The sequence below is a fragment of the Ischnura elegans genome, chromosome 11 (assembly GCF_921293095.1).
Source record: "Ischnura elegans chromosome 11, ioIscEleg1.1, whole genome shotgun sequence".
Taxonomy (NCBI): domain Eukaryota; kingdom Metazoa; phylum Arthropoda; class Insecta; order Odonata; family Coenagrionidae; genus Ischnura; species Ischnura elegans.
The window spans coordinates 74,765,707-74,837,795 of NC_060256.1; the positions used below are offsets into that span (position 1 = coordinate 74,765,707).

Sequence of the window (72,089 nt, forward strand, 5' to 3'; positions counted from 1 at the left end):
GTTTTTGATAATGCGCATATTACTTACTGTTGGTGCATGATTGCTCGAGACTAAACTATGTATTCTTAGCATTATTGAGATTGACAAATCATAAGCTATCACGTAGTTGAATAACGGCTATTTTACCTTATCGATAACCGTAGCTAATCGTTACCAGCAGTGTGTACATTTGTAGTGCAAAGAACTCGGATAGAGATCTTTGGAAATATTTGTCTTAAGTTGCATATCCAACGATATTTCTAACGGCATAACCAACATTTCTGGCCGAAAAACCGGCAGTGATTTCTCTTCGAGTAATTCTATTGGGGAGGTAGTACAATTATATATTCTTCGAGTTTGTTTCGGCGAGCTCTTTAACCAAAGTTGCGTACGCGATTAAACCAGTTGTATTTTATGACATGCATATGAATTTGGCAATACCTTGGTATCTGCTCCACCAAACTCTAAAATTAGCTTCAAAATGTCTTTTTTTTAATTTATTAAAAATTTTCTGCAAAAATATTTCGTAGTGATGAATGTCTATTAAACTTGTCAATGTGAATGAAAAATAACGAGTTTGCTCATGTTGTTCTCTTGTGATTTATTTATTCGCATTCAATTGTAAACATGAATTAATTCAACTAGTGGCATTCCGTGAGACTTAATGACTCGGGTTTATAATGGCAAACCCGCATCTCATAGGATAGTAAAGATAGAGTTTAGCTCCCCGAAGAAAGCAATGCACGGCACCCCGCTGTCGCCACATTTAGTGTCCCGGCGAAGGGATCCGTCGCTCGCGGCGAAAGTTATTGTTGCGAAGCCGCCATATTTATCACCGCGCTCGTGTAACGCTAAACCTGATTTCCCCAGTTCTTTATCCTGAAGTAGATATATGCTTTTCATAGTTTCCAATATAATGGAAGACGAATTTTAATTGCGATTTAGATTTATTAAAATACAAAATTTCTACTTGCAAAAGTAGGCAAGTGGGGGACATATTTTCGTGAGACATTTGCGAACACAGAAGCATCACAGATCGGAAAACTTTCGATTTTCAGAGTATCTGAGAGCTTGCGGGAACTATGAAAAATAAGATATTATTTTTTTAATCCAATGCCAAAGTTAACTGCGTGAAGTCTAATGTTTAAATGTACTTAATACGGTGAATTTATATGCACTTTTGATTTACATCCTTCATGGAAAAATCTTCGCAGGTTTTTCCAGTTTAAGGACGACAGAATGATGATGTCCTCAGTATATTCCATAGCGTGGCAGTAGAATATTTTTTTTGAATAACAGTGTCTTAAGGATTAAGAGTAAACCTCCACTGGTACCAATAAAAAGTAGGTATCTATTTAACGTACAATCAAATCCTATTGTGCATTACTGTGTCTCAGTGGAAATGGTACATTTGTTACGAATAAGTTGTGGCTGTTTCAAATCTATTTTTAGCTGTCATGGATGTTACCCAAGGATCTTTACAGTTTTCCAATGTTTGCACCACTGTGAAATATACATTTTTATCTATGGCGTGTTCAAAATTAAACCAAAGAAAAACGCGATTTCCTTGAACTCTCTTTGGCCGAGCCCTGTAGCCAAGGTCTTATTATGTTTTGCACCTAAACCAGGTCTAAAGACAACTGCGAGCTTTAAATATGGCTAAGGGAAAACATACCATCCATATCATTTACTGGTTTTGAAATGATGAAATTTTAGTTACCTAATAAAAACTGAGAGTGGGAATGCCGAATGCGTTTGACCCGTGGGTAGAATAAATTAGACTAAATTCATACCGTATCTTGGTATGGATTAATAATAAAACGTTATTGTACTTTTCCACACGATTTAATTAATACGACCGGTTTCGTCGCAGAGGCGACATCATCAGGTACAGAAACCGTTATAATAATCGTGTGGGAAAGTACAATAACGTTTTATTATTAAGAATGGATTTTCACAAAGTAAAGCCAGAAACAATCAAGTTTATTGGTATGGATTGTTGTATATTTATTATTTGAATTTTCGTTAGTTTTTTATTGCTTAGGAAAAATCTCAAGGACGGAGCAGTACATCTGGGTGAATGTGAACCAACTTGTTTCTGTTGATGGCAATAGTGGGCACCACTTCTTACACGCTACATGAGTGCGATTATTAGGGTTGAATTTTTCATCATAAAATCATTTCATTAACGATTAAAAATAAATGTGTCAATGATAAAATAGTAAAAAAATCTTTAGTTGTCCCTTCAACATTGACAAAAACTGATCATCTTTTCTTGTATCCTAAATGTTTCACAGAAATCAGGATAGAGGACAGCTTATCTCTGTTAGCTCATAATATTTATGCCTTTTATTAATATTGGTTGTGTGAAAAGACAAACAAGAGAATGAAATGGCAATGGAAAAAATGTAAATTCTCACCGACCTTAGGGTTGAGAATAAGTAGAAGTTTTTCACTACTAAAAAAATTGCAATGAAGAAATTATTCCTATTCATTGAAAGTCGTTGCTGTTAAGGCAATTTTGGTCTTGCCTTAGGTCTAAAAAAAAGTCATGTCAGCAGGTAATAGATCCATATTATCGATGCATTCATCGGATTTGTTAGATTTTCAAATGTTACGCCATGGCTTTTTTATTTTTATTTTTATTTTAAATATTTCACGTAAACAAATCTTTATACTTTTAATGCCTACTATGTGTCCTAGCAAGCATGAAATATAAGCATTATGCTAATATTCAACGAGGAAAATCTCGTTTTCGATTTGAAAATATCTGTCCATGTGCAGAATTCATGCTATATTAGTTGAAACTGAGAACTATTTTCAAACTGTTTGTGGTAAGAATAGGAATTTGAAGAATGCTGTGGAAGAACGCTCATCCTATCACGTAGACCTGTGGGTGATGAGAATTAGTCATAAGAGAGCTCATACGATAGTCATACATCGGATTGGTTTTAGCCTTGAAAATCAGTTCTAGGGCTTGGCACCTCTCCCAAATCAACAACAAGTTCTTATTAGAGGCTGTCTGAGAGCTGACGAACTTGGTGCAGTAAATCCATCCAAAGCACAACAAAGGCACATTTCTCGTGTTTTCATCTCCGCAGTATCACTGAATTTACCTGAATTTCGATTACAGTCGGCATCATCATTAGAGTGAATTATATAATACTGTATTTTGCTTTGGGAAGAAACCAACCTAATACAATGCCTGAAAAATCTCGAACAGCTCATTAATTCTTCCCTAATTTAGACGTACCAAGAGCTCAGCATTCAAACGTAGGTGTATTGTGTCCATAAGCATAATGGCATCGCATTCTGAATCGGAAGTATCTTCCTGACTGTCTGGTTTTAGGCGAATTATTTTTTTCTCTGTAGATTTTTCGCATAATTTGTGCATTGCGGGTGACTCCCGTAAAGTTATCACCATGGCTAGTCCCGGTATACTTAAATATCTGCTTTTAGTTAAGCAGTTAAAATAATTTATAATTGCTATTGGACATTTTAGTAAGCAAAAAAACCATCTTGCATACTATGTATAGCAGTGTATTGCACAAATCGTCACTGGCTCCTTTCCTTACTCTCTCTTCTGCCAAAATTACATCCCATAATTTCCGAAGGTATGACACGTCTTTCCTCTTGTCATCCGAGATTCTGCATAAAAATTAGAATTAGAAAATTAGAACTTTTTAAATAATTTTTATGGTGTGTGTTGCAAATCATATTAATACCTTCTGCTACTTCAAATTTAGTGTAGTACCTTGTAATCTACAATAAGAACCCTCAGCTAAATTTATTTTTTGATAAAATTATGGAAGTACAGTTTGTTGAAGTTCAACATATTGAATACTCTTGCCGTTATCAGGATTTTCTCTTTACCAGTGAAATTTTATAACTATTTGGTTTACCATGATGCAATTAGTCAGAAAACGCAATCGGATATTTGACTCACTGACTTGTGATTGTATCAGTATTTTGTCTTGTAATTCCACTCATTGAGAGGTTCATCAAGGAAAAAAAATCAATTATAATTATATCGAATTTGATACCTACCGTCTTCCTTGCCTCTTAGTTTGTTATCCATGTTATGAAATTCACATCACGTTTCGTAATTATTGCGCTGAAAATTGCGAATTGTCATTACCGAAACCTTGGCAGATAGTAAGTAGGTTCAACGGTTGGTAATCAGTTTCAGTTTCTTGAACTTCAACGTTGCTTTTATTATTTGTTGATATATTCTTTATTGGTTTGTGTTTTATGTTTGACTCCCTGTAGGCATTCCGGTACTTTAAATACCGAAATAAAAAATAATTAGAGAGAAGCTCATAGAAAGAGAAAGCGTAGGCGTTATAGGCGTTAAGATTGTATTGGGTAGATAATACCTGAGTGGTTCTTCATAACACGAAAAATACTAAAACCTATTATTTTTTACACAATGAAATTGTGCTTTTATTTATTAAAATTACCTATCGAAGATAATTCTGCGCGTCTCATGACATTGCAAGTTATGTTCTAATATTTGATAAAACCACCAAATGTTAGTTGAGCAAATCGACGAAGGCATACTGTATCCGATGAAAATTATGACACCCATTTTAAGAACGTATTTTCAAAACTTTTGTTTTCATTTTTCCGTAGTAAAAGTTGATCATCTATTTCGCTGCTCATTTAGCATGACATTATTTGAATTAATACTAGCGAAAAAAATGGGACAAGAGAGAAAAGATTTTTACTATCAAAAAAAAACATTGTAAGTTGCATTTAAAATGAAAATAAAACTCTGATACAATTTCTCTAATTACAGCACTAAACGCATCAAATTTGGTCCATGATTTTTGAAGAAATGATGAATAAATTACATTGTGATCTATTATTCTGTTGTTAGAGCCATTACCACTCTATATAAATAGGTTGTAGTCATTTAGTTTCGTCTGTGATACTGCCCTTCTTAATGTTTGCATTAGAATCACAATGCAGTCTTATGGAAGCTAAACAGTTTGAATGGGGGAAATAATATTTCTGCGAAACTTCCCTCCTATTGCGAACTATAAAAGAAAATATCTTTTTACTGAAAACTCTTTTAAACTAAAACTGTAAAATATTTTTACGTGTATGTTGTTAGCATTAGGCAGTTGAAACACTAGAAAGGAACTAAATCATTTGTAGCACTGTAAATTTGAATATTCAAATGTTAGTTCCTCACCACGTGGAACAATGCATTCTTTTTTGTTCTTTTGCTAGATTTCTGCGGAAAAGAACATTGAACTTCATTGCGTCAAAAATATTATAGATTAATCGTGCTTTTAAGTTCAATTGATTCATGTCCACGCAATAATAGGGTGAATGAAAATAATCCAAGGTATTTAAAGTGGAGTTTTATCTATTCTAGTCTAATATATTTCATTTCAAGAGACTCACAACAACAAAACTTCAACAGTTTAAATCGGCTCTTTTAAAATGATTATTTGATTTATATATAATTAAATAATGATGTTATTTATAAGTCACATTTAACCGTGTACTCTAATAGCAAATTAAGAGAAAGATTTCTAAAATATAGACATAAAAATGGCGGGAATTATGTAAATTTTTGCACGTTTAATTACGATCAATTAAAAGAGCCAAGTCTGTTTTTCATGAATTATTTTTGTCACTTTCGGATGCCTTAATAAACAGATTGATATTTCCCATTAAAATCTACAAAAGGGATTAAGAAAGACGGCTATGATAATCTTCATATTAACCACAAATGGCAAAACAACTCATTCGGCCATATCTTGAGGCATAACGGTCTGATGGAGTCAATCGTCGAGCGACTATTAGTTGACAATATTTAAATACGAAGAACTCAAATAAAGTATATGGAGCATTTAGCAGAGGATATAAACGCGAAAAAAATGCGTAGGTGTTAGTAGATTAGGTGAGACGAGAATTGAGTGGAGAGCTGCTTCAAAGGGTTGCGCAAGAAACGGGAAGTAAAATTCAATTTCAAAACAGCCATGAAAAGCGAAGTCATTTTCAAACAGTCATGAAAAGCGAAGTCATCATAAGCGAAGTTACGATAGCCTGACTTTTGCTTTAAAACCCGTAATGGTTTTCTAAAATGGCCATATGTTTTAAATTCACTCAAAAGTAATCAGCTTTTTTATATTCATAACGTTATTTATATTATGTATATCTAAGTTATTTCAATTTATAACTTAGCCCGTAAAACAAGGGCATCAATGTGTTTAAGTTTGTAGTGGGAAAAATTTTAGAGTGATATTACCTACATAATATCTAGGCTGAATCTGATTTGGCAATAGTAATGTTTGACCCTGTCGTCGTTTGATTAACATGTCTTGTTAAGGTGTTCTACGTGTTTCTGTGTGTTATAATGAGGCATCGCTCATCCTTCAAGCTATTTTATAAGTGAAATAACATTGAATATTCAAAGAATATATTTATGATATTAATTATTTAATTGAATTTCCTCTTCCTTTCTGACACAAGGCACATTAATAAGAACTTATCCATTGAAAGAATGATTTTATTTTTTATTAATAATTTTAATTTAAAATTTTCCACGATGGATTTATATCAGTATAAAATCAAGTTAAAGGATTCTTTTTGTCTTTGCAGGCACAGGACGATTTATGAGAGGAAAACCATTCACAGTACCAGAGATCCTACCCACTCCTACGTTAAAAATATAACGTAAGATCATTTACTACTAGTGCTTGGGTAACTTTTTAATTATCAATAATTTTACGATAAACATTTCTACGGCGGATAAATATCAGCAGAAAATCAAATCAAATGATTCCTTTTGCCTTTGTAGTCAGAGGGTGATTCATAAGACAAGGAAGATAAGGAAACTCTACACACCACGAGAGATCCTACTCCTCTGGGCGTAAGGTCATCATTAACTCTATGTGCGAGGGTAATTATTGAACTCCCGACAATTTTCAAGCTCGTGTCATTGCGTCAAATTTCAGATGGAACCGGAAGGCTGTCTATGTATCGGACGGAGTCGCCGTTCTCTCCGCTTCTCAGTCCCACAGCATCCGCCATTGCTCCAGCATCTGGCCGCGGGAGAACGGGTTTCCGAGATGGCGGCTGGACCGCTCCAACGCTCGGCAAAAAAACTTGCCCGATCACCCCAAACCGGGTGCAAGTGAGTATCCCCATCTGTCTTCACGTCAGACAGTCCTAGATCATCGAGGCTAGGGAATGGTTGTGTGTTGTTATAACTTGCCTTTCATGGTAAGTTAACATGGTAAGTGAATTGTTTGAAAAATTACTTTTTCTGGGTCGTAAGGTATCGTGGAAACTATCATTACGAAGTTTTTAAGCCAATCTTTCCCGTCTGAGTCGATTGAAACGTAATTGATTCGTGTTTCATCGTTCCATCATGACTTATTCACAATAAATTCATCATTTCGAAGCGTTTCATTTTAGCGTAATAGATTACGTACACAAATAAGTACCTGAAGGTATTTTCACCGTCTATTACCAAAGATATGTATTCAAATGTGTAACAATTTTTTTTCATTATAATGGAAATGTTTTCCTTAATGACAATCGATGTTGATTACATATGTTAGTTGCTGCGAGTTAGCGATAATTTCCTATTCTGTAAATGTTTTTGCAGCCATTTTATAATTAAGGTAAGAAGCGTACTCCGGTAAGGTTCTACTAATGCTTGTCAAGGAGCAATTCTCAAGTTTGAGAGCTCGGTTGTGGTAGCAAAATTGCGGTAAGCAAGTTTAAATGTGGAACATCTGAACCAAATCTAATGAACACCAAAAAATTCCTTACGGCGCCTTGGTATTTCGCGTTACACAAGTCAAAACGATTTCCCATTCAAGCGTGAAGATATTTGTCATATACTTGTTAATATACTTTAATGTGAACGTTGATTTAAATGTGATTAATTACAAAACAGTCTTGAAAATATTTATCTGCATGAACTTCGGGATTAGATATAGTATATTCGTCACCTTTTTCTTCCACTAGATAGTGCCACGTTACCTTATACACGTTTCTGATCGAGATATATACGTAGTATGCCTGTTATGTATATATCGCATCTTTTACTTCGTTCACTAAATGGAAATATTGTTTCATAGGATGTATTATGACATGAAAATATTAAATGATATCTTTGCAGAGTTGATGGACACCGGAAAAATTAAAACTATAAGATGGTACGATTGACATGAAACTTTAGTTGATAAACTATCAGGTTAAAGTTCCTCATCTAATAGTATATTTGCCAATTAAATTCTACTTTATTTCAAATTTTTACGTCCTGTCTTTTACCCATTATGTCGCTCAATAAATATCTGACTATTTTCAGGATTGGGTGGTAAATCAAAATAATATTGTCAGTAACATCGTCTTTGAATCCCTCATCTTGTATTAAAATTTAAAGTTACGAATCATTCTCTCGACGGCTAATGTTTACTATTGGTATAGTTAATATACATATGTGAAAGAAGTTATAGAATAATAATATGCCTTCAAAATTGCTTTTGTTCAGCATTTAAGTACTGAATAACTCATTTTCAAGGCAGCAAGAATAGAAATCATTTCTTTGGATCATCGTTTGCCTTGTTATATGTAATCTCTTAATGTCTGGGATCTCTAACCGCTTAAAGCAGTTACAAGAAATAATTACTTTTGAATTAATTGAGGAAAATATTACGGCAGTAACATTTGTTTTTGATCCACGATCTGTTCTTGACTATCATATGGCCCTCTTTTGGCCAACGCTGCGTCGCATGATCATTAAAAATTAAAATTTATACGGTATATTTGGATGACTTGTAAGAGTTTCTTCCGCAATAAACAAAAGTGGCGTATGATATAAAAAAAGAAGGAATCCAGGGAAGCATTCGTTGTCTGCGAGGGGGGGTTGGTGGGGACATTTTTAACGTTGAAAATTAATCCCTCTAATTTCGCAATTTTTGTCGCAGCGGCAAGGAAAAAACCGTGAGAGGAAGAATCACTAAAAATCGCGAACGACACATCAAGGAAATAAATGAGGGACCCAAACTCAAGAGAAAAAAATGGCGGAGTTAGGGGTGGTGGTATAGGGTGCGACAGACGAAGATGACAAGAATACAGTTCCCTCCCCCGCCTCCTCTCCCCATAGTCTTTTGATCTTTTGTGAGATTCCGGTTTCGCAAAAATAATTTTCCTGAATTCTTCTCTTCGCGTTTTATTTATTTATTTTTTTGTTCTCTCTCCCACTGCCATTTCGGAGCCCCGGGCAATTAAACCCTCTGTGACTGCTGGTAGCGCCCGTCGCACCGCGGCTACAATGCCAGGTGTAAGGTAAGCACGGTAGGGAGGAGTAAAAAAGGAATACAATCGGAATAATAAAAAAGTGAGGAAAGGTTTCCGTGGAGTGGGTAGGGCATTGTTTGGTCTCGCAGAGTCACAGGATCGGGAGAATAGTATGCATGCTCTGAGCTCGTTTTGGGGGAGGGCAGAACGTGACCACGTTTTGAGGATGAGAAATATACATTTTTAGGGAAGTGACTGCCCCCGGGTTTAATATAATGTCCTTATTTCAACTTAGATTTGACTTTTTCTATTGCAAAATCACACAGATCGTTAATGTATCACAATTAATGCTACTAATTTTGTATATTGGTTTACAGTTTTTCAAAATTTGCCAACTCATTTTTAACTGTGTGGTGTTCCATTTAAAGGTTACTTGATTGGATAACTTTAACTTTTACCACTTTTTTTTTAAATAAAGCGAAACGGTTTACGATGAATAATCATCATTGCCAGGTAAACATTATTATTTATATATTCATCCGCAAAAGTAAACCCAAGTAGATTTATTTATAATGGAAGTGGTATATGTAAACGTTATCCAATTAGGAAACATAACAGTTTTTCCTTATAAACATGTTTAGCATTTTCTTAAATTGTAAAACCAATTGGAGCATAATATTTGCTTTATATATCGTACTGGTGATTATACGCATCAACTTGAAATTTTGAAATGTTCCATTTCATTTTAAAGATTACGATTGATTAAATATCGGTTATGCTTACCAGATAAAAATTTGGGCTTCTTTCTATTAGCAAATCAATAAACATTGTTCATTGGAAGAAAGTCCACGTTTTTCATTAATATCCCATCCGTGTATATCAAGGTACGTCCCTCATTCATGGTCTCGCTAGGCTGAATGTAATTTTTTATATTTCGTAGTCCTTAGGAAATACATTTAACACGTCCCTCAAATACACGTGTTGAACCATTGATTGGCTCTTTATCATTTCATTTATATAGTTATCTCGAATTTTTCATTTGGAGTAATTTCTTAGCCTGAATGTCATTTTCTCATAGTTGGTATTTCAAACATTTTTTTCCTTAATCAGAACAATTAATAGTAATTTTCATGCAAGAATTAACTGTTGATGAACTGTCATCTAAACTATCTCTAAATGAAGCACAAATAGTCAGGTATAATTCATTGAAATCAATCAGATAGATAAGCATTTTGTCTCTTTTGTTAATTTTTATAGCTTCTTTTTGCCCAAACCAATTGTAAGCATCATTCTAATTACTGCTGTCTCTACCATTTTATGAAGCCACGGTAAAATGAATAGGGTAGAGTTTTCATTATTTTCATGTAACCGCCTGAAATCAAGTGAAGTTTTCAACATGTAACGAATTATTAGACAACCTTACACAAATTAATATTTCCTTGTCCATTATTATAATAGTTTCTTTCTTGTATTATTTATTAATCGATATTAGACAAAATTATACACCTGATCCTCTTTTAAATACATTAAAGTTTTACCTTTATGCATTCTTATATCTCAAAACATTTTTGATTTGGTCAAATATACTAGGATGTTATGATATTAGAAGGATGCTAAAGGCTTAACCTCTGTATACTAAAATTACTTTACCTCCTCTGTTTTCTTGTTGTGCGAGGTAGCTTCTCATAATACTCGGAATTAGAAGCAATCATAAGTTTTCTTTACTTGTGCAAGAGTTTCATTTTGGAAGCGTACGGATAAATGTCAAGTAACGGTTATCCAGGGCTTTTGGGAGCCTGCATTTATGCAAATTCTACGCTATTGCTCCGGATGAGATTATCAGGAGTTTGCGTGCGTAAAGTCATCATCTCAGGAGGCCATTTGGGAAAGGAATTATCTCGCCTTAACCGTTTCGCAGAAAAAACTCTCTCATAAAGATATGTTAAGGTCGTTAGCAGTGGCTTGCATTTCAACGGCCGAAATCGCTTTTAATGAGGATTTCGTTTATTAGCAACATGATTCAAATTTCTTATTTTGAATAAGGTGCGATGAATTGTAACCATAGTTGGACTATTTTAGGCAGGATTAGCAAGCATGCATAAGTAAAGGTACTTTGTTATACAATAATGTTTATGACTATATAAGTGGAGTGCAGCAGACTTCGCCTGTTCACCATTCAAACTGGTGCAAGCGATCTCCATATAAAATATTCGTAGCGTGTTGAAAAACAATTGTGATTCTTCTGTAAATAAATTATAAATATTATTATTTTTATTACATTTTGCGAGTCGTTGTCAGCTCTTGGTTGTCATTAGCAATTCAAATTACGTGCAAAATTGTATTTTAGTTGTGAAAATATCCCAATCACTTGTGAGCTATTGTAACCTTAACGTTTGATTATGACTAAGTCTTACAAGCAATTTATTAAACCACTACATAAATATACTTTCAAGTATGGAAATATATTCTAACAATTTTTTTCTTTGAAAAACTGTTTTTTTTTAACTAGCAGTTTTTTTCACTATAAAAGTAGTTAATTCAGGTTATAACAATCATAAAACCGACTTTGATCGTTGACATCTTTGTAACCTTATTCACATGATATCAAGAAGTTGAAATAACTGTTAGTAACATTTCATTTCTTTTAATTGGTGCCCTGGCATACACAAAAGACTCGACTCCAGATTTGACAAATATGTATCTTTCGTAAAATCACATTTAGCACTCGGGAAAAATGTAGGATACCGAATAATGCTTTTAAATACTCCACGTTATTAAACTCGAGGAAATTTTACTGCATAGAGCCGATTCGTACAGTTATACCTATGATTTAAAGTTTTGTGATAATCACCTGAAAAATATCTGCGTACGAGAAATGAATCTTGACAGTGTGAATTAAAGAATTAACAACATTGTTAGCATTAAATATCACTTAATTGGTGTCCCCAAAATTTAATCGCTACAGTTACAATTTTTCCAAATAATATACTCCTATGCAGTTATGTATTACCTAGCTTAGAAACGTGAAATAACAAATTTATTCAAGCGAAATTTCCTTTCATGTCTTTTATTTTTAGGGGAATGGACGTGTTAAAAATAATATCTCATTATTAAAGATATAAAACATGCAACTGAGGTATATCCTAGAGTTTTTAGCAGAACGCACTCACATGCTTAAATATTCACGCCAATTAGCAAGGTTTCCTTCGGATGTGCTGAGCCGATCGTACTCGAAAAGGTTCTCAAAAGAATTCAGACAGAAGTTCTTTTCCACCTCAAGCGAGAATCGGGCAAGAGGCGAGAGAGAGCCAATAACATTTGAAATTCGAAGTCGCCTGCGACACAGATTGACACCGGAATTAGTTTTCACGGGAGCGACCGGGAAACAAACAAAAAAAGAAACAAGTGAGTGGGGGAAAGCGGAGAGAGAGAGAGAAAGAAAGAGGAGGAAGAGGGCTTTCATTCACCATTCTCCGTCCTTTCCCCCCTCCATCAGGAATCCCACAATTCCGCGCGCGTCCCCTCGACATACCCCTTCCCTATTCCATAGCCGTAATTCCCAGATCCGAAAATGACCTTACATCATCCCGCGAACGATACAAAACGGTCGTTTTGTCTACCATGTTTTTGTTTCGGTATTTTTTTTTCGTCCACCGCCACCGCTGGCCTGGTTTTAATCGTCCTGCAAGCCGCTTGGCACTAGTGGGGCCAAGGAGCAGTGGTGAAAGTAGGGAGTATAGTTTTTTTATTTTAAAGGATGGGGAAATGGCATGGGGTGATCGTTTTCGGTGGGGGTGTGAAAGATTATTTTTTTTATTTTCAGAGGAAAGGATCCCACGTCGATTCAAATTCAATCGGACCTTCACCCCTTTTCGCCTTCCTTAAATTCCCTTCCCGGTTCTTTTTATCCTTACGGCCATTATATTTTTCTCGCCGGACGGATCAGATACTTTTTATGCATACGAAATAAAGGCATCTTCTCCGGGAATGATTTCCCGCGAGTATTGAAATGCCATTATTGTCGTTCGGGATTGATTTGAATCTTCCGCGGAAATTATTCTGAGGCAAAAAGAAAAAGGAAGTAATTTGGGACTGAAAAATTTTTTTCTTAAAGACATTAAAAAAATGTCTCTTCCTCTGAGAATTTCCTTCTTTCCTGCTTAAAGTAAGAAAAAATTTCAATATTCCTCCTACCAAATGTTATTTTTTTATTGGTATCATGCGTTAAGTGAAAATAAATAGGGAATAAGTACCGTAAGGAAAGGGAGTTCTGGCAAGAATTTAAATGTACACAATTACGTGGCTGTTTTTTTGGCACTCTAAAGGATAGTATTTCATATTTAAATGTTGCTTACTATTTCCTAATGTTTCCTCTGCCTGAATCAATCGGTGTCAATTGTAAGCGTATAGCAAAACTCACTTACTCGAGGAAAGTGGTTTCAATTAATAGTGTTTAGGGAATAGATACTCTTGAATCGCACGTCGATACCTGAAATGATTACCAATTAGCAAAAGCCAGTGGTAAGTAATCTTCAAACTTCCGGAATAGATATTTGTAGTACTGTTTATAAATCGGAATTACTCAGGTGTTACGTGTGGTCCAGTGTCTCTAAGTTCCTTTCTGTCTCCTAGAGCCTATCTTAATAGCAAATGACTAACGATTTCTGTATTACTGACGAGTACTTTTAGTATAAAAAGGATTTTTTTATAAAACCAAACTACATGCTATACCAAAGTTTATATTTGATATTTCAAGTTATAAAATAATTTTTTTTAAACCTATTAATAGCAAAAACACTTTGATCAAATATTAATAGTCTGCCTCGGTGGCGGTGGGGATAAGTCCTTGCCTACCATACCGAAATCCGCGATATCGAGTCCTGACTGGATAGGTTGCCTCTTCCAGAATGTGGGTGTGTGTAATCGTCTGTTGCTAATTGTTTATGCTCCCGATGTAAAGGCCTCATTGTGCTGTTTTCGGGGTTAATTGAAATAAATAAATAAAACATCTTGTAATTAACTTCTTTGTCCTCTATTGTTTGACTTGGAAAAATGTATCTATATTTCAAATATCACAGATTACTATTCAAATGTAAATAAACTACATTAAGAAGAAAATAAGTGTAAGCAGAAATGTAGACAAAAGGTATAGGTGCGTTTCGTGAGGCACTATACACGTCAATTGCGGTGGAGTCAATATCTTCCGGAGTGTCTTTCAATGCAGACGAGTCACACGTTTATATCGCCCGGCGATATTCTTTTGTTTTCCACTCATCCCACTCACCCTTCTGTTTCCACCTGCGTTAACTCCCAGACCTAACCAACCTCATCCCCCTTTTCCCCGACACCCGGGCAGCTTTTAATTCTTCTTTTTTTATCCCCATCGCGCCAGTGTTATTTTTTTTATTTCGACCTTCTTTTTTTTTCTCTCTTTAGTCGTTTAGTCGTTCCCCCTCCCTTCGCCCTTCAATTTTTCCGATTCTCCGGCCTCCCACCACCTCCCCTCCCTCTCTTGATTATTTTTTTTTATACTCCTTTTCGTATATGTGTGTGTGTGTGAGTTTTTTTTATTTCCTCGAATACCACGTGCTTCGACGCCGAACTGAGAGACTCGATCGGAGGCATCAACAGGTGATGATCGGTGCCGATAGGAAGGAGGAGGGGGAATCAGGAAGGGGTGGGAACAGAAAGTCGGGAGTGCGAAGGCGGAAGAAAAATAAAGAAATGGAAAAACGTTCAAATATCCTGCATCCCCTCCCCTACCATTCTCTCACCTGTCTCCCTCGTTTTCTTTGCACCTCACGTACTCAAGCTCCTCCACGGATTCAGTATTATTTAGTTTGATTGACAGCGGTCTGTTCTCCCGTTCCAATCTTGAGGGTATTGTTTCTCACGCGAGAATTTTCTTAAGAATTTATGAATAAGTTTCTCCCTTTATTCAATGTGATTATAGGAATTATAATAAAAGAGTTCAGCATAAGTAATTAAGAAAACGAATCGCTCCCGCTTCTAACTTTTTCTCGACTTATCACGCATATAAATCTATTGGTAGCATTAAAGCATTTTGCACGTCAGCCATATCGTTTCTCAATATCTCAAACAAAAATTTTACTTCAATAAATGGAAATGTGAAATTCCCAAATTTTACATATAGCAATAGCCTGCCTGAAATATGATCTATTAAATATGTGATGAAAACTTAAAATTTTCTGTTAAATAATAAGTGGTTGAACACTAATGATGCTTTCTCTTAAGCATTTCAAGTTATAATGTCCATTTCTATTACTTTCTTTACACCTAATTTTGATTATTTCGCATCGTATTTTGATTAGTTTGTTCCTCCTTCTCGGCTTTTTAATTTAAGTTGACCTAAACGGATCCCTGAACGATTGAAAATTTTCAATATTCAAGCGGACTTAGCAAGAGAACGAGAAAGTTGTCTCACACTTTCAAGAGTTGGTGATGTAATCGTAAGTACTTGGAGTTTCGGCGTATTTAGTGACTTAGAGAGAACCATTCATAGAGGGGAAACATAGCTTTCAGGAGTCTCAACAACAGCGAGCTCCGCGAGATCAATGCGCAAGGCCGAGGAGAAGCTGAGAAGAAAAAGACGGCTCGGAGTGAGTCGTGACGTCATCAACTACTCCGCTTAAGGGTTGTGGCCGTCGATTTTGCGCCTTCAGTAACTCGAGAAGTTTACGACGGTTCGAAAAAATGTTATATACGGGTTTCTTTATTTAGAAAACTCTATTTATTAATGTATTCTACCGATAGAGGTAGGTTTGCATGTAGTATTTAACAAATATTCTGGCAGTTTCCATTTCCTTGGGAAGCTTCCCTCTGCACTTCATAATAGGCCTATTCCCTTTGCATAATTATATCTTAATAACCCCATTCTATTCCATTATGTCCATCGTTTGCCCAACAATATACCCAATAAAACATGTTTTCATCATCCCCATCCCGCTAAGTATTCGCTCCATCCATACCTTCTGTCTCCTCTATATCTCATCTAGAAGCTGCCTCTCCTCACCCACCACATCCAGCACTTCGTCGTTACTCCTCCTTTCCGTCGACTTTACTTTCTCCATTCTTCTCCACACCCACATGTCACAATCGACAAAATAATAAAATTCATAAGCGAATCCAAAGACGAAATAGCAATGATTATGATTATACTTTTGCCCGAGAATCATCTTTTCTGCCTTTGAAGCAGGTTATTTTGTACCCAATGAGTGCTTGGATGAGACGGCAAGGAAGGGAGATGGCGGTGGTAATGGATGCCGGGAGCAGGACGATCGTTTTCGGGGTGGCCCCTTCCCCTAAGTTCCCCTCTGTTCGCTCTCCCACGTCCTACCAGCATCCCCCGTCCTTTTACTCATGCGCGAATAAAAACACGCGGCCCTTTCTGGAGGGGGTGGGACTTCTGTATTTTTTTTACACTCTTCCCCTGCCAACGGGACTCACCCGACGCGTCGGACCTTCCCCTTCTGCCGGCAGCAGCAGAGAGAGAAAAAACACGGGTCTTCATTCCCGGGGCAATAAGCTTGCTTGCTTCTTCCCAGAGGCTTTCCAAACAGCATTGCGACCTATACAGGTCATCTTAGCCTAAACTAAGAAGATGAACGTACCGCGAAAATTATTAGGAGAATTAAGCATTAACAGAGGGCGGAAACAAAGTAACGCCGTGTCATGTACCCCATGAAACTGATATTGAAAAGAGTTTTGCGGTTGCTGTTGTTGCTATTAGCCCTGGTTAAACTTTAGTAAACAAGGTAGTGCAGTCCGGAATATATTAATGAAGTGGATTATATAAAAAACACCGGCCTTCATTGAATGCCCTGGGGCAATGAAGCTTGCTTCTTCCAAGATCCTTTGTACACAACACAACATATGCACGTCATCGTACATCCTTGTTAGTCTAGATTAAGAAGACGGACGGGCCATAAATATGTTACGACAGCTAATCGTTAACAAAGGGCTAAAACACGGGAGTGCCCTATCATGTACTAACTTCATCCTGATATTGAAAAGGGTCGTGCGGTTGTTGTTGACGATACTAATCCTGGTGAAAAATTAGTACGTTGGGCAATATAGTATCTCATATACACTGATGACGAGTATTTCATCAGTAGGTATGGATGGAGAATGTAATATTGCTTTTGTTCGGCTGTTGTTGATGATATAAACCCTGGTAAAACAAGTAAGCCTGGTATCACATTTTATGGCTTATACTGTTGAAAGGAATTAAATTAGTAGATATATACGGAGACTGAAAGGAGCCATAAATATCAATGCCTTTTGTATCAAAGTCTGTGAATAAGATTGACAAGTATCGGCAGGCATGACTAGTCAAATACTGTATTGTGAAGGCTTTAGGTCTATCGATTGGAAAGGAGTCATGTGATAGATCAAAGGAATTACATCAAGTATAGGCCTACCTTAGTCAAACTCAATAGTTAAAGATTGAATTAGCTAACAAATTCAGGCATATTTGACTCAAATAATCGTATGAAGACAGTGAAATTAGTGGAATACAAGGAATTGGGAATATGCTTAAGGCATAATTAACCTGGATAACTGCTCTAAAATATGAGGTCTTCAAAGGAGATCTGAGAATACAGCAACCTATAAAGATAGAGTGGACCAAGAGGTTTCATACTGTAGCCCCCACGAAGAATAAACGAAGAGATATGCTTTTTTTACGCATATGTGTCTAAGATTTGACACAAGTTTCACCTTTTCTAACGCTTGAAACTTAGAAACTGTTTCTTACTGTTTTTAGGCAGTTGTTCGTAGAAAAATGTAGGGGAATTGTTGAGAAAAGAAACAAAGGAGACAGTTTCTCCAAGGGGTGAGAAAAAAAAAACTGTAAGTTGAAGTAAATAAAGAAGTTTTTCGGAAAAAACAGTCGTCTAACGTTACATCTTACTGGGTAGCGTATCGCTACATTGACTCATCATTACCCGATCATTGGGGAAAAAAGTAAAGACACCATTCGATCGGGAAATTTCAGAGATCTCAAATGTATGTTGCACTGTGTCCACAAGAAAGGAAAGTGACCCCTTTTTCTCCTCCACTAACTTAACGCATGTGCTTTGTGTCCCTACGTTCTTGCCCGGAATAAATCCACTCACACTCCTCCTTTGGGCACATCACCTCTCTGTTCCGCGTTATGGGGTAATCTGAGTTGGTCAAGGGAGCTTACCCCTTGAAGGGGGATGGCAGGTCGGTGGGGGTTAGGGTGAATCAATGGGGGAATGAGAAAAATAGGCCAGGATAAGACGAGTGTGGTGAAGTGGGGTGAGGCATTGAGGAAACGTAGGGGTGGAAGATAAACAGGAAGGCAGTGTAGTAACGAAAGGATTTCGAGAAGCATTCTTTCGGGGAGATGAGATTTTTTTTGCATGCCCCCATGGTAATTGCAGATTACCTGAGGATTTTCAACTTCAAAACTTTTTTTTGGTGAATGATATGCAGGGTTGGGGGGAGGCGGGTAGATGGCGGGGATTAGGTTGTGAAAAGACAAATCTCTGTTATAACGTAGAGGAAGTGTTTGGAGTTTTACCCATTAAAAAGTTCAGTCAAAAGAATTAAAAGTAGTATTATAGTAGTAGTATAAAGTCCTAGGATTATTGCATTTTGAACTACGGAGAGGCTTATGTTTGGTGATGTACCATTACCGAGGTCTCACGCATGTGCGCTGAAGTGCAACATTTCCATAAAAGATAGTTATCATTCACCTATGCCTGCAGAGGGTCCTATGATATCTTATCGGGTATAAATATTTTTGCTATCAGTAAATTTATGTGAATGAAGAGAATTCAGTGAAACTCCCTTTAATGAAAACCATCCTCCCTAAGATGAACTCGATCCGGTATCTTTTGATTTGGAACAGGAAATCATATCATGCATTAAATGGGTCTTCAATCCGCGGCCCTCAGGTCGCATGCGGCCCGTCGGCTAATTTTTTACGCCCCCTAGAGGCTAAATAAAACATTTTATCGCAACTCGTTATAAATAAACAACATCAAAAATCGCATTAGTCAATCGTTTTTTAGCCAATAAAGATTATTGCACTTTGAAATTATATGGCTTTTTAATTTTACTGATGTGGTGGTAAAGTGACGTGGAGTATTGCGGCTCGTCGGACTATGTGAAGCCTATTTTTGGCCCTTGAATTTAAAAACAGTTGAAGACCCTGATGTACTAGAATGTTTGCAATTCAAGTGGTCATGAAGGTGATTTCGTCAAGGTTATCGGCCAAGTAATCCGCGGTAGTTTCAAATAAATGATCATTGGCCATCAAATGTATTTCAAAGTATCTAAAGTAGTATGCATCCAATGAAGAAACCTTAGAGGACTTTCAAAGTAACGCTGGACGCGCCTAAAATAACGTTAACTATAAAAGAGTAACTCTTATGAAAAAAATTGGTGATTACTCACCTCAAGATAATTCCTTCCTTCGCTGATTGGCTTTCCTTACCTTATGACGTCATCCCCGCCTCAGCATCTCCGGCAGGTATTTTGAACTTTCCCTCTCTTCATACTTCACAATCCTCTCTCCCCTCTCCACCAGCTTCCGGATTCTCTTCGATCTTCTTCCGCCATCTTGGTCCACGAGTTTTATCGTTCCCGAGCGCGCGAAACTCGCAAGTCAACTTTTTTTGACGTCACGTCCTTCACGAGATTACGATTCACCGGTGGCCATGTTGGGATACCCCCTACCCCAATACTTTCCCCCCCTCTACCTCGCGAGTAGGCCACAGCTCAGGCTGCATTCAACTTCTTCCTCTCCCCTTGACTCCCTCTCCTTCCTGCAATTCATTCCCCCATCCCCTAAAACTCCTCCATGCTTTTCCCAACCACGTGGCCTTCCAAGCAAGCCGCCTGTGCAGCCGGTTCTGGAATTCCTATTGACGACCTGAATGCCTGTGGATTTAAGTTCCGTCTTCTGATACTAATAAGATGATGCATTAAAGTATATTTCCTCTAATGATAGCCTCTACTGATAAAACTTTTCTTTACGAATGTTACGGCTCCTAACCTCAAGCTATTGAATGGAATACTACCTTTCCACCGTGCCCTAAACATAGTACGAATGTATCGGGAATAATGATGATGAGAAGTAGTGTTTGGGTCAGAGTGATTTGGTCTGTGCTGTTCCTTTTCTGTCCTTAACTCTGCGTTATGTTATTGCTGAAGATGTATGAATTAGAAGTCTGACCTACTTCTATCCGACCCTTTTTAATGAGAATCTAGTAGAAAAATTCCAAATAGGTTCCCTAAGATCCCAAGAAATGGAAATTTTGAAAAGTAAGGAAGATCTGAAGCTAAGTATGTGTAATTCTTGGATGTGAGTGAGTTTAGTGTATGCATGAGGTTATTGCTCTTGTTATAGAAGACCAAACCCTATTTTAAATGTGCTAAGGAATGCGAGTTGTTTTGCGTGGCTATTTTTTGTGAGACTTGCGACGAGAGTTGGTTGTTTGAGTTACTGTGGGTTACCCGAATCCGGCACCGGTGGGTTCTGGAACGCGGGGCAACTCCGGCTGGACTTTGATAACCGTGGACGGGTCGGTTCGGGGAGAACTCGGAATATGCCTACACCGCGATGCACTAACGATCCCAGGACCCCCTGGCTAGGACGCGCACTAACAACGGACTGGCTGGCCTGCTGCTGTGGTGTTCGGGACGTATAGAGAGAGAGAGAGAGAGAGGGCGATATATAGAGAGGGTAGGAGGGAAACGGGGAAAGAGAGGCTGGCAAGCCTCGCGGTCTGTATCCAGGCAGGACATGAGGCGTCAAACATCACATACCTGTTGTTGTGTGTGGACCAGTGTACGTCTGTGTTGGTGAGGGAGGATATGTGTGAGCACGATCCGGGAGGTGGAGGTTGGGGTAAATTGGGGCGGGGGAGGGATGTTGAATAGCGGTGAATCGGTTGTCTCGTGTGCCGAGGTGGGTGGGTGTAACTTGGAGCTTGTGGTGTGGGGGATGGTGGTACCGAAGGGGGTGGCGCCTTCTCCAACACACACGCACGCCTATGACACGAGCACCGCAAGAGAGGAGACTACTGGGTGACCTAAACGCCGCCTGTGTGAGTATATGAGAAGTATGTTGTGAAGCAGGCCGTTTAGTGTGTGTGGTCGACGGGTTTCGCGCGTGAGTCGTGCCCGGGAGTCGACCCGAGGGACGCCGGAGGGGGGGGACAAGGTCCTGCTGGAACAGTCGCGCGCGCGCTTCCGAGAGGGGTGTTGTAATTCACGCGATCTCCAGATCAATGTCAATGGTAATAATCGCCGGAGCGATTGGGCATCAGGATTACATTCTCTCCCCCGCCTCTCCGCCCCCTCATTTGTGACCCCACTCCTCTTCGACCGGCTTTCCCCACCGCGGAGCGCGTGCTGTGCCCCGGCATGCACCAGTGTGCGTGATCGCCCGCGTGATCCGACCGGGCGCGAGAGTAGACGTCGAGGTGGGGATGAGCGGGACGTTTGAATCCATCCGGAGGTGGGGAGTCTGGCAGGCAGTTGTCGGCGGTGGGTGTATCACCGTGGTGTAGTGGAAGGGGTGAGGTTTTGTTGTTGCGAAAGGTCACGGGTGTGTTTGTGTGTTGAGTTGCTAGTGTGTTGGTGAGTGCCGATTCGTCGGCGGAGGCGGGGTTGCTGAATTCTGGCTTTATTCCCTTGCCTGGAGGGCGGGGGCAAGGATAACATGTGGGGAGGCCGTGGGGACAGGGACTCCCGCGGAGGTGGGGCGGTTGTATCGGAGGGAGGGGCCATCGTATCGCCGTTTCCGCGCCTCCCCGGAGGTGGTGGTGGGGGCACTTTAAACGGCTCCACACACTCGCGGAGGGGTTTGTATCTGTGACCCCTGGATGTTGTGTGGGTGGAGGAGAAGGGAGTTTGAGTTGTTTGGCTCGGTTGAGTCTATCGGCTGGCGTTCGGAGGGGAGGTTCAGGGGGGACACGTATTGTCGCGACTGGTGTTGGGTGGTGAGGGGGGTATGACGTGCCTCATCGACAGATCGTTGGGGTGAGGTTTCGGAGGGGGAGAGGGAGGTGTGATACTCTTTGAGCGTTTCGGGTATAACTTCCGCACAGGTGGAGGCGAAGTCATTCGACTCAGCGGACGAGCACGCGACCAACGAAGGTGCGACACCATTGTCGTGTTAAACTCGTGTTTCTCTCGCGTAGCTTCGAAAGGTCAATGCCTGAATGCCCTGTCGAGTTTTTCTTTGCGTCATTCGTAAAAATGAATTCAGCCTTTGACATTGGTTATGAAATCTTAGGATGATATGAGGAGAGGAGAGATAATTTGTCCGAGGAATATACGTATTTATATTAAAACACCAACTTAACAAATTGAATAGAATGATAGGTTATCAACGGGCGATGAAGAGGAAGCTTTTTTGACTTTGAGGAAGAGGATGCACTTTGTGAGGAAAGGAGGAGGTAAACGACGAGTTCCCACCTAGGTGCAGTCACGCTGAAACAGTCACACTCGCGCGCGTCATGAAAGTCACATTCGTTGGAGTGCAGACCTTGATCACGGGTTTTGACCAATAGGGGATCATGATGAAGAGGAAGTTTTTTTGACGAGAAAAAAAAATTGGGCTAATTTGTGCGTAGTTTTCCGTAGTTTGAGTTTTAAATGTTGAAATAGTGATGCAGAAAGGTAAGTAAACTCTTTTTCAGGAAATACCTCTCCCAGTGGCCTATGATATTGATCATTTTAGGAGTACTTTCATTCATAGTTTCGACATGTTTCTTATCTTACTCTGGATGCATCTTATTGGTATTACTTATGCTTTATTTTGTGCGAGAGTTAATATTCCTTACAGGTTTGAAGTCTCAATGTAATGAGGACGAGTCGAGTTAATCGTTACCGGTTCGCTCATCCACTTTGTAAGGTGGAGGTAAACGACGAGTTCCCACCCAGGTGCACTCACGATAAAACAGTAACACACGCGCGCGTCATGGAAGTCACATTCGATGGAGGGCAGACCTTGATCACGTGTTTTGACCAATAGGGGACCATGATGATACCGATTTTGACGCCTCTGTTCCCGCCCCACTGTTTCACTCTCCGAAGTGGGCTGAACACATCCACCCACTTGGCACACACACTGCCAAAATTCGCGGGGAGAGTCACGTGTGATTCCCGCGCCCGCGAAAAGCCCATCGTTCTGCTCCCCCTCCCTCTCCTTTTCCCGCCGGGTATCTAAATTGTATTTTCTCGCCCAATCGACGCTTGCCTCCTCCTTTTCCTCCCCCGCCCCGCCATTAGCGGCGCGCGCGGACAAAAAATGTGACACACTCGTTTTGGGAGGCGTCAGAATTGGGCGGGCTTTTCGAGATGAGCTTGCGAAGCAAATGAACGAGTGTTGTTGAAAAGAGAGGACAAAAGGCGTCTAGCTCTACGCCTTATGAACACTAAGTGTCACCTTTTTATTTGCGCATCGTTTCGTACGTATTATCATTGTCTATTTTTATTGGCTTTAATGATTTCTTGATAAAATATTATAGGCTTAGTAGTTTACCCATTTCGTATCAATCAAAACTAAAATCTCTTACCCCGAAGTGCGATTTTGACAGGGTAGAGGATCATTTATTTCACAAATTAAAATTCAATATGTTTTTAAAAGTATCCTAATAATTCCTTAATTTAATGTTGATCATGGTTGCGGGAGTAGAATTTAATTCTAGTTACATTATTTTAAGCATGGTTTTCGTTTCTCTTTCATCAAGAAGCCAAAGAATTAATAGAGCATACCTTAACTAGCAACTAAAACTGATTAAGAAAATGAAAAAAATGTTGCTCAGAGAAAAAACACACAAATTACTAATACCCTACTATTTACTCTACACAATGATTAGGGAGAGCGTGTGCTAAATAGGGACGGCTAAATAGGCTGCATCTTCATTTTCTGTATTTTCCCTGCGGCATCGCATTCCTTTGTTACGGTATTACGCTCCATTAAAGGAATGTAGAAGTAATCAGACCATTCAGATGAGACCCAATACCTATTCATTATCTCAAGTCGATTTAATGGTCTTAAGTATTAACACTTGGCTTCGGTTGAAACGAACTCTAATTTTAATATGACGCTTTCCTCCACCAAATTTTGTCCCTAGATCTAGACCCTTGCATTTATGCATCCGAAGGCTATCCCATTTTTCCCTGCTTACGGCAGGGAATTGCCCCAAGGTTGAAAAACATACGAGCTTAGTAGTCGAACACAAGTTTGACTATGCGAAACATTCACACGGTCTGTCTCGAGAGGGCAGAAAAATGTGTCCAGTACACGCGAATGGAAAGGGACCGGGCCCAGACTGGTTACCTGAGCCACCCTACCCATTCCAAAACAGGGGATTGTTGCGAGGGGAACTGTGACCAAATGGGAAGTAAGTGGTCATTCGGCTGTTTTGAGGCAACGCGTAAGGGCTGACCCGTGAGCCCCTTGCCTATTTTACGCACTGCCTAACGTCACTTAGCATGAGAAGAGGAACACGCTGACGGGATTCATGGGGTGAATGTGAGAAAACTATCCAACGGCCTTTTTGAGGTCCCCTCCTGAAGTATACACACAAGGGGTTGAATCTTGAAAGGTGTCCGAGACCTTTGGACGAGAGAGGGGACTCAAAATATCTTCGCAGGTGAAGCGTGTAGAAGGAGAATCCCTAAAAAGTATTAGGAGTGAAGCCAAAAATGCCCCCGTGCATGGTCACCGTTGTGGAATGAAATAGGAAAAGGTCGCGGTCGACATTTAGGGAGTCGGGAGTTTAAGAAAAGGGGTTTATGGAAAGTGGGTTTACGAAAATAGAATAGTCGTAACGAAAGTCATGGAAATACTATCAAGGAGGCGGCATCTTCATAAAGAAGGTACCTTAAAAGGAGTCGTGTGCTTCTGAATACGACTTAAGCGCGTGCCTTCTAGTAGAATTCGGGACCCTTAGGTATTGAGGCCCTACCAATAAAAGCGATACAATTGCCTTCTTCGGGTCAATCCTTCCTCTAAATATATACTGCCACACCAAGACATTATTATGTATTCCCACGAGCCAAGGGTTTTGCGACTTTATACACGCATAGGTGTACTGCGTCATAAAAACTATTAGATTGAGCAACTTTGGCGACTGATTTTGACGAAATTCACCTTTTTATCCACCAGAGTAGACATATATATATATATCAAACTGTTTATTGTTTAAGTCAATAATTTGCGTTGAGGTGAGAGGAGCATCATATCTGAAGACGAAGGGAGGTATCCTATTACCCACTCACTTTCTTTGAACAGCTCGCAACACGTTTTCGATTGCTACACAATCATCAGCAGGTACTCGTCAGTCCAAGCATGTGTTGTAAGATGTTGAAATAGAATTATTGGGAAATACGATAACTTTATGTATCACTCTTATAGGTAGTTAGCTCCGCAATATTCTTTTATTTATTTTAAGTAAAAACGATATAGGAAATAGTCGCGGATGTCTCGAATATCAAAAAATAAACTATTTAATTGCATTGTAATTTCATGTCTCGTTTCAAATGCTTATTATGATCATTCATTCATGTATTTAGCTTTCCTATAAATAGATTATGTTATCAGAGTATTAAATTTAACCTATTTTCTGAGCATCAAATTAGACATTCAGTCATTACATTACCTATTAATCTAGTCCATGAAAATTCGGCTAAAGAACGGTTTGGACAAGAACAATTACTCTTTCAAGCGATTAGATAGGCATGATTCTAAAATTTCTTATTAGAAAATATCTGAAGTATTTGCTGTAACTTTAATTATATGTTTACTCTATCCAAATGAGAGCAATGTTTTTGTTGAAAATTATTTGAAAATATAATCTTTCCCCTCTATATAAGAATAGATGAAATTGTGAGACATTGCTCGCTTTAATCTTAAAAACGCCCTTTATATAGCTTTTAACAGGGATACTCCTGTCGAGACATTATGTTCAAATTAACTTAATTATAAAAATGTGTTGGAAAGCAGCGAAACGTATGTACCCATTATTTCAAAGAATAGATTTTTAGCTGACCAAAGGGCTTTATCCTTCTGGGATATCATCTCGGAAGGCAAAACTGTAACGAACAATAATTCTTCGCCTTTTTCCCCTTCCCCCCATAAGAAAAACACCTCGCGAATGAGTTCCCCACCCGGCTCGTTCTTAATTAATACCTAAACTGTCGCATGACTTTCCATTTAACCCATTAATAACGCAGGGGTTGAGGTATGGGGGTAGGTGTTACGTGAGTGTGAGAAACGCTTACAGAGTTTCTGTACGAATAAAACGCTCGCCGAAGTAGAACAGAAAAAAAGACGCAACGCAAAGCGAAACGGTAGAGTCGCTGTGGGCAGGTACAAAGGCTGGAGCGAGTTTTGATAACTAGAAAGAATAAGATTGTTTTAATGGGACCTAAAAGATATAAATTCATGTATGGATGAGAAATGACCTGAAGCATGATGGAATAAAGCAAAAGTAGCGTAGTGTATGTTTGTGGGATGCCCCCTTGGTTAGACCTATCCGTTCACTTTTGGGGGGGGAGGGATATGATGAAAAATAAAACAAAAGCGTGGTGATACGCGTAAAACTTGGGACCTGCGAGATGGAATAAAGGGGTGAGGTTACAGGGAAAGGAAGGGTTATTACAGGGACGCAGAGACGTGTACCCTGGTCGCAGTAAAAAGACGCGTGCTGCAGCTAAACAAGTGAGCCCCGACCGATCGCGTCCCTGGTACCCAGTTTATACCCCTCGCGTACATTAGCTATCCCGTACATAATTTTATAAGGAAAACGTGTCGTTCCCCACTGGTTGTGATGCGCTAGAGGTGCCACAGCGTCCGTGGTGGTGGCAAAAACACACGCCGAAAACGTGGAAGAATAAAACAGAAAAAGCAGGAAAAGAATTCTCTCCCAGAATGATAACGCTCATTACACGAAGGGGTGGTTGGGCTTCAGGAGGTGGTGGGCGGACGAGGGAGCTGTGTTTCCAAGTGGAAATGTGGAATGGGGCATACTTGTCCGGTCATAGGGTGGGGCAGTGGAATAGATGACCTCGACTCCCATTTCTTTCCCACCCCGTAAGTGTTAGGAAAGAATTTTCAGTTTTTTCTGCATTGTTGGGAAGGTCTAGTAGGGGGACATTGCTACCCCTCGCTACCTAAACCCATCTCAAACCACGTTTCCCCCCCACCCAAGGAAACCTTGGTGAAAAGGAGAAAAAATAAAATTCCATTCAAAAGGAAATGGGAGAAGATGGAAGGGGGTAAGGTTCCAAGGTAGGAAAGAGGCTTGCAATGAGAGAAACAATAAGGGATATGACAGGGGTTTTCGAAGCAGAGGCGAGTATAATAATATTTTTGGGGAGGGCAATATCAATAATAAGATATTAGTAATCACAAGAAATGTTTTACATTAATTTTTAATGTGCAAAATAAATCACTTAGCAATGTTTCAAAAAACGTTTATTGTTCTTACCCAGGGTTTCGACTCGAATGAAGTCGAAAGAAGGTATAATAGAAGAATCAAGTATAATATTATAACCAAGTATATTAATGAAGAATATAGTCATTAACTTGATGATGATTTTATTGCAGTGTAAACCCTGGGTCAGATCAATAAAATTTATTGTGGGAAATTACTAAGTGATTTTTCTCGCACATTAGGTATGTGGTTTCACCAGAGAACTTGACACAAATTAGTTTTTGGTTGGTAAATTCTGTAAGTAAATAATAATAAATAATTAGTAGGTGAATTCTAAAAATACTATTGTTTTAAAAAGGTATTAACTCTGTATCGCTATTGTCTCAGGCGAGTTATGTTTATATTTATTTAGATAAATAAGTTTTTTTCATTCCGGGGGGAGAGGGACCTGGGCCCCTCGCTTATATTCACCCCTTTGTTGAGGAGATGATTTAGGCGTAGGAAAGAATATAAAAAGAGGTGAGATTCCATGGAAGTATTACGGAGATGGTCGCGGCTAACTACTGTAAGGGGTTTTGTCATGGAAGTTTTTATTTGGAATCCGAGGGTGAGAGTATGCTTTGGACAAAGGAGCAAAGAAGATGGGGGAAGAAGAAGAGTAATGAGGTTGGGTGGCAGAGGGGGCGTTTGGAGTAAAGGAGATGAAAAACCTGGGCGTTGAAGATGAAAAGAGAGAAATAGGCTGAGGGAATGACATGAAAGGGAGATAAAGGGAGGCTAAGAAAGGATTTAAAATAGAAAATTTGGAGTAGGGTGAAGGAGATCCAGTTGGTGCTAAGTCATCTGCCACCTACAAAAGCCGCGGTCTTGAAAAGAATGAAATTGAAAAACTTTGTCGTCACATCGTGAGGATATTATACGCATATCCATACCAAATAATAATATAGCTTGAATCTTGAGGGAATTCGGTGGGACCGCATCCCAGTAAGGTGTTTCGAGGAGCACGTTCGAAAAATAATTCTTAATTAAGTAGCAGTTTTATTCATAGCACGAAAATTTGTAATTTTTTTCCTGTCAAGAATTCCACATTTTAATTCATTTGGCCTTGCTTTGGGCAACTACTTAATGATACATCGATACCAAAGCTATTAGATTCACAAACAATGAAGAAGAAAATTCAATCACTATATATTGTCTGGAAAAGGTTCCCATAGTTAGAATAGATGCGAAAGAAAGAATGCAGGAACAAAGGCAGAGGAAAGGAAAAAAGGGAGGAACGCAGGAAGTCAGATCAGAGGAAGGGTTGGTGAGAGGGATTGAACGTGAGAAGCCCTTAGAACAAATGGACGGAAAGGGATTTGAATTAGTAGCAGGAGATAGAGCGATAAGTTATTCCGAGAGAGAGAGATCTAGATACGTTAATATAATCACGTGGGAGTGAGGAAGGTAGATGAGTGAGGGGCCGTAATGTGAGTGTGAGCGATTAGATGAAAAATGTGAAAAACAGACTGTAAAGAGGCTAAGAGTGTGGATACTCAGGTTTAATCATAATATTGCCTATGGTTCTCGTAAATTCTATCTTATTTACATCTACCCACGAAAATCACATGAATAACACTTCAGAAGGCGGATCACTCTCACTCGATAAGTCGTATTTAGTCTTTTTTCGTAAACAATAGTTCATTTAACATTTAAATTTAAGTCTAAATATCTTCTGGGTAGGTATATGAAGTAGACTTTGGTCGACATTTTCCCGAATCTCGAGCATAGAGTTTACATTAGAAAACACTTCGTAAAGTTTTCAAAATTGAGACGTAGAAACAAATGTTTACCGGAATTTACTCTATGGATAGTAAAATGTAGACATAGTCGTATGCGCATTGAAAAAATAATTCTTCGCAGTAGAAGATTAACAAGGGGCGAAAGTTATGGTGAAAGCGATGGTGATGATCTTTTAAGAGGTTGGTAGTTAATGAGAATTCCATTGAGATATACCCCGCGACATAAATATGATAAGACAAATCCAAACCCTTATGCTTCATCTCACCTCTGCCACTGAGCTTATGGTGGAGTGAAACATTTACCTATTATAGAGAGCTTCTCGCTGAGGAAGGGTCACATAAAAACCTAAGAAAACCATAGTGACACCCTATTTGGTCTAACTTTTTAATACTACTTAACGCATGATTTTATTTTATAAGAAATGTTGAAAAGAGAAACCACAGAAAGAATATTCCTCTACACGTCTATGTAAATTAATGGAACATTTGAAACGAACCGCAAGCCAGAAAAAGTAAGGAATAAAACGAAGAATTTTCTCTTGTGAGCTATGAATGGCATTTAAAAAATGTTCACGTTGTTTTAGCTCAATGTGACAAGAGCTTATAGCTATGCTCTCTACGAAGAGTTGGATTTATCTTTAAGTATGAGAGTTACGGTCTGTTGAATCACTACTAGCAGCCAAAATTTTTCCGAGAGATTTGAAGCACGACGTATTATTCTCGATTTCAAGTAAACTACGCCTAAATAATAGGATTTATTTAGACAAATCAACGACGTACATGCCTCTTCTTTCCATGGATGAAAGGCATACAAGTTGGCAAAAGGAAACTATTCATGATAATGGTGATGGTCTTTAGTTATCTCATTTTTCTATGGAGTTTTGAGGATAATTCACCTAGTATTACTACTTGCCTTGTATCGTCGCCGTATTTGAGGTTGTAAATAAATTCACCATCTTCGCATTTTGTATATTTAATGGTTTTCTTCGAAGTTTTTAATGTAATATTGTGCTTACACCGTTAGTCTATCCCATTGGCAACAGAATCAGCTGATAACATAAAGTACATCTGTGATTACATTTCCCCTCCTCGCAGCATATTTTTTCTCTGAGCCTCAATTCAGCCTGATATCCTCTCCTGAAAATCCGTTAGATTGCGAGTAGATAAACCTCTACATTTTCGTAAACAACCGGTTCGAATTAAACCTCATCATTTTAAGCGAATCCGTGGAGTCGCCATTAGTTCTTTTGCAAGCGGAACCCTAATCACACTGATTCCGTGGCCGTAAAATAAAATTGGACGGTGCTAAAAATAAAACTCGGGTACGGCACGAGATAAGGAAAAGGAAATTAGGATTAGAAAACTAGAGGGAAGGAGATTTTTTTTATATTCCGAGGAAGGCGGTTGGAATGCGAAAAGACTTTGAAGTGTTTGGTGGGGGAGAGGTATATATGGTTGGTGGCGCGGGTGGAATAGGGACAGTGGGGGTATGAGTCGCACTGAAAAGGACCAAGGGATAAGAGAACGAAGAGATTGAGATTTGGCCCTGGGGTTGGAGATGGCTGAAAGAGGAGTGGGAGGTTGGTATTTTGCAGAAAGGTCCAGTGGGCGGAGAAGAGTAGCCCAGGGAACGGGGTCCGCGACCAAGGGAATGTCCAGAGAAGGACAGGGGCAAGGGTGATGGACTTTTGGGTCCCCTACGCTGGCCTTTAGGAAGTAGGGGGGGGATGCAGGGGTGTTTAGAGGGTACCGTTAGGCCAGGGTGTTAGGAAAAGGGTAAGAGAGAACGGGTAGATAGGTTTGGGGAAGGGATTTTTTCAGCTTGGGTGGGTGGGATAAAGTTTTTGGAGGGGAAAAATACGTGGATTTTGTTCTGTCCATGTTAGGACGTCTCTGAATGTGTCGGAGAATAAGGGTTGGAGGTATTTTTTTTGGAGACAGGGGTTTTTAGAGTAGGGAAAATGCTGAGAAGGAAGAGAATGAGGGTTTGTGTGTGTAGGAGTGATGCTATAAGGGTGTCCGTGGCACACACCCCTGCCACCCAATTGGTCTTCCGGACCCTGCTGGTAACATCAGGATTGCTCGGTGCCATTTCGGGGTGCTTATTTCGTAATCAGGGAGTTTTGTCACATAACTCGGGGGTGGTGTTGGATAAGAGCTGGAGGGTGAGTGTGGTTGAAGGGTATTGTGGGTAAGAGAGGTGAGGTGTGCACTCTTTATTTTGTCCTAATTTGCCTGGTCCTGCCTCCCACACCTGGCGGTCCCCCTTCCACTTCACGTGCGCTTAAAAATACGCCAAAATCTTTCAGCATCTCGCATACTAAAAGTAAACTGGAAATTACCAGTAACTTTCCTTAAATAGTTAAATTTTCCTTTATCGGCTGCTTTAAATGCCTTTTTTATTATCGTCAGTAGAGTACAAAATGTATGGAAACCAATCGTGATGGAAAAATTGAAGCATTCAAGGAAAATTGCGGAAAACTTTTCAAATACTACCATAATAGAATTAGACCTTATTATGGCTGATACATAAACTGGGTAGATGCTTTACCATTCATGAAAATTGAAAAATTCGCATGAAATGAATGCATGCATATTAAAGTAATAAAATTAAACAAAGTGCTAATTTCTTTCTTGACATGATTATAAGAAGATAATTTATGTTTATAGTATGGTTAAAATATTTTTACATTGGTACGTTTGTTGGTATTTTGGCGATTAAGTACCCAGTGCAGGATTTAAAACTCGTTTTTGAACGATGCCCTATTTGCCTGTGATCTTATGTGATAATAATGCGTGAAAATTTCCTTTTTGCTCTAAGCTTGATTGAACATCCTCTGTATCATGAAGATTACATCTTTATTTGCACATTCCAATGAAATAATTACCAGTTAATAATATTGCACCGTTTAATTTTCCAAGTTTAGTAAAGTACGTTCCACGTTCATTCTGGTATTTTTTTTAACTCTTATGGATTCGTCTTTAGCATTCATTTACTAATTCTTTGTATGAAACTTGTAGTAGTATTGACTAACCATGATAAATTGTCGCATTCTACCAAAAAAATGTTTCTTGGATCATTCATTCACGTTTTTCCATATATCCATCTACGTTAAGCTTAGCGGGAAAAAATATAAAAAAACTTCTTAACTAACTTTTCCCAACTTTTGCAGATTCCGCATTATAAGCTTTGGCCAAGGTTTTCTATGAACCGTTAATAAAGGAAGGATTATATGCTAGGTATTGTGATGTGTGGAGCAGAGTTTTTCAAGGAACAAGGAAGGGGAACATGAAGAAATTATTAGAGAACCTCTGAATTCAGGAAATAGAGAATACGGAGCATAGTGAGGTTTCTTTTGGGTATTGTACGAAGGACACTTTACGGCCAAAGTTGACCCTTCAGATGAAGGGGTTGAACCATGCTCTCCTCGGCGCCTTAAGATAAAACTATTCGAACGCAGACAATGGGTTTCATTCCAAATTTCTTTTCCTACCTTCACCGTAAGTTTTGGCGAAAATGAGCTGACCATCAGGGTGGAGAGAAGAATTCAAAGTTAGCTGCCCGAAGAAGGCTAAACACTAGTAATAGATTAAGAAGGACTCGAGGAAGAAAAATAACATGAAACTACGGGATCTTGCTTGCAAAATGGAGAAGGAAGAAGTAAGTGAGCTTTGCTATGCTTAAATTGATATCGGATTCATGGAAAGAGAAGGTCGTTCACTCAGTGATTCAGCTTGTTGGTTAGTTTAATTGGCAAACGTAGAACTCACCAGAGTCACTGGTACAGACGTCTCAAATCATGTATTCAAGGTAGGGGGGCCCGTTCCTTTCTCTGGGCGACTTCACTCTCCAAAAATTGTATTTGGGCCTGTCCGACAGGATTATTTGGGATTTTACCTTGAAATCCTTCGATCAGGACCCACGTCTTACCTATTAGGCCACCATGGTCCCCAAAAGAGAAGGAATGAGCACAAATATTTTGTGAGCGAGGGAAGTACAATATGGTGTGACTCCAATCCCCCAGCTCTGCCGTATCCTCAAACCTCTCATTTGTTTTCAGACTTTACTACCGTAAGTTTCAATTTTTTGTCGCTCTTTTACGATATAGGTCTTGTGGATTAAATGTCCAGGGAAGTTTTTTTCTGCTTCTCTCACCATCAATATCTAAAGATCTACACAGAGTTAATGCCTTAATGCTTGAATGCAGTGCGATACTGAAATTTTTCCAAGTTGAGCCTGAAACCATCGAGCTAATTACTTCTGCAGATTTCATATTAAGCCAACCTATTTGGTAGTTTACCTCGAACAGTAACAACTAAGTGTTAGCGCACTCGTTTTTCTTTTTCTCCGATCCGCTCACCTCGAAACTAGCAGAGAGAGCGCAAATAATGACCGAGAACCCGTGTGAAAAATCCTAAATACGCCGGTGTGTTTTCATTAACATTTTTAGAAAAGTTTAACAAAATTGTACTTTCATTGAGAAAAATTTCACCAAGCTGGGCCTGGAGCCAATTTAAGCTATTTTTTGTAGATTTCGTACTAAGATAGCAAATTTTGAGGTTTAAGGTGGAGGTAGAGAGAATGGTAGGTCAGGGATTGGTGTCGCACTAAGTCGTGCTTTCATTGCACACGAAATATATGCGCTGTAAAAAATTTACAAAGCTGTACTATCATAGTAAAACTGTAATTTTCTGAAAGCCATTCGAGCTAATATCTTCTGCAGGTTTCACATTAAGCTAACCTAATCGGTAGATTACCTCAAATATCAATTAGTACAAGTGTTATCACTCTCTTTCTTTTTCTCCTACCAGCTTTCCTCAAACCTACTAGGTACATTACACTTGTAGAGAGAGCGCAAATAGTAACTGAGATCCAAAATACGCTGATGCGTGTTAATTAGTGTTTCTGTAAAGTTTTTACAAAGTTATGCTTTGGTTGTAACACTGGAATTCCACCAAGTTGAGCCTGAAACCAATCCGATCTAATTTCTTCTGCAGATTTCATATTAAGCTAACCTAATCGGTAGATTACCCCGACTAGTAATAATTAAGTGTTATCACACTCCCTTTTCTTTTTCTCCCACACGCTTATCTCACTCCCTTACTCTCCACTGACACGCAGTCTCTCCCTTCTCTCTCCGCGACTTAAATAATTGCCTAACGCCTCTTGCCTTTCACCCGGGGAGGAATTATGAACACTTTAATTTCCCGTGTATCTCCTGCGGGGTTGAATGGGTGGCAATCGCTTTCCCGCGCCAAGGAGATCTCATATATTTGGCGTAGGCAAGTTGGAAGGACTGCCCGCCCACACTAATCTAGACTCAATCTCGCTCAATAAAAACTCGCCTCCCATCTATTCAAACCTCCCGCGGGCTTATCAGGGCCGGCGTTTTATTTCTTAATCGCGTATTCGTTCTCCTCTCTCCTTTCTTCATTCACTCAGTTGCCTTACTCCGGAAATCACCAATGAGCATTGTCTCTGCGTAGGTCTACGTAGATCCTTTTCCTCCGCTTTTAATGAAGTCTCTGCTAGTATCAAGATTATGTACGTTCTGTTGCGCATCTATGAATTTATTCAGATTGCTCTTTAATAAAAAAAACTAACAATTATTTTACTACAATTGAAAAAGTCATTATTTAGTCTAGAAGGATTTTGAGAAGTGGGTGTGAAGGAGGGTGGAGAAAATAAAATGGGCGGCAAGGAAATGGGGCAACGAAGTGCTAGACATGGTGGGCGAGGGTAGTGAAACTCTACATGAAGTATGGAGAAGACAGAGATTTGTATGTAGTGGATTCTAAGAGGATATGGGATGATATGACATGTGTTAATGGGAGAAAGTGTGAACATCTTATTTTGCGTTGAAAACCGAAGTTGCATGTGGTAAGGGGGACGGACCATTGTGAATCACAATCTGCTAGAAGTTAATCTACCTTAATCAGTATTTAACCTATAACTATTAACGCAATATATCATCGGTGTAATGTGGAATAATATTTTGTGTGGAAACAACCGTTGTAAGGACGAAGTAGAGTTGAAACTCTCCTTCTATCATATTCATCAATACACTCCGAAAAAAGTATATCTTCACAATATATATACACGGAAATCGGCTACGTGAAGGAACTTTGAAAGAAAAATTAAAACCAATAGTTACAACTTAAAAGTAGCATTGTATAGAGTTCTCGTATTAGTGACACAAATATCAACTAATACTATTATTTCGTTTACATGCAATTCATTTCATCTATCTGGTTGAAGTTCAATAAAGTTACACCTTTTAATATTAATTCTCTTTTACCAAATAGAAATTATAAGAATTTAAATTAATAAACTAACAAAAAAGGTTTACCCGTTCCATTAAGTACCTTTAGCAATTATTTTTTTAACGAAAACATCTTGAAAATACTTGTAGTATTTTCCCAATTATCCTTTCCAGTTTGCATATTCAGCCATAGGAACAATAAGATTGCCTGCACCTGAAAAAGTCAACTCAAATAATTATCAATTTATATTTAGTAAAAATCAAATTCATGCATTATTATTTACATTGATTAAAGACAAAAAATACGGAAGTTTTCTTGGTCAACCCATGATTTAATAGGATTCTGTTTTATTAAAGGGCGGGTAGGGATATTAAAAGTTTATTTTCAAGTACTATTTTCTAATCACATTAACATAGCGCAAAGAGATAAGTTAAAGAGCAATCGTTTTTAATAGGCCAAAGTAGGGTATTTCAACCCTTCAGTAGTTGTTCTATTCGAAACCCTTGGACTCCTAATGCATCCAAAGCTCACGGATGTGATATAGTTTTTGATGTATAACTTTTTAAGTGGGTTTGGCTGCACTGTCCCTATTTTGCGTTTTTTCCGCCCCCAATTGCAGAAAATTATTCGTATTGGAAGACAATATGTTTTAGTGACTTCAAACGATATTAAAAACAGTTATTTATGCTCACCGATTTTCTTCATTGGTAAAAATATGGGTGCATGATTTTCCACTACCTTATGGGTGAGTAAGACATTTTATCGTCACCTGTTTTTATCGTATTATTCCCTTACGTCAGAGCACTTTGGTAGAATTTTATCCTAGTAAAATATGCATGATCTTTTTCGTAGATATCATCATGCACTATTTTTTTGCTACCTTACAGCTAATTTACCTATCATTTAACATATTATCGATCTACATATATACATATAGTTGACTCCCTTTTAGTGCTAAGGTGACGTATCTTCCAGATGATCTTACGATACTATTAAAAACTTCTAAGAACTTTGACCTTCACTTAGTAATCTTCAGTCACTTTGAACCTTATGATACTGTGCTATTACCCCTCCGATCTTTCTCATAAACGGAAAAAAAGAAAATAAAAATGCTATTTCATGACTGCGGAAACCTGAAAAAAGGCCTAATCACACTCACTGATTTGCCTCAAGGAAAGAAAAGAAAATCCTATCCTTTTTTTACATTTTCTCAAAATTTTCTCATCAGTTGTGTGTGTGTGAGAGACAAAGATCCGTACGTGTTGCCTGCGCTCTCTTTTTTGAACTAAAAAAATGTAAAGAAAAAACTTTTTTCCATGCCACATGTGCCTTTCTTTGGATTCTCTCCTTCTCTGTAAAATACATCCAACTGCTCTTCCCCCTTCCCTCTGGGTGGATATACATATATATAAAAAAAGGAAGAGACCAACCATTCCCCTCTCTGAAGGCCCAACTCCTTTTTAGCCCACACCTAACGCCCTATCCCACCAACAACTCTCGCTGCAGGACTTATCTGGCGTCCCTTCGGCCTTTTAGTAGTCTTCCCTCCCTCCCACATGCCCCCTGTATAAAGTTTTATTCGAGGAATAATAAAAAGGGAAAGGGAAGGTTTTTGGTTGGAAGAGGAGGAAAAGAGAAGACTTGTATTTCGTACACGCGGGGCGTCCTTCTACTCACCCCCCTTCTCCCTCATCTGAACCGCTCTCACACACAAAAGATCTCTTTATCCCGCGTATATTTTTTTATACCTCCCTTACACATACACCCTCTGCCATACCTCCTCCAACGCATTTCTTCCACCCTCTCGGACTCACCCCCTCCCTCACAGCCGCCTTCCGACGGAAAAGATTGTTTTCATGTCAGCTTTATTCCCCCATGCGCCCGCAACACGCTTAACCATCTCTTGTGTAGTAGCCCTTAAGCTTGCCACATGCCTAACTCGATGTTGAGCGAAACTTGCTGTTCCCGTAATGGGCAATAATAACTATCCAAAACTATCTTCTAAGAAAAGGAACGCGAAAACCAGTACTTGCTTCTCATGATGCGTAATAATGCACATTTTTTACAATTTTCTACATTTTTATTTCATGAATTAATTGTGTAGAGGTGATGAGGCAGGCGTTATATTCATTTTAAACATAAGTATTAAAATATCGCCACATGCCTAACTCGATGTTGAGCAGAACTTACTGCTCTCGCAGTGGGCGCAACCAAGTATCGAAAACTTCAAAGAAAAGGCTTACCGGTATTGAACGTAAGCACTAATGCTTGCCTCTATGATGCATTATTATGGAAAATTTTCAAAAGTAAGTTGATAATTCTGTAGAGCTATTATAAGAAGATTTTCGATCAATGTTAGCAAAGACTTTGAAAATGCTTCATTTGCTACTAACGGATTTGATATTTACTCAAACTCGATGTTGATTGGCACTTGTTCTGCCCTCAGCGGATTTACCTGTTTATAAAAAATGCCTTTGTGTACTTCTTAAGCTCACCACATACCTAACTTGACGTAGGGCGTAACTTGCTATTGTAGAGGGAGTCCCCAATCATCCAAAATTATCGTCTTATTAAAGGCTTACCAAGAATGAACGTAAAAACTTTTCATGATGCATAATAATGCACTTTTCACAGAAGTACCTAAATTCATGGTTGAGTACCACCTACGATTTCCAAAACTATCTTCTAACATTTACCGATGGTGAATGTAGAAACCAGTCTTTGCTTCTCATGACGCATAACTATAAAAGCATTTCACAAATAAGAAAATTTTGACAGTTCATAACTACATAGAGCTACTGTAAGACGTTTTTAGTCATTTTAAACAACGACACTTAAAAAATGCTATAGTTACCATGAAAGGTTTCCAAAACTATCGTATAAGAAAATAATAACCTTATATAGGCATGAACCTTAACCACAAATTACTTTAAAGTAAGTTTGAATACTCATTCTAGTTCTATGGTGTCGACCTTTATCCATGAAGTAAATGGTGGGTGGAGTTGATGACCTTCACCACTCAAACTACCAACCTGCACCCTACCTCCTTATCCACAATACCTACTTCGCCTCCTCCCCCCACCTTGAAGTATAAAATTAATTCTGGCTTGTTTGAAGATGGCAGTCTAGCTTGAAAATGACGCTGAACACGTCGAAACCGGTTGCAAAATATTAAAATCGTGTGGAAAGTACAAATTGCTTTTACTTTATTATAACTGACCTTTACCCACCCTACTCCTATACTTAGAAGGCTGAACTGTCTCCCCTCACTATAGTCTATACTCCTCCTATAGTCTTTTTACTGGCCCTTCCACTACACCCTTTGGGAGGCGCGGTAAGCCGTTGTCTTAAAAAACCGAAGCTGGTAAGTAATCCTTTTTCTTTCCAGCGCCTGTGCTGGGGGTTTACCCTATAAAATTGGAAGGGTTCCGTGTAGAATATCCTTGACAACTAAACCCTTCCCTCCTTTCCCCCTTATCTCGAAAGCAAGCCACTTCCATAGAGACCTACGACCTCATCCTCTGACACACAGGAACGTGCTTTTCGCCCCGTTGTCTTTCCTCCCCTCATTGCCACAGAGATCCTGGGCTCACATGGCGTTGTTCCGTACAATTCCTATGCTCTTTCTCTTCCTCCTCCCCCTACTCTTGTGTCCAAACCGCAGGCCACCCCATCCCCTCCTTTCCAATAGCAATCTCCTGCTCAAATCTACGCTCCCAACTTCTCCATATCCTTAATCTCGTTGCCGAATCCCAACAGAGCATCCTATCAAGATTGCGAGATGTATGTATACATTTTTTTGTTTTGGGATCCGTGTAAAATTGTTCGTTATAATCCTATCGTTGGCATGCGCCAGGAGCCCCCTGGAAAGTGGACGATTTCTCCTTCTTGTATCGCATTCTATGTAGATATCGGGCCAATTTAAGCCCTCTTTTAGAACCCATCTCAGGAGATGACACAGGTTGTATTTTTTAGTAGGTAATTAACAGCTTCTTTATCGTCCAAGTGCTGTGAATATACTATTTCATTAAGGTGAACAATTAAATATTTTCTTGGGGATTATAAGTAATAATTAAATATTCTTTCCCAGCACAAGAAAAAATATTCTTTTGCATTGTCTCGGAACAAATAATGTTTCAAATAACGGATTTTGGAACTTTGATTTCTTCGGTTATTACTTGTACCGTAGCAACTTGACTCTTAGATTATAATTTTTTTAGGATGAAAATTCAGCATTACCAATCATAATAATAAAATTGTATCTGAAAAAATCAAATAATTTTTCTTACAAAAATTTTCCCTAGAAAACAGTTGTGGAAATTTTCTTAAACAGTTGTGGAAAATGTCTTATCTCTTAGGTATATACTACCATATTTTAAAATGATGGTATTTCTGAATCTTTAGTAGTTTCTTGTAGGTAAGTCAATCTCACTGGATATTGATAGTTTTAATTTTGATCTGATTACTGTATCTCATTATGACCAGCATAGTGCTATCTTGGTTTTATCTGTTACCGAATCTCCTTCTTAGCAGCCCTTACAAAGACAGTCAACTCACACTTCTTTTCTAAGGCCTCGTTAACTCGTATAACTGTTGAAATAAGTTAGGAAAGCCCCAAAATCAGATCCCATGTGCTGCTATACGTTCATACTCATTAACATGTGTACTTATTGTGTAAAATTAATTTTTTAATCCATTTTTTCTGTCACTCCTGCAAAGTTTTCACCGTCTGGTGCTTTAAATATTTGGCTTCTACTTGTTCTGATGATAAATATCTTTGCTCTTAAATACCTGGTTAATTATTTCATAATGAATTAATCAATGAATCTGTGAATGTAATTAAATAATTATCCTAAGCTATAGGTACTTGAAATCATCAAAATACAGTGGTGTGTGCCAAAATTTTCGTTTTTTTCTTTCGCTAGCGTTCCCGAAATCCGATTCAAATTCATTATATATTTTCTTCCACGGCGAACATATTTAGTAAAACAAACACCATGGCCGTTGACCTGAGAACTATGAGAGAAAGTTGTTTTCAGCAATGAATGTGATAATGATCGAGTTGCATAAACTATCATAGCGTTTTTCGCATAAGAAAAAAGGAAATTGTGATGCAAAGAATACAAATGCTAATGGAAGCAATATCATTAATTCAAATCAGAAATCTCACCGAATTATTCAGGCTACCACTTACTACGAGGTTTGAAATAATACTTAGGTGCGCGATTTAGGGTAAATTGGAAGCGCGAGGTTATTACAGCAATAGTCAGGCCATCTTCGAGGCTAGGGTATTGTGGTTGACCCATGGCTAATTTTTGTCATTTTGCTTCTGGCTGCATTCAAAAATTTTAAGGCCGAGAAGTAATAAAACCGTTTCCGTTACGAGATTGGTTAATCCTCTCCCAGGTTTTTCTTTTAAAATCTTCTCTCTCTTCTGGTCCCTTTCCCCCACCGTCATCCGAATATCACCCGGTCTCTTCCATTTTTTTTGTTGTCCACATGTCGCTTTCGGAAGGGGATGGTATGATTTTTTTTAACTTGCCGTTATATTTTTTTCGAAATTTTAAAACATCCTTCAAGCCCCTCATCGCTGGAAGAGGACGATTTCGGGCCATTTCCATTTTCCTCCAGTCATAATCCTTAGCTTATTGCCTCAATTATATCTCAGCGTTGGTATTTTCCGCATTTTTTCCGAGCCAAAGGATATGATCAGGGGGGCATTTACTTGTCATTTTCTTGTATTTCGAGTCGTAAAAAAGGATTTTGGGCTATACAAAAAGCGCTCGTCAAAATGGTCACCGTTTCTTCTTACGGGCTTCCATTGACGAGGTCGGGAATATTTTCGAGAAGCACTAGTCAGAAAATTGGATTAGTGATGTTTATTTTTGAATAGAAGATATACTTTGGTCTAAACTTTATATTGACTTATTTCTGTGTTCCTTGAATAGTTAAAACTGATTGGTACAAAATAATGTATTGGTAATTAAATTGGATTGATAATAATTACCGCGTTGTTCAATTTATCGAAGATTAATATTTTTGTAATACTGACCGAAGCAAAGAAACTATGAATTGTTGTAATGGCTACATAATTCTTTGATCTGTACTCATGGCACTATATGAATTATTCAATAAACTTGAGGTATTATTTTGTGAACTAGCTGAATGTAATGGATGAGCAACATTTGTCAAGAATAAGTTTTCTAATCCCAAATTCTCTACATCGTATTTCCGCCTTGGGTTCTGGTAATGAAGTTTTATCAATGTATTGAAAGCATGGAAGGATTCTTAGAAAATTATATTGAAATTTTAAAATCCCTTGCCATCAGATGTCTAGTGTAGTTCCTCCTTTTTCCAGGCAGTATGATAAATACGATTATCACTATTTTTCCGCTATATTTTCATCGTGCATCCATACTCAGCCTAATTATTTTGAACGTGAATGTCAGTAAAAACGTAAATATGCATAAGTTTGTTGCCTTAGGAGGATGAATATCCGCCGAGGATGATTACGTAATAGATGAAATGTTTGAGTTAGGTCTTCAAAATTTTTGAGGATACTCAATCTATATTTCTGAGTAATGTCCAATTAAAAAAAACTTAAATTAATCGCTTACGCAGATAATTATGGAAATCCGTGTTCATTAGGACTTTCACTATTTTATATACATAATGCTCCGCGTGAAGATATCTCCAAAAATTAAAAGGAAGAAATCTTATCTCGCAAAGGAATACTGAAGTGGTAGGTATATGTATCTTTACTGTTTCTACTCGTAGGTTTTACTCATATATCTAATCTAGTAGCATCGTATCATCGTGAATTTCAATTGGGCATTTAATTAGGAAAAATGTCGACTAATACTTGGAATTTATCTGAATTAACATGTGCCAAAACCCATAAAACGTTAACCAATGTCAGATTATATAGTTGCTACAAAACTTAACCCTGTCACATGGTGTATGTAATCACCAAGTATTGTTGTACTTAACAATAAAACCTTAAAATACTAACTTGTCTCTTATGAGGTACGATGCGGTGGAAGGTCTTAATGTTAAAATTTAGAAGTGAGTAAATGAGAAATTACAAGTTTTCCATCACATATATTTAAACACGACGTGTTTTGTTGTTACAAAAACTTGCACTGGATAATGTTGTTTGTAAAAACGAAGCGCGAAAAAATAAATCCATAGGAAATATTTCATTGTTTCATTTTACTAACTTAATTTACTAGTTAACATAATCAAAATACTATATAATTGTCATAATTTTGTAGATAATTTTATATAATACGTAAATATTTATATAATGAGAATCGTATATGAACAAATTAAATGAAATAGCATCATCATCTTGATGCTGTAATTTATTCTGTATCACTTTGATTAGGATCATGATATTTTTATACATTTAACTTCGGTTATTGAGGGGTATATATAAATTAACTATTTCACCTTTAACAATATGAGTGGTTTATAGCTGTTTAGTTCATGAACTGAATATTCATTCTTTCCATAAATTGTTATGGAATTATAATTATATGCCCAAGTGAAGGAAGCTCAATGATTTTGCATGCAATTATCTTTTTGCAGAGTGCTTTCGATGGAGATGGTCATACAACGCGTGGGACAAGATAATGAGCAACTTCGGAAGATTTTCTCACAGAGTATTCACGATTAAACCTGAGGAGAAAGAAGAATCACATCCTGTGATAAGAAATCCAGCTACAGCTCCTGAGAGATGTCATTACATATCGTGTATACATAAATTCATTTTAGCCATGGTTTTGCTACCAAGTGGGTAATCAGCACGTATAATTTAAATGTCCTAAACTGGTCATTATAAAAATTAATGCTTTTGTTCATGTATTTTTACGCTGCAAAGCTTAAATTTCTGGTGTAATTAATCCAAATTACCTTGAGACTATAGGTACTTGAATATTAGTGATTCAAATGACTGAAATGTAATGAATATGAAGTCTTATGGAATAAAAATTTCCTAGTAAATGAATAAGATCTACATTTTAACATTAAAAAAATCCAAATAAGATATTGTTCAGTATGTGTATTATCTACATCATTCCTTATTTTATTATATCTAACTCTCTACGGTGGCTGACATTTAAACAGAAGCGTGCACATTGAATTCAAATATAAAATCAACAGATTTAGGCGTTACTTGGTGGAACGATGATATATTCATGGTTAAATAAAAACACAGTACTATTCCACAACCATATATTTGCAGTCTACTAGTTTCAACGTTACAACGTCATTATCAAGACATGTCTTGATAATGACGTTGTAACGTTGAAACTAGTAGACTGCAAATATATGGTTGTGGAATAGTACTGTGTTTTTATTTAACCATGAGAATTCAAATATGTTTCTTCAATACAGCTGTCTTCCCTTTTATCATATATTTGGAAAATTTTACTCCTATTTAATTTTTGGAGCGAGTTTAACTGGCACTATGGATATATATTTACGATATTGAAAATAATTAAGAAAAAATTGAAGGCTTTTCTCAAATACTATTATCAAATTATTAAGGTAACGAGGACAAATGGTGTCATTAGTTCCGGAAACGGAAAGATTTAAATACCTAATTTAATTGATTTTAACTGATAAGCATATTCTTACGGGAGGGATAATTTTCTTCTTCTCAGCGAACGTGTATGAATGTTCATTTGTTTCTTGTCGTTTATTTTCTTTTTTTGGAATGAGGATGCCCTATCATACTTATGTTTGGTAACCTCAGGCCATATTTAACATCCGAATTTAATCAGGTAGTTACTGCTATCCTTTAGTAAGTACATCCTGTCAAACTTTTGGAGAAAAAATAGTAAGAAAAGTGATATTTGTATATTTTCGTATTTCCTATGAAATATTAGCAAACGAAGTTTTGATTGTTCATTCTAAGAAGTTTTAGTGGGGGTGTTTCAAGAAGTGTTAAGTATTGCTACGACAATCAAGTCTTGCAATTTGCTTTTTTAAATAGTAATTGGAGCTAAGTAGCTCTTCCATGTATTCGTATAGGAATCATGGAGCTTTTATTCCAACTTATGTGTGTAAATAAAGCGTGATTTGAATTACAAATTTGGAAAAGAAAGAAAATTTTCCACTGACAATGCATGGACTACGAAAATTTAGAGAATTCGTCAGAATATGAGAAATAATTATAACTGTGATTTTTTCTGAAAAACCATAATAAATGTTGTCATTTAACACTCACGATAAAGTATTAAGTTTAATACACTCCTAGAGACCACAGAGAGAATGAGTTGCAGAAACATAGAATCAACAGGTATAAATGGTGATGATTCTAAAATCAATGTGGATTAAATGAGTATCAAGAATGAAATTTTCTACTTTAGTCGGGATGCATATAGTTTTGGCATTTGATTATCGTTTATAATTATCAATTTCAATGCCGTTAGGGATATATCTTGCTTCGAAATGCATTTTATACCTTAACTATCATGCATTAAAACAAATTTTGTCTTCTTTAATCATTCTCTACATATGTTGGGAGTAGTAAAAATAATAAGAGCACACACTTTCATTCTGGGTAAGGGGTTATCGTAAGTGCTTATTGGATGAAGTGAGCCGTTGGACACCTCAAAATTTAATCCTCAAAATGCGAAGACGTCTATGAAAAGGGTCTGGCCTTCCTAACCAATATGTTTAAGTTTCTTTGCCTGTGACTCGTCTGGGAAGAGCGAAACATTCTTCATCTATTACGTAATCATCCGCCGAGGATGATTACGTAATAGATGAAATGTTTGAGTTAGGTCTTCAAAATTTTTGAGGATACTCAATCTATATTTCTGAGTAATGTCCAATTAAAAAAAACTTAAATTAATCGCTTACGCAGATAATTATGGAAATCCGTGTTCATTAGGACTTTCACTATTTTATATACATAATGCTCCGCGTGAAGATATCTCCAAAAATTAAAAGGAAGAAATCTTATCTCGCAAAGGAATACTGAAGTGGTAGGTATATGTATCTTTACTGTTTCTACTCGTAGGTTTTACTCATATATCTAATCTAGTAGCATCGTATCATCGTGAATTTCAATTGGGCATTTAATTAGGAAAAATGTCGACTAATACTTGGAATTTATCTGAATTAACATGTGCCAAAACCCATAAAACGTTAACCAATGTCAGATTATATAGTTGCTACAAAACTTAACCCTGTCACATGGTGTATGTAATCACCAAGTATTGTTGTACTTAACAATAAAACCTTAAAATACTAACTTGTCTCTTATGAGGTACGATGCGGTGGAAGGTCTTAATGTTAAAATTTAGAAGTGAGTAAATGAGAAATTACAAGTTTTCCATCACATATATTTAAACACGACGTGTTTTGTTGTTACAAAAACTTGCACTGGATAATGTTGTTTGTAAAAACGAAGCGCGAAAAAATAAATCCATAGGAAATATTTCATTGTTTCATTTTACTAACTTAATTTACTAGTTAACATAATCAAAATACTATATAATTGTCATAATTTTGTAGATAATTTTATATAATACGTAAATATTTATATAATGAGAATCGTATATGAACAAATTAAATGAAATAGCATCATCATCTTGATGCTGTAATTTATTCTGTATCACTTTGATTAGGATCATGATATTTTTATACATTTAACTTCGGTTATTGAGGGGTATATATAAATTAACTATTTCACCTTTAACAATATGAGTGGTTTATAGCTGTTTAGTTCATGAACTGAATATTCATTCTTTCCATAAATTGTTATGGAATTATAATTATATGCCCAAGTGAAGGAAGCTCAATGATTTTGCATGCAATTATCTTTTTGCAGAGTGCTTTCGATGGAGATGGTCATACAACGCGTGGGACAAGATAATGAGCAACTTCGGAAGATTTTCTCACAGAGTATTCACGATTAAACCTGAGGAGAAAGAAGAATCACATCCTGTGATAAGAAATCCAGCTACAGCTCCTGAGAGATGTCATTACATATCGTGTATACATAAATTCATTTTAGCCATGGTTTTGCTACCAAGTGGGTAATCAGCACGTATAATTTAAATGTCCTAAACTGGTCATTATAAAAATTAATGCTTTTGTTCATGTATTTTTACGCTGCAAAGCTTAAATTTCTGGTGTAATTAATCCAAATTACCTTGAGACTATAGGTACTTGAATATTAGTGATTCAAATGACTGAAATGTAATGAATATGAAGTCTTATGGAATAAAAATTTCCTAGTAAATGAATAAGATCTACATTTTAACATTAAAAAAATCCAAATAAGATATTGTTCAGTATGTGTATTATCTACATCATTCCTTATTTTATTATATCTAACTCTCTACGGTGGCTGACATTTAAACAGAAGCGTGCACATTGAATTCAAATATAAAATCAACAGATTTAGGCGTTACTTGGTGGAACGATGATATATTCATGGTTAAATAAAAACACAGTACTATTCCACAACCATATATTTGCAGTCTACTAGTTTCAACGTTACAACGTCATTATCAAGACATGTCTTGATAATGACGTTGTAACGTTGAAACTAGTAGACTGCAAATATATGGTTGTGGAATAGTACTGTGTTTTTATTTAACCATGAGAATTCAAATATGTTTCTTCAATACAGCTGTCTTCCCTTTTATCATATATTTGGAAAATTTTACTCCTATTTAATTTTTGGAGCGAGTTTAACTGGCACTATGGATATATATTTACGATATTGAAAATAATTAAGAAAAAATTGAAGGCTTTTCTCAAATACTATTATCAAATTATTAAGGTAACGAGGACAAATGGTGTCATTAGTTCCGGAAACGGAAAGATTTAAATACCTAATTTAATTGATTTTAACTGATAAGCATATTCTTACGGGAGGGATAATTTTCTTCTTCTCAGCGAACGTGTATGAATGTTCATTTGTTTCTTGTCGTTTATTTTCTTTTTTTGGAATGAGGATGCCCTATCATACTTATGTTTGGTAACCTCAGGCCATATTTAACATCCGAATTTAATCAGGTAGTTACTGCTATCCTTTAGTAAGTACATCCTGTCAAACTTTTGGAGAAAAAATAGTAAGAAAAGTGATATTTGTATATTTTCGTATTTCCTATGAAATATTAGCAAACGAAGTTTTGATTGTTCATTCTAAGAAGTTTTAGTGGGGGTGTTTCAAGAAGTGTTAAGTATTGCTACGACAATCAAGTCTTGCAATTTGCTTTTTTAAATAGTAATTGGAGCTAAGTAGCTCTTCCATGTATTCGTATAGGAATCATGGAGCTTTTATTCCAACTTATGTGTGTAAATAAAGCGTGATTTGAATTACAAATTTGGAAAAGAAAGAAAATTTTCCACTGACAATGCATGGACTACGAAAATTTAGAGAATTCGTCAGAATATGAGAAATAATTATAACTGTGATTTTTTCTGAAAAACCATAATAAATGTTGTCATTTAACACTCACGATAAAGTATTAAGTTTAATACACTCCTAGAGACCACAGAGAGAATGAGTTGCAGAAACATAGAATCAACAGGTATAAATGGTGATGATTCTAAAATCAATGTGGATTAAATGAGTATCAAGAATGAAATTTTCTACTTTAGTCGGGATGCATATAGTTTTGGCATTTGATTATCGTTTATAATTATCAATTTCAATGCCGTTAGGGATATATCTTGCTTCGAAATGCATTTTATACCTTAACTATCATGCATTAAAACAAATTTTGTCTTCTTTAATCATTCTCTACATATGTTGGGAGTAGTAAAAATAATAAGAGCACACACTTTCATTCTGGGTAAGGGGTTATCGTAAGTGCTTATTGGATGAAGTGAGCCGTTGGACACCTCAAAATTTAATCCTCAAAATGCGAAGACGTCTATGAAAAGGGTCTGGCCTTCCTAACCAATATGTTTAAGTTTCTTTGCCTGTGACTCGTCTGGGAAGAGCGAAACATTCTTCTCAACAAAGCAGCTTTTCGTTTGAATCACTGAGTGAAATCATTTTTATCGGTTTCAATTGCTCCTGGATGAATTTGCACTGATTTTAAGTTTAATGGACTATATCAATTTTATAAGTCAAAGTGAGTAGCATACCGGTTGTTATTGATCATTAAAAATGTAGCTAAATAGTGCTTAATCCAGACAAAATTGATTTATTTTGTCATTCATTGAATCCGTCGCTGTTACGTTGGTGTACCTGCGTCACATTTTTCCATATTCCACCGTCGTGTCTCCGCTGCTGGAGAACTTTGTAAGTGCCAAGAATGTGTGTCCGCTGCGTATTGAAGGGGGTGGGATTGGGGAGATTGTTTAGATAAGAAATATCATCGCAGGCAGAATTTTTTACATAAGTGAACAGGTACCTACGAATGTTCTACCTCATATTTTTGTCAATGGTCAGAGAAGTAAGAAGTTTACTTGATTTTTAATTTTGCTCGTTAGTAGCAAAATACAATCAAATTTAAGTTTTATTTTAACATTCCGAATGTACCTATGCATATCATAATGAATAGTCGATGTAGAATTTCCAAGAATTTGCATCTCGATTAGGAAGTAAATCACCAATTGATTCCATAGTTTCACACCTACGTATTTCTTCTCTTTCACGTAGTTCTATACCTGCTCGATATATTTCATTTGACGTCTTCCATTTCCGTTCTTGCAATCTATTTGACCCTCAACGATTGTTTGTATCAGGCCATCACGTTTCAAGATGTGGCTTATAGGGTCGTTCCGTCTTCTTATCAGGTTTTTTTATGAGGCTTCTCTTCTCTCATACCCTTGTAAGGACTTCATATGGGTATAAATGCATATTTTTGGTATTCTAAATTAATCTTACGTGAATATATCAGTTTTAACTTATAATGAATATCAGCATGATTTCACTACCTATACAAAATCAATCCCATTATTTCTAAAAACCTCTGGTGAACCATGAAATTACTTCGAGTTTAGACCAGACATTCGATCTTGCACGACCTCTCACGCACTGTGAAATTGATACAATCCTTTATAGCTCATATATTTAATAATCAATAGGGTATACCTAAATATATGACCTATTAAGGTAGTAAATATAGGAGAAAGTAAATCTATATTATTCCAACATTCCTTACATAGGTGAGCAGATTTGTATTCAATGTTCGCGAGTTCAAATCCTACCCACTCTTATAAATATTTTTGTATTTGATTACACTTTTAACCTAGTTCACCAGCAACTTTGACGGAATTCATATCCAACATATGGATACAAATAATGACTACGTTTATCAAATTAAAAGTGAAAAGTGAAATTTTATTTAAGCTAACGAACATGATCACATCATAGGCATCAGCTTGAGAATGTTGGCTAGAGGATTCTTCATGTAGATCTAAATAGTTTTCCCTACGTATAATAAAATATATGACTGTTTCCCTAATTTGTATTACACATTTTATAATCTATCCGTTTTACATATCTCTTTAATATGAACTCTTTTTATTACAAACAATTAAAAAGGCATGGTACTTTTTCACACGATGTATTTAAGACGACTGTTTTCGTCGCAGAGGCGACATCTTCAGGTACACAAATGGTTATTTTGTTACTTACTATTATTATTATTTTATTTGTTACTCCGTATATCATTAATGTTCTCTCTCTACTCTACAAAATCTTCGTAGTAAAAATATTTCAGGTGATGATCAATCATACTAAGCTCTTCGTCATTTTTGGGGAATTCTCCTTCAATTTTACCCTTTTCTGTATATCTCGGACAATTAATGTGTCTCATTACTTGGTCCGTCTTTGATATATAGGAATCCATAATCCTCTTTCTTCTCCAATTCTTCAGGGAAACATCTTTCTTGCGCACCCTATCCGTCAATTTGGTCTCGATTTTCAGCTAACAGCACCATGCCTCGCAGGTTTTTATTCAACTGCACTTTTATGCATATGCAGTTGTCTTAGTATTGAGTTTCAGACATACATTTAAAAGTATTATTTAAAGTTTTACTTGGATAGATTTTCTAAAGCTCAATATTTTTTCATTCATGCAGAGTATTATAATATATTCAGTCAATGGACTAAGCCATTCATTTGCTGGAAATACTTTTGAATATAGGATCGTATGACAACAGGAAGTTAATTCAACTATTATGAGCAGTAAAATATATTTATTACTACGCAACTATTTATGTTTGCTTATGCCTCCAATTTAAACTTAAAATTAGCCCCAGCCATTATAAAGGCAGCTGTCCCCTATGCCCGTAAGATTTTCTGACACTCTTTCATCATCCTAATTCACTTCACAGTCGATGACAATTTCTTCTGGCAATGAAAATTATTCCTTATCGAGGCGATTGGCCCATTGCTTGTTTATTGCTATTGCCAAATTTCCCGACTTGTTTGGAAAATATGGAAATCCCCTTCATTTACGATTACTAACAAATGTACTTGATATTATTCTTCATCGAGTGGATTTGAAGATTTCCATTCACTAGCGATGTTGCAGGAATTATTTCACAGCAATGTGTGTTCAATTCAGGCACTGTTTTAACTTTCTTATAATGTACCTTATTTATTCTTACAGTCGTTCATATAAAAATTCATATTACCCTGGTCTAATAATAAATATAACTCATATATATCTTCTTTCTATTTTACCTGTCTTATTTACTTTACGATGCAAAGAATGAGACAAAAAACTTCCAGAAAATCTCAATCCCGTAATTTTTATTATTGAAGTAATTCGTATGTTGTATGTGAAATTAAAGTATGTAAAAGGTGCCAAAATTGTGATTTCAATGCGTTAAATAATTTTTAAAAGAATTACTTAGCTTTCAAAGATCATTTTTTAATGGAACTCACATTTTATCAACTCCTGAATTCGCCTGTGTGACTTATATTGCTTTTTCATCTCCGTCAGGTCACAGTGAACCCCTTGTGACGGTCTGTGAACGGAGATTTTCTAATCAATTGAGTGCTGACCGTTTAGGCTGTGATTACAAACTCAGTCACACTTTCCGAGTTGGTACAACAGTGGATTCTTTGGCTCTGATTCTCCTTTCGATGGATCACCCATCAAATTAGTTATAAAGGCAAAACTAAACCATTCAGGTAAGTGAGGCAAACCATCGACTACAGGCCGCAGCCTGTCTGTGTCCGGTTACTTCCATAATCGTTAAGTTTTTTGACTAATATCCCTTACTCGTTACTCAGAGGGACGCATTTATTTAACGCCTAATAATATCATTCTCTGATATTCTTAGCTTTGTTAATCTTGGTATGTTAATTTGGCCGGTAACTGCTTTAATACATTAACAAAAATTATAGTTTCGCCGGAATCGTTTCCCGAATTCCGATACATGTACGCTTCAAGTTCTAACGGTGACTATCGTAATTATCTAGTGAAAGAGATTGTATACTGAAGAGTAGAAAGTATTGTTAAGAATAAATATATTTTTATAATTAGTAATATGTGATATACATTAAGTAAGTGAGCGGATTTATACACAAAATTTACACACATTTATCCTTAGGAAATTCATTTGATTAAAAAATATCAACTAAAATTTTGCTACCTCTGCATAGTTTAAGATAAGAGTTTTTTTCTCAGTTTATTTCCAGGGATTTTTTACTATGACAATTCTTAGGTAATTATAATATATGACAATAGAATAACTTCACATCATACATACTAAAGTAGTTGGGCTCGAGTTGATGTGATAGCTTGAATGTCGGCATCCCACCCTGTGGGGCCTACTTAAAATCCTTATATTGGTGGAGACTTATCATATCTTTCGTAGACCACCCGATCACAACTTAAGTGGTTTATGGAGGGCATTTTCAGCACTGTATCCTGTTCGTCGGATCGTAAATGATAACCGCGAACCCCCTGGCGCCTTTCGTTAAGAGCAAAGTGGCGCTGACGCAGGGTTTACCTCAACCTTCACTTTACCTTTGGTCAGCCTTTCCACCACACTGTGTGTCAAAATTAGAATTCGTTCGATTTTTCAAACCAATTATCAAGAAATCTTTTGGATATGAAAGTAATACTACCCTTATTTTAGATTAAAGTAATACTACCCTTATTTTAGATTTATTGCGAATGGTTGGGAAAAATAATACTGGTACTGATACTGTGACTTAACTTGAACGGCGGTACCTACCTCTGAGACTTTAATACTTCTAATGCTCTAATATACAGCTCTTATCAATTGATTTCTGTCACTTTTAAGCCTGTTTCTGTATGGTACTTAGAGAAGTAGTGTGATAGCTGAGATCATTTGTACAATGAGTCGTCAAAGGGTCTACGATTCTACGGGTCTACGGTCTAATCTCTCTTGCGACTGACAGAAATATGTGCTGGAAGTGCCCACTGAAGTCAGGATCGGATATTCAAAGAAAACTACGCAGAATGTCAATATTCAAGTCACCACAGCCATACAAATCGATCCCTGCCTATTTAAGTACTTAAAATCTGAGGTATATTTTCTTGTGTAATGTAATTTATGGCGCTACAGGTCAGAAAAGATCCCGTGGAATAAATTCATATTCTTTCGGCATAGACACGTAAAACCACCTGTCCCTGTAACTCTTAGGATGCCTATTTTCCTCTTATATTAAATTGAAAATACGAAGAGTATACATAGGAATTCAAATTAAAAAATATTTTCCGCAATTCTTAGGAACGAATGCAATATGCAAATATGCATAAACATACCTTTGCAATCCGATAATCAACTAATGTTTGTTCAACGAATAAATAGAAACTGTTTAAATATTACCCCTGCTCTGTCATGCTAGAGCATGTACTGAAAATAGTAAGGTATTATTAATAAAATATATATATTTAAACCCTTAGCAAGGGGACATCAGAAGTAAAATGACATCTTAAAGGCAGAACATGGTAAATTTCGAATGACCCATACTTAAGTATCCTCGTAGGCTATTACATGCCCAAGGAAAAATATATTCCTCTCCTTCATCAGTCAGAGTGTCTTATGAGAAGCTTCTTAGAGTTGAAACGAAAAAAATATCACCCTCTTATTTCAATCTTATTTGAAAATGCCTACTGTTCTCAAAAATCGAGAAAAGACTACGCATGGGTAAAAATTTCAGTAAGGACTTGAAATATTCAACTTTTGGTACGTGAAAATTTTGTGATCGCATCATTAGAACCGTTGGAAGAAGTTAAAATGCTGGCACATATTCTATTCACATCTTCTGTTACATAAAGTTGAAAATAATTGGGATATATTAAGGAGATCACTGCGAAAATATTTTCGCGGTTTCTACTTTCATGAAAATTTTGCTTCTGGTGTTACTTGGGATGTGGGTCATATAATTGCGTTTATATTCAAACCGTAATTGATTTTTGTGATCAGGGTGTGAGTTTCTCTCGCTGCAATAGCTGTTTTTGGACTATTAATCGGTCGAAGTACGTCAGTATTAAAACAAACTGTTTTCAAAGCAATAGTGAACTCATATAAATTTTATTAATGCTACTTTCTCCTGAGTTATGTCATTATTATTTCCATATCCTCGCATAAATTAAAGTTTTGGTAAAAGTAAAAATAGCTTATCGTAAATAACATACAAGTTCTTGATATCTACCACCGGCAATTCTCAAAACACAATGTTTTAAAATCAACTTCTTGGTGTTTATTTCAATCCCTTTACCTTAAATTGAAACTCCACTGCTTGGTCTCAACACTTGATCGAAATTCTAGCGCCATTGTATCCTGCCTATCTGAATAATCTACGCAGTAAAATAGATAATTTCGCTAAAATGAAGTTTTTGTGCAATTATGAGGTTGGTAATCGTAAAATTATAAGATTTTGGTTCTCCACCTTATCATGTCATCCACCGTTTTCTTTCTCCGAATGTGTTTATAGGTTATCTCATGCGGTTTGGTTTGGCTTTTCCATTTTCCTCGTGAGTCCTGTCGTCTATTTATCTAGATTTTCTAGTGGATTACGTCGCATTATACTTATCTTATATTCATTGGTAGGTTGTTGATGGTGCTATTTAAATCACTTTGCTCCCGTTCGTATATGAACGAGAGATTGTATGCGAGTGAGTTATGCAGAACCGTTGGAAAATACGTAAATGTCTAAGTGACACTCAAAAAGTATTTCACTAAGCTATTACTGAGTGAACGAGGGATGCACTCACTCTAGAGACAAATATTGGGAAATTCTCTCCTATTTTAGATATGATAGATTGCGTAATCTTATCGGAAACGGGGACTAACATAGTTCATGGGGCATATTCCGGTAAATCCCCGCAGAATGTTAGGATGGCAAATATTACTTATGGCAGAGGGAAAATAGATTTTCTTTAGACAGGACATTACAGCAAGCAGCCTTTGGAAACTTTCGATGGGTTCCATATAATATGCTATGTGTCTTTCTGTTTCTTCTAATAGCTATGTTCTTTCAATGTTTGCTACGGATAAGTTGAGAGCAAATTTTATGGCCATGGGATATCGCCGTAAAAGTATTTTTAAGTTATCATATCATGCTGAATATTATTTTATCTTCTAAGTATGCATCGCATAGGTGTTTTCTGATGGATTTTGAATAGTCATTTCAGCACAAAAATGTGTGTGAAAGAAAATAACCCGTATAAGTTTTCCTTTCTGTCTTCATATAGTCTATAAAAATCCTGCTACCAATGATGAAATCCTTTCATTTAGAGAATGAAGCTCAAGTTGTTTGCATCACTAATTAATACATACTTTGACAGCGGCTGAGTTCACAGATATTTTGCATGGTATAGGTAGCGATAGCCTTTGAAAAAATGCATAATACATTTTTATCGGAATTTCAACACGGTTAGGTGGGCCATGAAGACAAACTTTCTCATTACGATAGTGATAAGCGTCTCATATAGGCATCTCTTTTTACCCATAGAATATTATAGTGCTATGAAGTAAAAAATGAATAACGAAAAGCGTTGAATATCTTTACCATCTCAAGCAATGGTGATTGTTTTCACTTCATTCAAATTCCCCACACCTGTAACGCCTTAATTTTAGCATTCTTACTGGTGTACATAACCTTGAAGTTCATCCATTAGATGTTCCATTTAATTTCAAGTATGTTCTTATTAACCGTTAATTAGGATACTGCTACTCGTAGGAGTATACAACCATACTTAATATTATATCACAAGTCACATGATTAAATTTTTGCATCATTTTCACGTCCATTTAGGCTATTCTGTAGAGTAATGCGTCAGTTAAAAATTAAGTAGCTCTCTTAGGGAATTTAAATGGGAATCAGTGTACTTTTAATGGAGTTTAGTCATCCTTATCGTCTTAACGACATTTTTAATCTAATTTTCTAGTCTATTAAAAGTTATTTTCTTTCCTGCTCCGGAGGGTCTATTCAAAAGTATTTTATTACGACAGGGCAGCGAATTTTCATTCTATTAAGGTCGTCGCATAAATATAATCGACAAGAAGCCTTCTCAAGGCAAGTGATTCACTTCTGAATCCCGCTATAACTGACTTAGATACTCAGGCTTCTATGACTAGCAAATGCTCCAATAAGTAACTTGGTTTCCCTGTTCTCTTTGAGTGTTGAAAATAAATATAATAGAAAACGTTTGTACTTATATTTAGTGTCGTATTCAGTGGAATATTTTTCTATCTTTTAGAATCATGATGCTTACATTTATTAATCTACATTACACTACATTACATTTATTAATCTACATTACACTACATTACATTTATTAATCTACATTACATATTTTATGGTAAATATGCAATGATTTTGCTTCTGAGTATTGGTATGGACATTGATTCACCTCAGTTTCTGCTGATCGTAAAAACAGAATCGTATCCATTTTATACCAGCTGAAACCATAATAATGATTGTTTTACCGATTCATACGCGGAATCGTTAATGTTTCCATTAATTTTCCCTCAAGTTTTTTTCTGTGGTAGTTTGATGTAAATGTGGCAAATTAAGTATTACAACAACGTTAATATTCAAAGTACATTGTCCTATCTACAAGTGAATGGCGGTCATGTTTAGAATAATAGCACCATTGAACATGCAAACATGAACCGCATCAATTGAACAGCACTCACACACCAGCTTAATTTAAAATGTATATTTAGGTTGGTACAAATGTATAAGGTTATACATGCATTTAATTGCAAACATGCTCATACAGATAGATACTTACCAAATATTTATTACATTTTAATACCATTTGTGCTGCTAAAGTGGTTAGATGCATTGTCATTTCGCAGCCACACAAGAATATCAATATTGATCACTTGATCGTTTCCGTGAATTAATGTTTATTCCAATTGCAAATTCGTATTTACACTTTTGACTAACTGTTGTCACATGCATTTTATTGATGATGTACTTTCATATCTTACGTTATAATTTTTTTACTCACTAGCAACAAACGTTGGATATTCAACTGCCAACGCTCTTAACAACCGGCGCAGAACCCATCGCCGTCTTGAGTTAGAATAAAAATATTTTACAATTTGCCTTCAGAAGACGAAATACTTACTTTTTTCACCAAAACTTATTTTCTGAATTATCCATACAGCTACTAGAAGTAAATTGTTTCATATTTCCTTCTTTTGTTTTCAATTATTTCATAATGCGCCATTTCATGCAAAAAAATTAGAATACATTTACTTAAATTCCAAAGAAGGAATCCCAGTCACGAAAAACATTTCAACAACAGACTCAATGCCTTTCATGGATACTTTTTATCAAAATACCTGTTAGTGACGTCGAGATGTAACAGACAAAGTTAAGGAAAGGGGCAAGTCCAAATGACACAATTCAGTAGTAGTAGGATGTATAATCTTCGTGCGCGTTAAATCAGCAATAATTTATTTTTCAAATTAATGATTCAGTCAGCAAGTTATTCAGACTTGAACAAGAAAATTAATATCAGAGTGAAGTTTTTTATAGAATGAATTAGGGAGTGAGACATTTAATAATGTCAAAAATTCTCAAAACGAACCATTTTTCCAAATTATAAAAATTCGCGGTGAAATTTTCCTTTACAAGATTAAGTGTATATCACGAAAGGAGTCATTTTCTTGGTTTGAACCTACTGTACATATTGATAAGCAAAAATAATCATTGGCTGATGTAAATATTTTAAGGACATATTTACCATATTTCGTGTCCTACTCAGCGTGCCATTAAAATATTTGAGTACGGTGATCAATAACTCTTTGTTTTTAATTCTAAACTAAATAAAATAAAAAAATATTGCGCAATTGCCAGTGAACAATATGTTTTATAGGTTTACACGGTTAAGCTTGCGAGTGACTGAGACACACAACGCCTGAGTTGCTTGCATAATTAAGGACAGATGCATTTCAAATAGCATCATCTTAAAACCAAACCATCCTTTCAGAATCGTAAGAAGCTGTAAATCTAGATGGATATTTTGCCTCGAGAATTGGTGCAGGAATTTGATTTTTCGTCGGACAATGGAGAAATTTGAAGAATGGCAGACCACTCAGATGAACTTAATTTTGTCGAATTGTCGAACTTAATTTTAACGAATAATTTTTATAGTTTTTAATATTTAGAGAAAGGCAGTGTAACAAAATCTATCGTAATATGCCCATTGAGGCGGCTTGCAAGGTAGAGTAGATGTAGATGAAATCGCTTAACAGGTAATATATTTATGAGTTTTCATCCACTCGTAAGTGATATAATGGTGTGCCATCCAGTATGGCACTTTTTGATATCCAATTTTTAATGGCCCACCGATAGACACCATTGTGTTAGTACGTTCCAACCACTCGCCTTGTTTCTCAACGAGCGGGACTCCCGGTGTGAAAGCGGGCGCTGGATGACCGCGTAAGTGTCCGTCAAGTTTACCCCGCGTCCGGCCCTTGCGGAGTCTTATCGCTCAAGGCTATTCTCCATTAAATACGAAAATAATAATTGAAGTGTATTGTCATATACAAATATATTGTCGAAGGGATTCATTTTACGCATTCTCATTCAGTGACTTTTTTTTCAAACTTTATCACTCAATTCTATTGCATCCATAGATTCTCGTAATTGCATCTAAAAATGGGCTTCCTAAAATACTTAGTCTCAGTTCCTTAAATATCAAATTCATATCTTTTCTCTAATTTTTACATGACATAATCTATATATTTGCGGGCGTATATTACCTTTCTATGGCACTAATTTGCGGAAATCATTTAAAAAATTCAAATAAATATTGAAATAAAGCTGACTCTGTTTAATCACTGAAGAAAATGATTCAAAAAACTATATATTCTAATCTATAAACTTTGATAGTGGTAATAGCGCCTTGAAAATATTTCTTTCAAGATTAACTGCGTATTCTAACTAAATTTTACTCTCGCCCAAAATTTCTTGCTTACTTCTGCAACGATGAAAGGATTTTTTCTGTTTCTATAACTATGAGTAATTCCGTCGGCAAACCGAAATATTTTTTTCTTTCAAAAGACCCGAGGCCTTTAACTTTATCAGTAGAACCATGTAATAGAACTATTTTTTTCACTTTATAAGCAAAAAAACAAAATACCGCGTGGATTTAACACAAAATTTCTTCATCTTCTCTATGAAATATTAACTTTTGAGTGAATCTGTGAAAAATTCGACAGCTTATGGAATTAAGTAGGTACGGTTATATGCCGAATGTTATATTATTCCGTAGTTTTTGAAACTTTATGGGTAAAATGCATGTATGAATGAATCTTCAAATTTTGTATTCCTAAACATTTATTTTCATCTAGCTATGCAGTTAGTGGAATCCTCTTTTATCACACCATGGTATGGTATTATACATACATGCACGCCTGTAATGTTATGCGTGAAAGGATATAAAGTTGGAGCAGGTACTCTGGCATCCATGCACCATAGATTCATCCTTCGAAGCACTATCTTCATAGTGTTTCTTTTCATCATGACAAAAAGACCCCCTTGGAGTCACCTATCGCTCTATTTAATTGATTTCCTGGTTTTAGCGTGCTCATTAAATTTTATTCATTTATCATTCTTATTCAAACACTTTTTCATAAATACCACGATTAACCTGCCACTTAAAATTTGAAAATGAAAGAATTCCAATATCAACAATGATCAAAACCGTGAAGCTATGATATAGAAATCTTTATATTACATTGCTGCATAAAACTTAAAACTATACTTACTTGGCAGTCACCTTGTATGGTTCTTCTATTTCGCTCTAGGAGCTAGGGTATGTAAGAACTGAATTATATTCAAAGTCACTTAATGATACACATAAATTATGAAGAGAAGAAGTATATTGTAAAATTTTACATTCAGATTTTACTGAGCAAGTGACACCAGGTATTCTATGGCCATTACTTAAAAATAATTACTAATTATTCAATAAATCAATCACAATAAGATAGAGATGGCAGTGTGCAGTCCATATAATTGGAGCGTTCACTTACCTGTTCAGACGCCTGGGCAAACATAATATTGCAGCAAAACTTGTTTCATACAATAACACGGCATTGGTTCCTTATTGGTCTGGATCAAGTCTTCTCGTTGAGCCGTGATTGGGTGACCAGTTTGCTTGTCATTATCTCCACCTGCAGAAACTCTCCCTGGAGGTGGAAAGAATATATTTGGCCTGGAAGACACAGAAACCCTCAGGTAGAGTGAAGGTGATATGCTGTGTAGAAAAATAGCATCATAAAATCGCAGACTTTCGTCGAAGTTTACCATCGATTTTTCTGAAATTGGGATATCAATATTAGAGGTAGGTATCTATCATTATATGAAGCAAATATTTATTGTGGTCTAAAAATTAAATAGGTTATTTCGCCTTGAGAAATGAAATAAAGGAAGGATGTAGATATTTTTCTCGCCGATGTCACCTTAATATTTTTGACATTTTCTAGAGCCAATAACAAATTATGGGTTTAACAGCTGTGTATCTAGCAAAAATCCTTTCTGTAGATAAACAAAATGCGAAAAAGTGCAAAATTCCATCGGGGAAATTCACATTACTTGAGAAATTGTCTCATGAAAAGTCACACCTTGAGGTATTTCGGTGAAAACTGAAGATGTTACAAAATGTATTGATAGCGGTCGTGAGATGAAATTAAATTATCCGAGGAAAATTACTATTAAGTTCAAACTTACTAAAATATTTTAATTCAAGAAGAATAAACCTGAAGCAACTAGTGGTAACACATGAGGTGCTTTACCCATTTTAAACTAAAATCGTTAAGTTCAAGTTTTCCCTCACATGCAAAATCCCATTCCTTCTCCTTTGCATTCAGCGCGGTAAAAGTAAGCGTAATGGATCCTGAGACGAACAATTTTATTTAGTTCATGTCTTGCTGTTTACCACTTTATATTGCTACACAATTCTAAGCATCAACTCACCGCCAAATCTTAGGCATCTCTGCGTTGGAGATTTATAAGGTTAGAAGTGGACATTTTTGAGAATATTTTTCATCGTTTTCTCCACCATTGCAATTTTAAAAGGCAAACCAATACATTTACACAACGATGAAAAGAAAACAGCTTCAAATTCTGCAAGTAATTACATCTTTAACTACTCCATACTCATGGTAAAATTAATTGCATTCAAATTTTTATAGTGAGGTTCAAGTAAATAATTATTTAAAAATTATTATTGTGGAGTGGAAAGCGCAACGGTGTTTATTATTGGTGTATATTTCATTAAAATAGTCGTTGCTGACTTTCAAGACATGACAATTTGGTTTAACAGAGAACTGAAGTGATATTTTATGGATTAAAATTGATCTATCAGCGGCGACAGTAATGGAGTGATCGTATTTTGTGGCTATTATGCCAATAATAAATTCATAGCTTACGTAGTAAAGCTTTCCTTGCCAATGTGAACAAGATGTGTTGTTTTGTGTGTATAAAAGTCAAATTTTATTTCATGAGGTTAATGTTATTTTGTTATTTTCTTATTTCTGTGTTCTCAAAGTTTGTCTGCTGTGTATAGGTATTGATTCACTTCTACTATTAGGTGGGCTCAACTATTCTTTAAAACATCTTCTATACTTTATGAAAACCCAAGGACAGTGTTTTAAATCACGTTTGCTTGCTGTAGGAAACGCTGGATGTTAACCTTTTGCTCCTTAGATATTTCAGTGGCAGGAAAATTTATTATGAATTAATTAGGACAGCAATATATTTATTTTGTCAATTAGTCACGCGTTATGCGGTTTCTGTTTCTTCGTATGATTTATTAGAGAGAATAGTTGATCGTTTTAATGAGCATTTCCTCGAAAATTGGCCGTTGTGATGTGTGTGAATGAAGAATGTAGGTCTGCGTATTGAGAAAATCTTCTTTGATTATTAGGGTTACAGGCGAGGAGTGCTATTGTAGTAAGTGAACAACGTTGCACCAATTCATTTTTATTTGCATAAAAAATGTAATGAGCGCAGAGTTTCCAAATTTCACGAGAAATACTACTTATTAGTTTAAAAAATAATCAGCTAGTCATATCATGCCAAGATCGATTTTCAGAATTGAACACTTACGTGAGTTTTGTGCCTTCATGTGGTCAAATTATAACAAGGTTTTATTCAGTGTGTCCTCGTCTTCTAGATGTTGCTTTTTAATTTCTGAAGAACAATAGGTGTATACTGTCTTCAATAGAAGTCTTAGAGACAAATTTTTACTGAATCTTGTTTTAAAAACCCTGAGAGTTATCCTAATTATTTTTTAAACATTTATGAGTGGCTTTATGGTTACGTAAGGGAATTTTTTAAATGCAGGCACGTAGCAAAAATTATAATATTCCGATATTTTGCTTTCAACTACGATACTTAATTCACACTGTAAATGAGGAACTAAGTTTCATTTTAAAATTTGATTTTTATAATAACGTGCCATGTTAGGATTATAGAAGAAATCTGTCTGGAACAATGATCTCACTAAAATAAACCCTTAATACAGAAAATGAAGATAAAAAATAAGTATTTAAAATGCCTGTATTTACTCGCACGAAATAGTTATGCTTCGGGGAAAGTCGTGGAACATCTCCACAGCCCTTCGATGATTACCTGTATGCCTGGCAATATATTCACGCTACCATGGGAAATATTGTTCACCTTGCCAATGCACCCGCGGAGGTATAAACTCCACTCTGTGCTATTTTAGTTAATTGGCTCCCTGCAATTGTTTATATTACCATTTGGCGAAATATCATCTCATGATAGCTTTGATTACCGTGATAGCTCATGGGCCATGTTGTTGTTTTCTTTGACGTCTATTCTAATTACACTTTCTCATCCGTTGAATGTTACTAGCTATAAGTTCGAGTCAAATAAGTCTCCCATTGAATTATTGCTGCATGCCGTTCAATTATATGCCAAATGAATAAATCTTGTAATTCGTTCAGCTGGAGAACTAAAAATATTCCTAAATCGTTTTTCAAAATTTAGCTTCCAATATACTACGAGAAATGCTATAATTAAGAAAGTCACTGCATTGGCAGCTTTTTAACAAAGAATTATTCACTTTGACGTGAAGGCAAAGTATATTCAAATTCTCTCTGCTCTTTCAGCTTTCATGTCAATTCATTTACGTAGTATTTAATGCGAAATTTAAATATCAAGCCGTGTAGGATTAAGAATCATCCTCTGGAAACTAAAACTTTGAGAAGAGTTAAAACTATAGAGATGATCAAGCCATACCGAAGTTACTTGATCTATTCTTCGCGTATTAGGACATGCGGTTGCTATAGTGTTTCAATTGAAAATTCATAAAAGCCGAACATTTTAGCTTTCTTACGGACGCAACATAATTAAAATACAAAAAGGAAAATAGCAACGTAGTATTAATTTTCTCCCACACCACCTGAACACGTCAGTTCACTAAAACAAAACGATCTTATGTATCTCATTCAAATATTCTTTCGATTACAAAGCCTGATTTTTGATAATGGCCTTGGATGATTCAACTTATTTATATTATGGGAAAATATGTAAAATAATAACTTTCTGTGGATAAAAATTATTATTTCGATATATATATATTCAATGTCATCATCATCACTGGTGAAAGATCCTAAGATTGGCTTGACACCGCTCCTCACTCAATTCTCCTATCAGATAATCTTTTCACTCCTACGTATTTCTTCTCTTTCTCACCATTATTAACTTGTTCCATGTACCTCATTCGAGATATTCCTTTTAGGTTCTTCACACCTACTTGTTCCTCGACGGTTGTCTTCATCAGACCATCATATCTCAAGGTATGTCTGTTGTTCCGTGTTACTGTCAAGGTTTTCATGAAGCTTCTCTTCCCTACTACTCTTCTTAGAACACCCTCTTTAGTTGCTTGGTCGATTCATTTGATTCTCATCATTCATCTGCAGCATCACATTACGAAGGACTCTAACCTTAATTTCTCCGTAGATGTCACTGTCCATGCTTCTTTTCTGTAGAGAAGCACACTCCAAAAGCAAGTTCTGATAAATTTTTTCCTTACTTCTTTGTTCAAATTACCCGCTGTAAGTAGATCTTTCTTTTGATTGAATTCTATCTTTGCATGGACTATTAGGCTGATAATTTTTCTTTCCTGTCTCTTCCCTTGCTAGTTATCCTGCTTCCCAAATAACAGAATTCAATCACCTCTTCCAGTTTTTGTTTCCCTTTTTTTAATGCTAGTCTTGACGTCTTCTCTTCGGCAAGAAATGAGCAATATTTTTCGTGGAATAACACCGTAGTCAATGCTGCAAAGAGCTGATATTTCAGAGTTAGTCCAAAAAAATCATCATTTTAATGGGGGATACATTTCTTACAAAACATTTACGCAAGCTGCTACTACAAATAATTTAGGCAACCGTTAAGTAAGAAGTCGGCTGATATTTTGCAAACATTGTCCTCTTCATTAGTCGTTGTTGATGATATTTACTGATATCGCACTAATACCGTAAAAACACACGTAAAATCGTAAGATCGAGTACATTTTGGTGAATCGCTATGCCTTTTTAATACTAAGCTAAGGATAATAGACACTCAAAATATAATATCAATGAAAATCAATGACAATACTGAATGATGCCATATTTTGGTTTTTAAGGGAAACTGCTGCAGAGTATTTATCACCAAATGATCAATTGTAAATGTTAAGTTCATTTGAAATTTCCTCTATCGATAAATTTTATTCCGAATCGTTACTGAGCCCACTCCTTCATTATCTCTTCTTTCTCGAATTATATTCCAATCGCACTTGAATGTGTAATTTTATGATAAGATCTGAGAACTTACTAACTTTTTATTATACCGATTATTTCGAAAAAAAACTGGGCACAAAGTGCTCACACAAATTAAAGAAATCGCTCGCAAGATAACCATGCGATGGCGTTGTAGGTTTGTCACCCGATATGCATTTTTGAGTTTGAAAATAAATTATTACATATATTTATTTCAATTTTCTGTAAAAAAAAATCATTTGACCGTGTATTTCAATGGAATTGATTCATTTTTCTGAGGAAAGTGACTGCAGCTGAACAAAACAAAAATTTGATGGTAACATATTACCCGTAAATAAGTTTTCTACCTATAAACTCTGAATGTTCTATAGCCGTGGAGGAATGCAAATGGTTTGTGTGGTATGACGAGGTCATCTTCTATTTGGAAATATTATTTATTGGATTTAGATTTGACTTTATCCTTTCCTTTGCGACTTGGAAACTAAGAGAAAACCCACAATCCGTTTGACCCTTATAGCTCATGCTTTCGTTATCATGAAAAATTTACTATTATTATAAGTAATTTATTTAGCAAACTTTACTTATGATATGATGATTGTGCTTTGACATGATAGTGAAGGATTTTCTGCCCATATTCAGCTCAAGAATTGATATGAGAAGTGACATGATAATATTTTGAAGGTTTCTTGAGATATAGAAGAAACACTATGCAACCGAAGCTGGTAGCTGAGAAGAAATTAAATTCGTTATTTTAATTTTAACGATTTTGATCTATTTAGAAAGAGAGAAATTTTTATTCCGCGAAAGCTTCAGCATTTTCAAATACTCCTCCACAGACATCTCTTCATGGCACACCACCGCAAAACAAGGCTAAAAATATAGTTTTTTTTTATTAAAAGTGGTTCATTTCACAAATACAAATGGTCTCCACTCTCAATGAAAAGCAAGTAGTAATTGCCGAGGAGATAGATCCCCCTATTTTCCAATTTCTCGGGCATTACAATTTCATGCGCGAAAAGAGAATTTAATATTTTTAATGCGTATTTTAATTGCACTGAAGTATTCAAAGCAAAATATATTTTTTTTATTATAAGGCGGGTGGCACCAATTCCTAGGTTTCTGTGAAGAAGAAAGAAAAATTACAGCTTTCATGCATCTCCGTATCTTCACAAAACCTACTCCCTTGTTATAAATTATTTATTCTGTTGCTTATATAATTTATGCGACTTCTTCAACATGCGAATAGCTGAAATTGTAGGTAAAAGCATTCTCCTGCGAAAGACGAACACTTGATTTTAAATTTCCGTCTTAATTTCCAAAATTCCTGACTAAAACAGCCCACCAGTACATAAATTATTCTAATTTTTAGTAGCCTTTCATTTATATCAGGTATTTTTCCGTATTAGTTAAATTAATTAGCAAGGTTTAGCGACTCGACCAGCAACATCGTCTATGTTTAAAGATGCTGACATGATAGTAAGACTATCCCGGATCAACTTACATGGAATAACACACCATGTGAAAAGTATCAAACCAACACCGCAGAAGCGTTCGTAGAACTTTTGAAGTATAAGTTACGTACGTTTATAAGGCGGGATTAATTCAATTGTTGAGATAATTACTACCTTAAATGATCGTGATAATTAATTTGAGGTAATTGAAAACAATTAACAGTGTGATTAGAGTAACAAAACAAAGGTTTCCATATCGGTTACTGAAACAAGTATCTGCATAAGGAGAAGTTAAAATTTTCATCACTTATTCGATTAGTTCGAATAGTCAGCGACACTATTCTATGGGAAGAATTTGCAACCTGAATATTTCTTTTTTCTTGGGTACTGTTTATGAGAATACTGACATATCTAGTCTAATAAAATATTGCAATTTTTTTCTAATGGAAATATATTTTGCATAGCAACCTTTGTAAAAGCCCTGCAAACGTATTCAATGCTGCCTAGGTAATTTAAAAGAAGGCTTTCATTGAAGAGTCTTACCTATTTCTGAAGACGATATGAGTGCTTCGCTATATAATAAGTTACTTATAACGGACATAGTCCTATAAAATTGAATGCTTCACCTAGCGAATTCTCTGGTATTTATTTGTAAGTCATGTGCTGCGAGAAAGTAATTATTTAGCTTTTCATAATGAGTTAACGTCCTGCCAATGTTTTGCTCAAGATATCTCGCCAAACTTATTATTTAATTCTTCTAAAAGGTGGATTTCAAGCCCAAAGAAAATATTTTGCATGATTAAAAAATAATTCAGAATGGATGTTACCGCCAGTCATTTTGTAAGACGATACGGATAGTAATTTTAGCCTTTTGTATTTTAGTACGAGTGCCAACTAGCACTAATGTTACTTTTCTCTCGTTCTTAAGCTAATAAATATTTATTTCCAGCATGCTAAAACTTGGTCAACTTGGCTTGAATAAAAGCAAAAAAGTTTCTCAAGGAAAAGAAATATTCTCTGCCCTAGTGACTTATACTTAAAGCTAGTTATTAGTAGTATCTCGCTATTAGAATTAATATCATTTCCACTTCGGCTTACTAGCTAAGAAAAGATTAAAGAGAATCGTTATAAAAATATAACGTAAATACACAGTCTATCAAAAATTCACCATTTATTCATTTATTCGCTATACACTTACATTATGCACACCATATACTATTAAGAACTGTGTATGGTTGATAGAGACAAGTTTAACTTAACTAATGTAGAACTTTAGGTAATTCATGGCCTCTTTTTGCTGGCAATTGGATTCACCGATCATCAAAAAGGTAAATTTTGGTGTAAGTCAAGTGCAGAATATAAAGTATACACTACGTATTGTCTTCTATATGGGCACAAAATATGTAAAGATATGATCATTATCATTCTTCGTCAAATATCCCTCTGAGGAGGTGAAAGTGGCTTTTCCGTGTTTGATAATATGTTCCAAATACGTAAGTTTGATACTCTCTGCATGATGGTGGTATTCTTCATTGTAAGTTGGCTCGATGAGGACAATTTTACTATCTATCAAGTCAGCATTTTCAGGAAAATGCAAGGCCAGAAGTTGCTGGTCGGAAAGCCAATCGATTTGGAAAATGAATCTGGCACGTGACTGTTGGACTTAATTAATGACTCAGTCAAGCTAACTGTTTATTGAGAAATTCGCAGAATCACTTTTCAAGTTTCATGATAAAATTTCACTCGTTTTTCACCGCACAATTTCAGTCCATTTTTCCAACCCGATTTACTGCTTATAAGGGAAATAAATAATTAAGTATTGGTTCAAGGGTAGAGGAAAATAATTTTTTTTACATGTTTCTTAAACGGCGGTAAAAATTGAAAAAATTACACCACAAAATTATCGTATTGCTCAGTGTTGTTTAAGGCTAATATCCTGATAATTAAAATTAGAGCAAAGGAAGGAAATGTTGCTGCAATGTTTCCCTTCACGCTTAAACTATTCAACTAAACTACCATTTTCTGCTGATGAGAAATATTTGTGTATATCGAGTGGTCTATAAATTTCTGTAAATTCTGTATGGATTAAAATGACCATTCATATTGGAGATTAGAAAATAGGCCTTTTTTTCAAATTTGACGGGATAATCCTTCTGTTAGAACCAATACTTTTTCAGAAAACTTTCCCAACTGCCTTGGAGGAGCAAATTCTGAAATTCTTGAACGAATTATACTTTCTCCTTTTCATGTTAAATGAACCTGCCATTGAAATATAGATGCAACATGCAGCTGATTCTCCACTATCAGCTCCTGCTTCCTAAGATATTTATGTCTATGTCATTGGCGGATAGTTATTTCCTAGGAAAACATGCAGAAGAACCAACGCAAAGAACGAATGATATTGAAGTTTATAAACCGTTTCCTCCGTATTATTATGAGAGATATTCCGTGTGTGAATTATATGACGTTAAAGTTTGATTTTAAAACGTACTATTAGATGCGATATGCGAGCTTTTCCTTTATGTATAATTGCAACAATAAAGTATTCTAAAGACTCAAAGGCTCAAATGTGTCCTAAAATTTAAAAAAATTATAGTACTTTTCGAAGGACAGGTGGATGTGATGAAATATTAAGAAAGGCGATGAACATGGAAAAACAATGTAGAATATATGGATGTGGAAGACTAGAAAATAATGTTCATGAAAAGGTTAGTTGATCGTAGAGAAGAGTGGAGAGTTTGGTTAATCCAATCTGCAGATTGTTAGGTATCTTATGATGATGATAATTACTTTTTTGGCGAGAAAATATTTACGAAGTACATCTTTTCGTACCTACCTTAATACCGAAAAATTATTTAGAAAAGAAAAAAAGCTAAACTCATTAGTGTATTAGGCTTTCCCGGCCTATTTGTAGAAATTCTTCTCCGCTTCTCCATCGGGTGAGGTTTTCAATGTCCGACGTTTAGAGACGCGTGCAGAGCTTTGAAGCGTCAGTAATAGAAACCCAGACTCGGTGGAGCACACGAGAAAGATTCCTGAAGGAAAACTCGTGAGAATGTCGGCCAACGTGTTTAGAAAAATATTGGTATTATATTAATTCAGAGAATGCAAAAGGAACTGATAATACATGGCGAACAAATAATTATCTACGCTTTGTGGAAACTGTAATCTTCCATTAACTGTATCGATATTAACAGGTATCAATGGACGTATCGATTTCCGAATATTTTATATATCCCTAAAAATAATCATCCGAGGAATCTATTTCGTGGATTATAAGATTGTAACTTATCGCCATTAACACGGGCGGTAATACAAAACATATTAACAGCAATATTATATAATATAGACGAGTATTTGCACTTGAGATAATAAAATATATTTCGGTTTTAGTAATTATTTCTTGCCGGAAGATGGATATGAAGTGAAGGAAGATTATTATGCCTTCTAATAGAAGTAAGAAATAATACAATAAAATAACAACGATAACGTCTTAAGTATGTTCCCATTTTGATGACCAATTTAGTCCTCATTTGTATTTCACCAAAAGTAAACGGTTCTTTTTAGGCCATACATAAATGATTTTTATTTAACTGTGGTATTATTTACCAAATCTAGAGCAAGTGTGCGTAATTTATGTGGAGATTTTCTTCGCTATTACTTTTACTCAGTAATACAGGAAGCAGCTAATATTTCTTATCGTACATCGAATTTTCACGGGAAATAAGGTAGCCACTTAATTAGTAAAGTATGCAATGTGAACATTTATTGTAAAAATAATGAAAAAACGTTCTAATACATGTACTTGTACGAAAAAATATACTTATAGTGTCAGGCATATAATATAAAAGAAATCTTATTTATGTTCGTACTCGGCTTTGTTCTTAGCATGAACACTTTGTGTATGTGCCACCATATTGTGTCTCGTCGCGAAAAAACATTAATGTAAAAGGAATAAATTTTTATGCGATGAATGAGAATGCTAATTTCAAATTAATATTCGATCAAAACTTAGTGGCATTATGAAAATAATCTCAAATGATATAATGATGAGGCTAGAATGAGGATAGAATGATAAAGGATAGCGTAAAAGGAGAAATGTCAGTTTGTCCAGTTCTCTTTGCTCGTCACGAAACAAGATTTCACGATTATCTTCCACTCCACAAAAGGAAGAAATTGTTGAACATGAAATGAATGAGGGTTTGGGTTCAACCAATATTCTGACAAAAAAAACACAATGAAGTGTTAAAAATATGCCGCGCCACCAACAAAGAAACTGTAAATGAGGATTATCTGCGTCACGCGCCGCTTCCGTCCATGGGGAACTTTTGATTCGCGTGGCAACAGTGTCAGCCGCATGACAATGGAAAAAACCTCCGAAGTCAGCTAAATTTGCATTATAAACGCATAAGGTGGGGAAAATAAAAGGATGAAAAAGTCCTATCCAAATTAATGCGCCTTCCTCTGCGTATAAAAAGAATAGTGAAAGGTGCAGGCTATGTGCTTCGGTGATTGAAGAAGCGTGCGATTGGTCACGGGAGAAAATTCTGAGAAATGAGGAGAAAATCGAAATAATTAAATATAAAAAAAGCACACCCATTGTCGCGAGCACATCTCCAAAGGCTCACGTTGGTTGGCTTGGAAGGAAACGTGCTGGAAGAGAGGTCACGTGACCCCCACGCGGGGCTTCGGATTGGTCGATCGCTGAGATGGCCAGCCCAAGTCGGCGGAGGATCGCGAGTGAAAAATGTGCCCGGAAGTCGTGAGCTTAAGGCGAGAAAATATCTCTGAAAAAAAACACTTATCGTGATAGCTAGGAAGGTTGAAGAATGAGAGTAGGGATGCGTTTTATAAATAGGGAATTTACTGTGACGGAAGATGGACGGAAATAGGAGTCAAGATGGTGGCGCAAGTTGTGGGAGTAGAGAAATCTCACGTGGATAAAAATGTGGTCTTCGTCAACGCGGGAGGCCGTCTCCCGGGGTCTTCAGCTCCGATCCGCCGTTTGCCAGGAAGCCGCGGAGTTGGTGCAGGAGACGAGCAAGCCGACATGGCGTCTCGCTATAAGCAGGGAGACCCCCAGGGAAGCAGAAAAATCGAACGAGTTTCGGGAGGCTGGATCCAGTCCTACAAAACCCCACCCCTGGCTCTTCCCCACTCCTATACCGCCCATTTAAAATCTCTCCCCACTCCTCACACGGAAGGGCAAGGAAAGGAATAAAAAAAAATATATATAAAATGTACCCTTTCGCTATATATGTGAACATATATGTGAATGTGGATGATGGAAAAAAAAGTCTTCTCTCGGTAGACGGCCATGTTGGAGTCGGAGAGCGAAGGGGTCCGTATAGCCAGGGTTTCTCATTGACGCAGCCTGTGGGGATGGTTAAAAAGGGGTGTAGGAGGGTGTGGGGGGGTAGGAGCCCTTTAAACCCCGCCCCCTTAGAGCCTGAATACTTTCGTTTTTCCCGTGCGGGGATTTTTAAGACCGCCCACTTTTTCCTACCCCTACCACTCTTGCACTGTTCAGCACGGGGCTCCCCTCCCCCTATTTTATAGGTTGCCGCGCGGTATAACTCCCCCGCCGACAGTCTGACGCTTATGTACTTCCCCGCCCCTTGTCCCTCACATACCTTGCCCGCCATCTCTGCTTGCCCCTCACATTCGCATATAGA

The 72,089-nt window shown here is 36.6% G+C and overlaps 1 long non-coding RNA gene across 1 annotated transcript; it reads left to right on the forward strand.

Annotated features, from left to right (window-relative positions):
• Positions 1-6,601: 6,601 nt before the first annotated feature.
• LOC124168263 lies at positions 6,602-43,697 on the forward strand. The gene is made up of 3 exons (XR_006866886.1): positions 6,602-6,865; positions 6,951-7,129; positions 43,328-43,697. It is a non-coding gene; the product is annotated as an uncharacterized LOC124168263 (long non-coding RNA).
• The last annotated feature ends 28,392 nt before the right edge of the window (positions 43,698-72,089 follow it).